The following is a 72,089-nucleotide window of genomic DNA, read 5'->3' on the forward strand; positions in this document are numbered from 1 at the left end:
TATTCCTTGGTTTGAGCACTTGATTCCTTATTAGTAAGGACAATGGCATTTGGCCCATGTCCCTTGAACATAGGGTCTGACTATGACAAACATATTAGCTCCAGTTCTCAGATCTTCAGAGACTTTCTTGTAAGTATGGCAAAAGAGATCATCAATAAAGGTCAATTCGTTTTGGTCTGTTTGTTTTTGGTGAACCTTACATCTAGCCCAAATACTAAGCCAGGGGCTTCATATCTTCCATCTATTCACAATAAGCTTTTCTCAAGTGTTTCAATTCCTGTGTCTGTCTCAGTATGGTGGTGACATGGGCTTATTAGATATTTGAGGAAACATTAATGATCTATTAGTTCCTATCATGGATATTTTTCTCTCAATTATTTCAGGCTGTCTTGGTTGGGCATTCATTCATTCCCCCCACTGTTCCCATGTTTGTTTCTCTCTACCATCCTCTGGCATGACATCAGCTGTGAATATCCTCTCAGCAGTAATCATTGTGAGTAGGGTGATAATTTCAGATGAATACAGAAGAATTCAGATGAATACAGATGAATACAGGATTTCTTTTTACCTTAAGGCCAAGTTCTTCTTCATAATTCTTAAATATATCTTAAATTCATCAAATCAATCTAGTTCTAAAAGTTCTTATGTATGATCCCAAGATTCTAAGCCCTCCTCTAAAAGGCAAAATAATTGTTTATGATGCTCACCATCCATAGATTGCTTTTGTAGCACACTTTTAAGCTCCTTATTTTTGAGCTTGATCCCCATGTTCCCCAGAACTGTGTTCAGGTTATTGACACTAATCTTCCCTCCTTAGAAAGAGAGGGAGATGTAAGAAAAAAAACAATAAAGACACAATATGAAAAATATTTCTTGTGCTGATAAGTTGATTCAACTCTCAATAGGCCTGGCTGCTGGTTAGAGTTTTAACTGGAATTACCTTATTGGAAAGTGATTTGCCAATAACTATCATGATTCTTTAAAATGTTCATAACTCTTAGCCCACTAATTCCACTTTTGGGAATGCAGAAAAAGGTATGCAAAAGGGGAAGGGAAATGTTCATTATAATCTTACTTGTAATAAATAAAGAAAGAAAAAGAAAGAAAGAGGGAAGAAAGGAAGGGAGGGAAGGAAGAAGGAAGAACCATAATTTTAATTTCTAATAACAGGGAATTGGTAAGTAAACCATTATATCTTCATTCCACAGAAAATGACATAGCCATAGCTGTTACAGAAGGTGATTGCACAGGAAAAAAATATTATTTTATAGGGTGAAGTTGTATCATGAAGTTATTTAATATATATGAATTAAAATCATATGCCCAGTAAAAATATACATACATGAATAATGTAAACAATGCATGTGACTCTCTCTGACATCCACAGTCAGCAAGCACATAGATAGAGTGAATCTCAGATGGACAACATCGGTTTATTATTCCATTACGTGCATTCATTTCCCCTAAACCTATTGTACTGTAACTATCTTAAGTCAATGTGATTCTAATATTGGATGTAGCTTTAATATTGTGGCCCTTAGGTAAATAGGTTAATTGCTTAGCTATAGGGTTAACAGTGTATTCCATCACTGCAAGATAAAGTGACTATGTTTGACTTATCAATACTGGTATGTTGGTGTCTTTTATAGAGCCTTCCAATGGAATTTCAGAGCCCTTCTCTGAAATAATCTCGATGAGATTATTGTTAGTTTAATTATGTAGGGCTTCAGAATATTAAGAATGGTAATGATTAGATAGTAGGATTATAGATGATTATTTTTTCTTTAATTTATATTTAGTGGGCATATAGCATCTTTTATATTGAAAAAAATAGAAGAGCGATGCCTGGATGGCTCAGTCAGTTAAGTGTCTGACTCTCCTTTGGCTCAGTTGTGATCTCGGGGTGATGAGACTGAGCCCCTTATTGGGTTTCATACTGGTCATGGAGCCAGTTTAGGATTCTCTCTCTCCCTCTCCTTCTCCCTTCCCCTGCACTTTAAAAAAAAAAAAAAGAAAAAATAGAAGAAAACTAACAGTTCACAGCTGAGCATTATGATGCTTATTTTCAGCACTGTAAAGGTTAATAGTCTAATTGGACCTATCCAAAAGACATAGAAAGACAACTGTGGAGATCATAGAAAGACATAGAAAGACAATTGTGGAGATCCTTAGGATTGATTCCTTTGAGTCTCACACTGGGATCGAGTGTATATAGCACCAAAAAAAAAAAAAAAGACTTTAAGATTAATATATAGGAAGAATGGCAGAGAAATCATGATCTAATAACTAGGAAAAAATACAAATACCGAGATTAAAAATCTCTTATATATTTTCTCATTCTATTTTTTACCCACCTTTGAAGGACTTCAAAGCTGATAGCAATCTGTTCTGAAAAACTTTTTTATCATCTGTAAGAAAAGGCACAGTTGGGACACAGAATGAGTCACAAATAGAATCTAAGGGTCAGAGTTTCCTTTGTGTGACTAACTTTAGAAATCCATCCACTTTCACCTTCAAATCATGATGAAATTAAGCAATTAAAAATTTCTCACTATGGTACAGAGTGATACATAGTGTAGAGGTAAAGCTTGGGTTCAAATTCTTGTTCTCTTGCTGCCTAGCTTTGTGGCCTTAAGGAAGAAACTATGGCCTTTCTGTACGACAATTTTCTCTATTATAAAATGGGCATAAGGTGCCGTCATTTGTGAGGTGAGAACAAACTTGGCACATCATTAGGTCTCAACAAATGTTAGCTGTTATTGTTACTAGATCCAGTAATCCATCCACTAATCACACCCCCAATATAAAACCACTAATTCAAAGGGAATCATGCACCCCCATGTTTATAGCAGCATTATTTACAATAGCCAAATTATGGAAGCTGCCCAAGTATGTAGTGATAGATAAGTGGATAAAGAAGATGTGGCATATATGTATACTATATTATATATATATGGAATATGTATGTTTATTATATAAGTCTAATATTATTCAGCCATAAAAAAATGAAATGTTGCCATTTGCAATAGCATGGATGGGGCTAGAGAGTATTATGCTAAGTGAAATAAGTCAGTCAGAGAAAGACAAATACCATATGATCTCACTCATCTGTGGAATTTAAGAACCAAAACAAGCAAAGGAAAAAAAGAGAGAGAGAGAGAGAGAAAAAACAGGAAACAGACTCTTAACTACAGAGAACCTGCTGTAGGTGCAGTGATGGGTGAAATAGGTGATGGGGATTAAGAAGCAAACTTGTGGGCACCTGGGTCACTCAGTCAGTTAAGGTCATGAACTTGGGGTCCTGGGATTGAGCCCTGTGCTGGGCCCATACTCAGCAAGGAATCTTCTTGTCCTTTTCCCTCTGCTCCTTTCCCTGTTTATGCTCTCTCTCTTTCTCTAATAAATAAATACAATCGTAAGAAAAAAAAAAGAAGTACACTGGGTGATGTGAAGAATTGCTGAATGACTATACTGTACTATATATGTACATATTATATGACACTGTATGTTAGCGGCATTGGAATTAAAATAAAATAAATTATATTTTATTAAATACTTATAAAATAAAATAAAATAAAATAAAAACTTGATAAAGAAAATAAATTGAGCTTGACAGAGGGAGGTGTTTTCAGAGTTTAGCTCTGGGAGGGATAAGGATTAGGAAAAGGGAATCTCCAGGGGCAACGCAAGGAAAACTGACTCTGGGAGAGAAGAGGAATTTATGAGGACTTCTGCAATGTTACTGAGAGAGACAAGATATAAATCCTTCTTTCCTCTCCCTTTAAAAATCATTAGTAACATCTTTCCCTAACACTGATTTTTGTGGAAAAGGATTCTTTTGACAGCTGGATTTTGTACTTGAATTGGCACAGAGTAACAGACTGTTCACACAGAAGCAAGAGCTGAAGGACGGGTGCCTGAACATATGTCACTTTAAAGTATACACATCACAAGCAGAACCTTAAAACCGAACTTTCTGGAGGTTGCAGATGCAGCTCACCATCAACTGGTAGTGATTTTTGTAGATCAAGACATTCCTTATCATTGACTTCTATCCCCATGTCTCCAAGAATGTTTTTTAGATCAGTAGCATCAACCTTTTCTCCTTTGAAAATAGAGTGTTTATAGGTGAAAATTTTAGAAATTAATAACTCAATATTACGGAGGTTCAAAACTTCCAAGTTCCTGACCTATATGATACGTATTTTTAAAATATATTTAAAATAGCTTTTGTTGCATCATTCTCAATTTGGGGTTAAAGAGCAAACGTAAAATTGGATGTAGAAATAGTGTATCATTAGAAGTCAAAGCAAACTTGTTCCTAAATTATCAATACAAGAAAGTCTCTCATAATTTGGGGGATAATGTATAGAATAAAATCTAGTTACCAAATTGGATAATGAATTGCCAAGAGAAATAATTATGGCAAGAAATCTTATACTGACTTATGGAATTGATTGTTCACAAAATCCACATAATCTTGAGCTTTACAAAACTTTACCTTATTTATTCATATGATTACCTAAAATTTAGCTATTTACATGTAGGCAAAGACATATATACATATATGAGAAAAACATCTCTACAGTATATAGGACTTGTTATAAAAAACAAGTTCTGTAGTTTATTTTTAAAACAGATAATTCAAGATCAAATGGATTTTATCAGGCAGAAATATTTTACAATAACTGGGTAAGATGGTAAAATTAATATGACCAATAGACTACTGGGACAATAACATTTAAAATATAATTTATTATGAGGCATTAGGGTTTCAGTGTTATAGAAACTCACCTGTAAAATCTTCCATTTTCAGTGTCACATTTTCCAGATCAACCTTCCCATCAACTGAAAACAGAGCAAAGACAAAGAATGAGACTGTTCTTCTGCTTTCTCTACCTATGACACCTGTCCCCCAACTAGAATGTGGATATCATCTTGAATTTTAGTTCTAGTCTATTAATTTTTCATCATACTTACTTAGGTATAAGGATAAGTTTTTAAATATTTATGTATTTTTATCTTTTAATTAATTAATTAATTTTCATCATAACAGTATTGTTTTTGCACCACACCCAGTGCTCCATGCAATTTGTGCCCTCTCTAATACCCACCACCTGGTTCCCCCAACTTCTCACCCCTCGCCACTTCAAACCCCTCAGATTGTTTTTCAGAGTCCATAGTCTCTCATGGTTCACCTCCCCTTCCAATTTACCCCAACTCCCTTCTCCTCTCTAACTCCCCTTGTCCTCCATGCTATTTGTTATGCTCCACAAATAAGTGAAACCATATGATAATTGACTCTCTCTGCTTGACTGATTTCACTCAGCATAATTTCTTCCAGTCCTGTCCATGTTGCTACAAAAGTTGGGTATTCATCCTTTCTCACGGAGGCATAATACTCCATAGTGTATATGGACCACATCTTCCTTATCCATTCGTCCATTGAAGGGCATCTTGGTTCTTTCCATAGTTTGGCGACTGTGGCCATTGCTGCTATAAACATTGGGGTACAGGTGGCCCTTCTTTTCACTACATCTGTATCTTTGGGGTAAATACCCAGGAGTGCAATTGCAGGGTCATAGGGAAGCTCTATTTTTAATTTCTTGAGGAATTTCCACACTGTTCTCCAAAGTGGCTGGACCAACTTGCATTCCCACCAACAGTGTAAGAGGGTTCCCCTTTCTCCACATCCCCTCCAACACATGTTGTTTCCTGTCTTGCTAATTTTGGCCATTCTAACTGGTGTAAGGTGGTACCTCAATGTGTGTGTGTGTGTGTTTTTTTTTTCATTTATTTATTTTCAGCATAACAGTATCATTATTTTTTCACCACACCCAGTGCTCCATGCAATCCGTGCCCTCTATAATACCCACCACCTGGTACCCTGACCTTCCCCCCACCCCCGCCCCCGCCACTTCAAACCCCTAAGATTGTTTTTCAGAGTCCATAGTCAATGTGGTTTTAATTTGAATCTCCCTGATGGCTAGTGATGATGAACATTTTTTCATGTGTCTGATAGCCATTTGTATGTCTTCATTGGAGAAGCGTCTGTTCATATCTTCTGCCCAATTTTTGATATGATTATCCATTCTTTTCTGGAATTAAATGTTGGTTTGGAAACCTATTGCCTCCCCTCCTAATCTATTACATGCTTTCTAACATCTGTACGTTTTAAGAATTCCTATTTTTCCTCAATAAGTAAACTAAGAATTACTTCACTGTAGAATATTCTGGATCAACATTTTATGGAACTGGTGTTGTGTCTTTGACATGCATTCATTCCTTCATTTTAGAAAACTTTTCTTTTTTTCCTTAAACTAGATTTGGTTTAAAAAAAATTTTATTTGCTATATTCTCTATTTTAAAGATATTTGATATTCTTATGTTGGTTCACTTTGTGAATTATCCATATATACTAGATTTTTTTGAGAGAGAGAGAGAAGTTATCTATCCAATTTGCTTCACTCTAGATCTGGGCATTTTAGTGAGAGACCTCTGGATTTTACCAGGTTAATTTCTGAGGGAGGAGAAAGGCTAAGAGGAGTCTATTTGTGTTATACTACTGTTTGTACTAAAAAAATCTTTTATCTCCTTAGTTGTCCTCATTAAACATTTATGGCATTAGGCTGGCCTCCTTTTATTATTTGATTGGTGCTGAATTTCCTTTGCTGATTTTTTACTTTTTTGTTCTTGTTGTTCACTTTGTTAGATATTGGAGGAAAGAAAAACTAGACAGGTTTTGGTTTCTTTATCATCTTAAACCGGAGTCCTCTGGATCAGTAAGCATTAAAGTAAACAGTTCCTTAAAGATCTGAAAGAATTTATTCTTAAAACTCTCTGGGCCTGTTATCCTTTGTTAGAGTGGTGGGTGGTGGTGGGAAATTGACAGATGTAATTATTTGATAGTTTTTTTCAACTGTCATTATTGGCCTATTCATATTTTTCACTTCTTCTTTGATCAATATTGGTAATTTATTTCTTTTACTTTGGAAAAATGTTCATTTATTAATATAATTAACATCTTAATTTCATGTTATACATAATACCGTAAAATAATAATATTATTTTACTCCATATCCACAATTACATCTCTTGAAATTCTTGGTGTGTTTCCCTCTATCCCCTTCTAGTCTTTCTGACTATATCTGAACAATCAAGTCTAATCATTCTTCATCATAGACTGTTCTTTTGCTCACTGTTTAATGTTTCTTTTAAATGTTTCACATTCTATTTTCCTTTTCTTCTTCCTGCTTTGACCTAAGAACGGTTTGTCAGAACTCTCACTAATTTTCATTATTCATAGAATACTCTGTTAATCAGGAGTCTGATGTGCTTTCATTTGAGACCTACATTCAGCTACATGCTTTTAAAAATGTTCTGTTGAGGGGTGTCTGGGTTGTTCAGCCAGTTAAGCGGCTGCCTTCAGCTCTGGTCATGATCCAGATGTGTTGGGAGTGAGCCCTAAGTCGGGCTCCCTGCTCAGCGGGGAGCTTGCTTCTTCCCCTCCTCAGGACCCTCCCCCAGTTTGTGCTCTCTCTCAAATAAATAAATAAAATCTTCTTAAAAATATCCTGTTGGTAGTAAATACTATCATTGTTCTATTGATACTCTCAAACCCAAGCTGTCCTAAAGGGAATATATTTTTATGTACAATGCTCACCATCAACAGGTAGGTTTTGTGAAAAATCTTCAAGTTCTTTATGTGAAAGCTCAATCCCCATATTTTTCAGAAATGTGTCCAGGTTATTCATATCAACCTTTCCTCCTTAGGAGAGACAAAGATCATAAAAACAACCAGGATGTGGAAAAATTCCTTATTAGTTCATGTATATTATGGTCCTAACTTTACACATGAAGACATTAAAGCCCAGTAAGACATGGCCAAGTGTACAAGGAGGATCAGCATTAAAACTAGATGTAAAGTCTCATTGTTTGATTGTATCTATTGTTCATATCAACATAGTACAATTCTAAAAGGGCTGGGTAATTTTCCAGGGCTTTATGGCACATATAACATATCCATAAATGTTAGAAAATACATACATAAAATTTTTAATGTAATAAAAATAAATTAATGTATATGAAAAATAAGAGAATATCTCAGATTTATCTGCTTTTTCATTATATTTCTCACTCACTTTTAAGAGTCTTCACACCATCCAGCAACCTTTTTTGGTATATCTTCCCTTCAGCTGTAAGAAAAGGCATAATTCAGGTGAGAGAAAAATAGTAAGGGAGAGTCACCGAAACAATAAGTATCCTACAATTCTTTCCCTAACTCCATAATTTCAAAAAGATAGACTTGTTAATAATTTTTCTGAAATTTACCTGGTTTATTCTCAAATAATAATAAAGTTTCTTTGGAGAAAGATTTTAATGAGGCAAATTTATTCACTCTTGCATTAAAAGCAAGGATTATGGCTTAAAACTTATAAAGCATATATCTCATTTGATTAACGTTTATCGCTGGTTTCTTTCCTTACACTCTTTATTCTTCCATTTTTACATCTTTCCACTCTCAGAGGAGTATTAATGGAACCGAGAACAACAATACATATACGTTATTGGCAGGATTAAGTGAGAGAGTTATTGCCCACCATAATAAAAACTAAATGACCCAAATTTTCTTTGGCAAAAATCAAATAATTAAAAAGAAAGTTGCATTCTAGAAAAAAAAATTTTTTTAAATGATTTTTTTAAAAAAAAAAAGAAAACAAAACAAAACAACCTAGTAACAATCTGGTATCATTTTAGAAGAAAATCCTACAGTCAAGCACTCTAAAGCTCCTTGAAGTATACACAGTATATTTTAAATCCTTACCATCAAGTGGTAGAGTTTTTACAAAATTAAAGTATTCCTTGTCTGTGACTTCCACTTTCATGTCTTTCAGAACATCATATACATCACTGACATCTATCTGCTCACCTAGAAAAGACAGAAATTGTGACGATGAAGAATTTGGGAAGAACACAAAAGTATTGAGTTATTACAATCAAATGCTGTTAACTAGCAATATTTTCACTCATGTGCCATAAGACAACTTCATAGGTAGTTAAAAATCATGTATTCTATAACAAACAAAAAATTAAAATTATCACCTTGAGTATTATATAAATACATAAAAAAACAAAACAATTAATAATTTGGGTCTTTCCTTCACAAAATAGAAATGGAGGTAGTTTTCCTGATAGTTTGAAATTATAATAATGTTAGGAGCAGAATATAAGGCACATAAATCTAGAAAGGTACATAGATTATATGCCTATATGAATATAATATATATATAAATGCACATGTTGATGCTTATTAGAAATTGTTCCAAAAATAGGGTCTTCGGCTTCCCCAATAATTTTAGTTTTGTATTATTTTTATGGTAAATAATCTTTTGATTATTATAAATAGTTTCATACTTTTGTAACTTTAGAAAGGAAAAACAATTTTGGTTTAATTAAGTCTTTTGGCTTAAATCAGTGGAAAGTGAATCTCTGAAAGCTTACTGTCTAGAATCCTAAACTTTCAATCAATAAATTAGGTATGTTGCATATTTAAAAATATATGTCTAGTATGGATATTTATTTTTATTTATTCTGCTTAGGAGTCATTTAGCTTCTTTAGATTGGCATTATTTATCTGTTCTGGGAAGTTCTTTTCAAATATTGCCTCTGTCTTGCTCTCTTTATTTTTCCTCCTGGATTTCTAGGTATATGTTAGATTTTCTTATCTATCCTTGGTGTCTCATAACCTCTCTTTCATATTTTACATTTCTTTGTCTTTCTGTGCTATATACATTGTAATTTCTTAAGTTGTTTCTTCAGCTGTTTATAAATTACTGTTTAAATCTTAAAGTGTTTTAAATTTTTACTATTTTCATTTCTCAAAGTCTATTTGGTTCTTTATCAAATCTGCTTGCTCTTTACTCAAATGTACTCAAGCCTCTCTTTTAATTATTAAATTATATTAAGCATGCTTATTTAATAATTTTTGGTCTGATAATTTCAAAGTCTAAAATCTTCACTGATCTGATTTTGCTAAAGGTTGTTCATGACAGGTATCTTACTCATAGTGTTTCATTTCCGTATATATTTAATAATTTTAAACGATGAACTGCTCTTTACGTGAAATTCTTTGTTTTGAGAAGAGTATACTTCAAGACTAGGAGTCAGACTGATTCATTCTTTTATTTTTTTAAAAGATTTTATTTATTTATTTGACAGAGATCACAAGTAGGCAGAGAGAGAGGGGGAAGCAAGCTCCCTGCTGAGCAGAGAGCCCGATGTGGGGCTTGATCCCAGGACCCTGGATCATGACCAGAGCTGAAGGCAGAGGCTTCATTCAACCCACTGAGCCACCCAGGCACCCCAGACTGATTCATTCTGATGTGCATGCTTCAGAAGCATTAACACAGTGTATCAATAGTATTCATTAAAAGACTCATTGCAAGCGATTCTTAATCTCCCAAAACAAACTGAGGGTGGCTGGGGTGTGGGTGGGAGGGATGGGGTGGATGGGTTGTGGACATTGGGGAGGGTATGTGCTATGGTGAGTGCTGTGAAATGTGCAAGCCTGATGATTCACAGACCTGTATCCCTGGGGCAAATAATATATTATGTGTTAACAAAATTAATTTTACATTAAAAAATAAATAAAAGACCCATTACTTATTATAGCTTATCCCTTAAATCAGTAGCCTTGGCTATATCCTTTTTGCTTCAGAGCAATTGCAGTTTCTAAATTGCTAGGCAAAGCTTCTTCAATCTTAAATTAAGATCATATTTAAATCTGAGGATAGTATATAGAATTACAATCTCTATTGTTAACTGAAAATATCCAATTTTTTTAACCAATTAGTTACTAATTATAGAATATTGCTACTTTCTCCCCATACTATATTATCCATTGGTATAACACTCTCAATCAGTGACTCTATTACCTTTAGCCTATAAGAAGATTTCTACTACTATAATTATAATTTCCATAATTGTATTTCTGTATTTCAATAAGTGTCCATGTCCTAAACAGATCTTTTGGGTATTCGAGTACCACACTGACTTAATATTATTTGTTGATGGGTCTTATCTTAATAGTGAAAAGGGACCATAGTAGGTTAAAGATGCAATAATTAGTTTAGTTTTTCTTGAAAGATATAAGTCCTTCAGATACAAGGTTGGTTCAAGTGACTGAAAAATGGCCCTTTCTAGAGATTTCAAATTGGTAAAACTAAATGATAGGTGATATACTTTTAGAGTAATTATTACTTGGTGCTTTGATTCTGGTCAAAGAAATGCTGTCTTAAAGGTAAAAGAGCCCACAGTAAAACAGATGGTATAATGACTAGAGATAATGCTTCAGCAGATCTTACTAAATAGACTGCGCAGAAAAGAGTTAACATAGCAGGCCTGAGGCTGCTACCTTTAGAAGAGCCTGCCTGCTATTTGTACTTGGCTGGTATCTGGGAACTTGGATTTCAGAATGTTTCCTCTAATACCAACTGAAAACACTAGTTCACTGTGCCTAAACTTGTGCAAACAATGTGATTTCTGGTGAATACCTGTTTTTCTTCCGGAAGTCTGGTATATTGATAGCTGATAGGCAAAGGGTGCCTATGTGAATAGCCCTAAATAAAAAACCTTGGGGACTGAGACTCCAACAGGTTTCCCGGGGCATCCGTGTATAACTACATCTTTGCTGCTGGAAGTAAGGTATGTTACGTGTAACCCCTCATAAGAAGGAGAGCATAGGAAGTCTGCACATGGATTCTTCTAGAAGCTTCCTATATCTTTTCTTCTTAGTGATCCAAGCTATGTCCTTGGTGTTCACTCTTTGTATCATATAGTAGTATGGGTTTTGACAAATGCAGTGTTATGTAGTCACCATTACGGTAACATACGGAATAATTTCATTGACCTACAGTTCTGTTGTGGCCCTTATATCTCATCTCCCTATGCCTCCCTATGCCTATGCCACCTACGCTACCTATGCCACCCCCCTAAACTCCTGGCAGCCACTGACTTTTCCACATCTTTCCACAGATTGATAGCTCATTTCTTTTTAATCACTGAATAATATTTCATTATATGGATATATCAAAGTTTGTTTATCCATTCTTCTATTCAAGGACATCTTATTTGCTTGAAAATTTTGGCAATTATAAATAAAGCTGCTACAAACATTTGTGTGCAGGTTTTGTGTTCACATGTTTTCAACTTATTTGGGTAAATACCTAATTTGTGGTTATTGGATCTTATGAAAAGAGTAGGTTTAGCCTTGTAAGAAACTGCCAAATTGTCTTCCAAATTGACTGTACCATTTTGCATTCCTCTTGCTGGCCATTTTAATAGGTGTGTAGTGTTCCCTCATTATTTTAATTTGCAATTCTCTAATGACATGTGATGTTGAACATCTTTTCATATCCTTATCCGCCATCTGTATATCTTCTTTGGTGAGGTGAATATTCAGAGCTTTTGCTCACTTTTTAATTAGCTTGTTTCCTCATTGTTGAGTTTTAAGAATTCTTTGAATATTTTTGATATAAGCCCCTTATCAGATACGTGTTTTGCAAATATTTCCTGCCAGCCTGTGGTTTATCTTCTCATTTTTTAAAAATTAACATTCTTTTTGAAGGACCTTTTATAGATAAGAAAAACAAGTATAGGATCAGATTCAAAGACTCCATTATAGAAGCACAAAATTTGACCTCAATTTTGTAAAGAAATAATTGGAATGGTCAGGTTATAATATCCATAATGGTAAGATCTGGCAAAGCCAAGATTGCTACCTGGTTGCATCAGATAATACTTCAAACTGACATTTGCCAGAATCTTACATAAAACATCCCATCACTATAGGATCATATTTTCCACATTATTAAACACTGATTAAGATATTTTATATTATACTATAGAGTATGAATTGTTATTCATGCCTCATCTGAAATCAAAATAATTATGGAAAATCTGTAACTTTGAGCCCTGGATTAGACTCACACTCTAAGAAACCCTCTGGGCATATCCAAATGGATTTTATATAGTTGCTTCTCTCTGAGTTATGAATATATACTAATAATATTATGTTTATTTTATGGATGGGTTGAAACACTCTTTCATCAAAAATCCATAGCACTCACACTGGCCAACAAACTTTGGATATCCTGCTACCTATTTAGAGCATTCCATCTTATCTGTTCAATTATAGGGCAATATTCTTCATTTTTGTAATTATTCATAATTATACAAGAATTAAATAATGTATAGTAATAATTGTATAATATATAATAATAATTGTCCATCATTTAAAACTTCACTGTATTTTGAACACCAAAACTTCTGGGAAAATGGAAGAGATATTATCAGAATTGCAAAATTATATTAGAGACTTAAATTGAGGTTCCACAGAGTGTCCAGGAAGCAGGTGGTTCATATAAGTCACCTGTGGACCCAAGGTCCAAGATCCTCAGAACAAGTGGAAAACTGCATGAAGTAGAGAGCTTCCATCCAAGATCAAGAGAATAAGAATACACTGACTGTCAGTGCTTTGTGTATTTTTCATGTATTTTTATTCATTATTTTTGTCATATCTTTTTTTTATTATTTAGTATTATACACTTCTGACTTAGATTATCATGATCTCCCTTACTTCTTTTTTTATCCAATTTATTTATTTTTAGAAAAACAGTATTCATTATTTTTTCACCACACCCAATGCTCCATGCAATCCGTGCCCTCTATAATACCCACCACCTGGTACCCCAACCTCCCACCCCCCCACCACTTCAAACCCCTCAGATTGTTTTTCAGAGTCCATAGTCTCTCTTACTTCTACCAATAACTTACGAGGTTTAAGTTTTACTAGAGACAATCACTTTGCTAGAGTTAGGACAATCCTAACTCTATAACTCAGTCTTTTACTAGCAAATCAATTTAAAGAATTACTGTAGGGCTAATTGAAAATTTATGTGTATGAATTGTGCATGGCTTTCCAATGTTCTCAGTGGATCCTATCTTCTTAGTCCAAAGGGATAAAAACTTTTCTAGGGAAATAAATAATATCTGGTGGAAGAGATTCCTAAGTATAATGTATTTTATCCATAGTAATAAAAAAATTTGTGACTGACTTAGCATATAATATAGTTCATACCCTATCATTCAGTACAATAAGCCAGTTAAAATTTCCTAGATAAACAACAGAATTGCTTTGAATTTTCTTTTGACCGACTTCAGGAGGGTGCGTACCTTTTTAAATAATGCATATTGTATTTCGATCCACACTACAGATCTAATTTATCTAAGAAAAGACAACTTGGGTATGTAGAATAGACTTAAGGCATTATAGGAACTGGTCTTCTTTCAGGCCTGAGAAATATTGGACCATGATTCTAGAGTGCTTTCCATTTCCTTCTTATAATACCTTCAGCTAGTTTTGTTTGTCTCGCAGCTATTTGAAGTCTGCTTTTCAGAGTCTTAAATGCTTCTGTGTAGCCAGTGTATGAACAAATAATTAAACAAATGATTCAAAGACAAAACCAGTATAAAATTATCCTGACATTCAGATGTCAGCTCCTCTGAAGGAAAATCTAAAATAGTGAAGGTCTGGACAGTTCTTGATGACCTCTCCTGTGCTTTTGTTTGAGTGAGGATCAAAAGGTGGAATGAAGAATAAAAACATTCCCACATTATTAAGAAAAGGATGTTGCCATGGCTATAATAGAATATTATCAAATGAATATAAATTATGAAAAACAAAACAAAATGTCTGTACAGTGCCATCTTTCATTGCTACGAGAACAACAAAGACCTAAGGTCACCTCTTATATTATGCAGAGTTAATATCAGACTTAAAAATATAACATTGTGTTATTTATAATAAAAGGCATGTCTTTATAATGTTAGAGGAAAATACTACATATGATAATGTAAGGCTAATATCATTGTCCAAGAAATTATATTGTTGATGACTTATTCAAATAATTATGGCTACATATAGTATCTCAGTTATAACCTAAATCTTGAAATTTTCTGTCTTATGCAAAGACCTAGTACCTCTGTTGCAAAAGCACAGATTATAAAAAAATCACAGATTATTAGTTTAATTAGTTAATTAATGAAAATTAATAAGGGTTAAAATGGTGAAATTAACAAGGGACTAAAGGGATGGTGGAAAATATCATTAAAACTGTGTAAAGAATTAAGTTATTTTTCACTTACCTAAAGCAGTTCTCAATTCTTCCAACAATGTATTTAGTTTGACCTTCCCTTTATCTATAAGTTAAAACAAAATTTACACACTGGTAATCCAAACTCCGAAAAAAAGCATAAAGCATAAAATACTTAAATTATGAAGTAGAGCCCAGATGAAAGCTTTCACTGTATCTTGTCCTTCTTAAATTTATAATTCTTGGATTTTAATCATAGATAGCTCCATTATCTCCCAGGGGCACTAAGAATCTTTGAATCATAAAGTCTCTCTTAGGAAAAATGTTCTCTTAAGTATTTTGGATTCATTCTATTTCTAACTCCATGTTTCTCTAGGAATGGTTGATAACACATGATTAGTATACATTTAAAACCATTGTTTAAACCATAAGAAACTCTTAATCTCAGAAAACAAGCAGGGTTGCTGGAGGGGTAGGAGTTAGGAGGAATGAGGTGCCTAGGTGATGGATACTGGGGAGGGTATGTGCTATGGTGAGTGCAGTGAATTGTGTAATACTGATGAATCACAGACCTGTACCCCTGAAACAAATAATACATTATATGTTAATAAAAATAAAACTATTGTTTATGGTATTATGTTATTTTCTTTCACTGGAGAAAGACAAAGAATCCCAGGAAAAGGAGCAATGAAGAGCACAGTGTGTGGTAAACTAAAGCTTTTAAATTTTGCTTGAGGGAAAAAATGCCATGTAGGGAGTGGAAAGATGAGTTGAAAGAGATTGGTTGGAGCTAACATTTTAGACCTTGGATTTAGACTGCCTGGAGTCGGAATAGAGCAGTGAAAGAAAAAAGTAAAAATCCCGGCTCCACAAAATTTACCTTAATTTTGTTTTATTTATGGCTGTATTCCCAAGGCTGAAACAGAGCCTGCTAGGTGTTAGGTGTTCAATAGGTATTGTCACATGAATGAATAAATTGATTTATCATAAAAGTGCCAACACTGTGGCATATTGTAAGACTCAATGCATGTTCGTTGTGAAGGGTCACTGAAAGGTTTTAACTGGAAGAATTACAAGGTCAGATTTTCACTCTTGTGAAGTCATCTTTTGAGTGTGTGTAGAATGAATTTAAGGCAATGGGACCAGTGGATGTTATACTAGTCAGGAGCCTTCTGTAGTAGTGTAAGCAAAGAATGATGAGGATTTAAGAGTAGCATAGCGCAAAAAAAAAAAAAAAAAAAAGAGTAGCATAGCAAACACAGAGATAGATTGGGGATATTCTTAAGAGGAAAAATGAAGGAACATCAGAAGTTAAAGATAATTTCTGAATTATTTCATGGGTAAGTATGGGTGGATAAAAGTGGCAGAAAAATAAAGAATTGGGAATTTAACAGGGAAAATAGTTTACTTTTTATATGTTGAACTCAGATTTCCATTGGGAAATCTACATCTCAACAGAGATTTGTTGATACAGGAGATCTCTTAATTGACCTCCCTTTAACTACCCTGATGGCCTGTACTATATTCATCATTTCTACTGTAAAACATTCATACTGATGCTGATGGCATGCTATACTTATGAAAAACAAAAGCTATACTTTTAGTAAGCCATACTTTTAGTAAGCCAACACATTTGTGTTCCTATGGGTTGAGTTGTTGAGCTTGTTTCCAGGTTTGTCTATAAAGAGTTGTACTTATTAAATTGATAATTTAATCATTATATAAACTGATGAACTATAAATGGAAAAGGGAGTTATTACCATAAAAGCAAATTTGAATGATTTGAGAAGTTTATGTAAAGCTGAATTTGGTGTGGATAAATAACTGTAAAAAGACTAGACTATGGACTCTAAAAAACAATCTGAGGGGTTTGAAGTGGCGGGGGGGGCAGAAGGTTGGGGTACCAGGTGGTGGGTATTATAGAGGGCACAGATTGCATGGAGCACTGGGTGTGGTGAAAAAATAATCAATACTGTTATGCTGAAAAGAAATAAAAAATAAATAAAAAAAAGACTGGGGAAAGAATGAAAATCTAGATGGATTCTGACAGAAATTTCTGCTCAACTTCTAAAAAAAGTACTTTGCTTCACTTAAGAGAAACTGAAAATGGGAGTGTATTTCAGATGATAAAGGAGTATTTTTGTACAAGAAAATCTTCAAAGAGTATGGCTACATTAAGCTAAAATGTAGTCCCTTTTTTTCATGGAAAGAAAACATGCATAATACATATATATCATTTTTATTATTCCTTACTCTAATTGGGTTTTTAGAGTATCTGATCAAATACTTGCCCCCATTATGCTACATAAAAAGACCTTACTGTCCTAGCCTGAAATGCATGAAATAAGTATAGGTTTGAGATAAACGATTTGAAATCTTAAATACATATGATTAATTGGAATCAGCCAGGAAGAGTGTAGAAAGAACAATACTTTGAAAATAGAACTGTTACATTACTATGATTTAAGCCAGTGATTTTTTTCAGGTTTTATTTATTTATTTGACAGAGAGAGATCACAAGTAGGCAGAGAGGAGGGTGGGGGTTGGGGGAGCAGGCTTTCTACTGAGCAGAGAGCCCGACTCGGGGCTTCATCCCAGGACCCTGAAATCATGACCTGAGCCAAAAGCAGAGGCTTAACCCACTGAGCCACCCAGGAACCCCTAAGCCAGTGATTTTCAAATTTTTTTACTGTAAGTCACACTAAGAACTCCAAACACACACACTCACACACACACACACACACACACAAATGATTATGAAGGTTCATGAAACAATATCTAGCTTTACTGTTTCAGTAAAAAATACTCACTTAACCCCCTAGTTTGAAGGGAGAAAGAAAAGCCTATAAAAATGTAAGCCTATGAACAAGAGTGCCCATTCTCACCACTCCTATTCAACATAGGACTAGAAGTCTAAGCCAGAGCAATCAGACAAGAAGAAAAAAAAAAAAGACATCCAAATAGGAAAGGAAGAAGCATAATTGTCTTCATTTGCAGATGATATGATCTTAAATGTAGAAAATCCTAAAGACTCCACCAAAAAACTGTCAGAACTAATCAATGAATTCAGTAAAGTTGCAGTATACAAAATCAGCATACAGAAATCAGTTGCATTTCTATAAACTTTATATCTGAAAAAGATATAAAGAAAATAATACCACTCACAATGGCATAAAGAAACAACAAAATACTTGGAAATAAATTTAAATAAGGAGCTGAAAGATCTATACAATGAAAACTATAAAACCATGATGAAAGAAATTAAAAAAAAAACCCAAATGGAATTATAGCTCACATTCATGGGTCAGAAAAATTAATATTGTTAAGATGTCTGTATTGCCAAAAGTTATTTATAGATTCAAATTCCTATAAAAATTCCAATGGTAGTTTTTCACAGACATAGGAAAAAAATCCTTAAGTTTATATGGAACCACAAAAGACCCTGAATAGTCAAAGCAATACTAAGAAAGAACAAAGCTGCAGGCATTACCCTTCTTGATTTCAAATGATACTATAGAGTGATTATTGAAAGATATGAATTTAGTGCCATTGTGTTACCTGTAGAGCTGGTGTTTCTGGTGATGTTTTCTGGTCCTTTCTAGTCTTTGTTGCTATTGGTCTTTTTATTTTCACCCTAGAGAGTCCCCCTTAAAATTTCTTGCAGGGCTGGTTTAATGGTCACGAACTCCTTTAGTTTTTGTTTGTTTGGGAAACTCTTTCTTTCTATTCTTAATGACAGTCTTGCTGGTTAAGAATTCTTGGCTGCCTATTTTCCCCATTTAGCATGTTGAACATTTCCTTCCACTCTCTTCTGCCCTGCCAGCTTTCAGTAGACAAATTTGCTGCAAACCTGTCTTGTCTTCCCTTGTAGGTTAAAGTCATTTTCTCTTGCTGCTTTCAGGAGTCCTTCCTTATCTGTGTATTTTGTGAATTTGATTATGATATGCCTTGGCAATGATCGGCTTTTGTTGAATTTAATGGGTGTTCTCTGTGCTCTTTGGATTTTGATGTCTATGTCCTTCCACAGGTTAGGGAAGTTTTCAGTGATAATTTGTGCAAATAAAACTTCTGTCCCCCTTTCTCTCTTTTCATCTTCTGGGACTCCTATGGTATATATGTTAATACATTTTAACAAGTCACTGAGTTCCCTAAGTCTACCTTTGTGGTCATTGCCTTTCTTTCCCTCTTCTTTTCAGCTTCATTTTTCCCCCATAATTTTATCTTCTGTATTACTGATTTGCTCTTCTGCTTTGTCCATCCTCACTTTTATGGCCTCCATTTGGGACTGCATCTTGGTTATAGCATTTTAATTTTGGCCTGACTAGATTTTCGTTCTTTTGTCTCTGCAGTAAGGGTCTTCTAGTGTCTTCTATGCTTTTTTTTTTTAAGCCTGGCTAATGTCCTTATAATCATTGTTTTAAATTCTAGTTAAGACATCTTACTTATATCTATACTGATTAAATCCCTAGTTGTACTACCTCCTGTACCTTCTTTTGGAGTGAATTTCTCCATCTCATTATTTTGTCCAGAAAAGAAAAGAAGAAAGAAAAAGACAAAATAACCCAACAACAACAACAAAACTAGATTCTGCTTGTGTTTTGGTCTGCTTGTTAAAAGAATCTTCCGAAAGGTGGTCACTTTTTTGCTTATAGACTTGTAGTTTTCAATCCTCTTAGACCTCTGATTGATTTTCTTGCGTATTCAGAATGATCTGATAACTATCTAGCCATATTCGAGGGATGAGACATGCTTAAGTTCTCCCTAATCCTCCACTGCCTTAACTCCTCCCCCTCAAACTATACTACAAAGTTAATCAAACAGTATGGCATTGTATAAAAGTAGATACATGGGCCAACAGAACATAATCAAGAGCCCAGAAATAAAACCCCATACATACAGTCAACTATTAACAAGGCAGCCAAGAATACTCAATAGGGAAAGGACAGGCTCTTCAATGGTGTTGGGAAAACTGGATAACCACAGGCAAAAGAATGAAATTGTCCCACTCAATCTTATACCACTCAAAAACATAAACTTGAATGAAAGACTTAAATGTAGGACCCCAAACAATAAAGTTTCCAGAGGAAAACGTAGCTTCTTGGCATGAGTCTTGAGTTATTCTTCTAGTTATGACACCAAAAGCACAAGCAACAAAAGAAAAAATTAGTAAGTGGGACTATACCAAACAAAAAGTCTGTATAGCAACAGAATCAATAAAGTGAAAGTGCAACTTACAAAATGAGAGAAAATATTTGCAAACCATATATCTGATAAGGGATTGAGATCAAAACATATAAGGAATTCATACACTCAATACCAAACTTCCCCCACCCCCCAATCCAATTAAAGGATGGGTAGAGGAACTGAATAGCCATCTTTCCAAAGAACACACACAAGTGGCCAATAGGTACATGAAAAGGTGTTCAATATCACTCATTATCAGGGAAATGCAAATTAAAACCACAATGAGATATCACTTCAAACTTATTAGAATGGCTCTCATCAGAAAGATAAGAGATAACAAATGCTGGTGGGGATGTGGAGGAGAGGAAGCCCTTGCTCTTCGTTGATGGGAATAAAAATTGGTGCAGTCACTGTGGAAAACAGAATAGAGGTTCCTTAAGAAATTAAAGATAGAACTACAATATGATCCATTAATCCCATAACACAGCATAAAATTTAAAAGCCCACTTTGAAATAGGATTCAAAAAGATATCTATACTCCCACGTTCACTGTAATGTTAATCACAATAGTTAAGTTATATGTCTGTCAGTGAATGAATGGGTAAAGAAGATGTGGTATATTATATACAATAGAAAATTACTCAGCCATGAGAAAAAAGGAAATCTTGCCATTTGTGACAACATGGATAAACTTTGAGGGTATTATGGTAAGTGAAATAAGTTAGATGGAGAGAGACTATATGTGGAATCTAAAAATGCTGAACTCAGGGTGTGTACATACCACTGCTGGTTGGCATTTGACTCTTGGTTTCGACTCAGGTTGTAATCTCAGGGTGGTGGGATCAAGCTCAGTGTGGAGTCTGCTTAAGACTCTCTCTCCTTCCCTTTCTGCACTTCCCTGCTCTCAGATAAATAAAACTTCAAAAAATAACAAAAGCAAACACTGAGGTCATAGAAACAGAGTAGAATGGTCATTGTTAGGGGCTGAGGGAGGAGGTGGGAAAATGGAGCGATGTTAGGTAAAGGGTATAAACTTCCGTTTCTAGTGTGAATGACTTCTGAGAATATAATACAGAATGGTGATTATAGTTAACAACGCTGTGTTATATACTTGAAAGTTCCTAAGAGTAGATCTTAAATGTTTTCACCATTAAAAAACAGATAATTATGTAATGTCACAGAGGTGTTAGCTATGGCAGTAATCATTTTGCAATGTGCAAGTATGTCAAATCAACAGGTTGTACTTAAACTTACACAATGTTATATGCCAATTACATCTCAGTAAAGATGAAAACAAGCAGTACCCCTTAAAAAGTACAGTTATGTGCTTACCTGCCTCTGGCAGTCTTTCTATCAGATCCATGAACTCTTTTTCTTTGATGCTGATTCCCATGTTTTCTAAAAGAGTGTCCAGCTTGTTGACATCAACATCACCTTCTAAGTAAGGAGCAGAAAAGGAATATAATAAAAATTAATGTTTCTAAAACTGGACCATGCATTCACTCTGCTGTGTTATTATTCCTTTTCATCAAGCATGTGTTTTATTCCAATAAAAAACATTTCACCCATCTCTTAGTATTATTAAGGTTTTCAAGACAAACACCAAAAACCTAGTAGGTTTAGGAATAGGAAAATAAAAATTCTCCTCAATTTTATATCAGAATTTTGAAAAGCAAGAGCTAGAGATGACTGACATAATATTCTATAAAACAGGAGATACTTTTGTTGTCTGCACTTTCAAATTATTTGCCTCTGCTTCTGACTGAAATCTTTATCTGACAATGTTCCTTCTTCACCTTTTGCTTTGTGTTTTAATCTTGTTTCTCTGGGGTTGAGTTAGGAAAATCCAAGAAAGTTTAATACTTCCTGCCAAATCTTAGTGCAAGAAACTACTTGGTTTATGTGGTAAAATTCAGATTTACTGAAGAAAGCATAAATAAATACAATTACATAGGAAAGGATGATTCATGTTTTAACAACACAAATAAAGGTTTCAGATTCAGTCCTTTCCCTGTGCTTCTTACTCACGTTTGAGAGACTTTATGCCCTTCATCAACCTTTTTTGATACACTTTTCCATCAGCTATAAAAAATGAGATATTTTGAAAATGGAGTCAGAAAGATAGCACACTTTATTTATTTATTTCTATTATGTTCAGATAGCCACCATATAAATACACATCTTTTAATTTCAGGAAGAATTTAAAATCTTTGCATAAGGACTATTTCAAATGCAAATAGATAAATAGACATACCAAAATGTTCACTCTTAATAGTAAAGGAGTGAATTGCAAATCATAATCATGAGATGTTCTTTTTCCCCCCCCGTATTGAGAATGTAGAGAAAATAACATCCTAAAATATTGTTTGTGGGAGATCAAATTACAATATTCTGGAATGATATGTGAGAAAACAAACAAAATATCTTCTATTTTACATCTCTACGTAAGGAATTTATCTTGAAAAATTTTGGAATATTTGCAAAGATTTATTCACAAAGTTGCCAAATAAAAAAAGAATATATATTCAGGGATGGAGAGCTAGAAAAAAATATACATCAAAATTCTCATAGTAGTTATTGCTTTTAGTTGGGAATAGAGATGGTTTTATTTTCACTTATCTTCATCATCAAGGTTTCTCTGATAAATATACATGTTAATATTGTGAAGAGGTGAGAATTATAAGTAAATTAATATACACATATTATCTATTAATCTATCATCTACTGAGCACTAGAAGGAAGTGTACCAAAATATTAATAATGGTTATCTTTGGGTTATTGGATTAAAAATAATTTTTAATAATTTTTTTGGTTTTATTTAATCTAATGAGAAAGTTAAGAATTGTGGCTTTTTCTCAATGCACAAAATTACCCACTTATTGGCAAACTATATATTTGATGCTGCAGAAACACACATAGCTACATTATTAGCTGGTGCTGGGAAAACTGAATGCCTTCCTCCTCCTCTTCTTTATCTTTTTAAAAAATCCTTAAAACAATCCAGCTGATCAGCAACCTGGGGGCTGACTAATGCACTTTGCCTTTGATAGCAACTTATAATTTAAATGGGTTAGACTGACAATTTTTTAAAAGTTTTTTATAAACATATATTTTTATCTCCAGGTCTGTGAATCGCCAGGTTTACACACTTCACAACACTCACCATAGCACATACCCTCCCCAATGTCCATAACCTCACCCCCCTTCTCCCCCTCCCCAAGAAACCCTCAGTTTGTTTTGTGAGATTAAGAGTCACTTATGGTTTGTCTCCCTCCCAATCCCATCTTGTTTCATTTATTCTTCTCCTACCCACTTAACCCCCCATGTTGCATCACCACTTCCTCATATCAGGGAGATCATATGATAGTTGTCTTTCTCCGCTTGACTTATTTCGCTAAGCATGATACCCTCTAGTTCCATCCACGGCAAGATTTCATTTCTTTTGATGGCTACATAGTATTCCATTGTGTATATATACCACATCTTCTTTATCCATTCATCTGTTGATGGACATCTAGGTTCTTTCCATAGTTTGGCTATTGTGGACATTGCTGCTATAAACATTTGGGTGCATGTGCCCCTTCGGATTAGACTGACGATTTTTAAATCAAAATCCAAAGTGATGAAATTTTTCTTTGTATTTGCATTAACTTTTTAATATTTTAAAAACATTTTTCGTTTTAATTTGTAATTTTTCTCTTCTTTCTTTTTTTGAATTCAAGAACTATTTATTGAGTGCCTGTTATGTGCTAGATATTGTTCCAGGTACTTGGGACACATCAGAGAGCATGACAAAGGTCCCTGCCCTCATGGAGCTTACAGTCTGGCATTTCCTAGCCCTGTACCAGCAGACTGTCTGGGACCAGGCAGCCCCCCACCCCTCCCTGTGCCGGATGTGGGCATCCACAGGCCTGGCTCAGACGTGGGCACTGGCGCCTGCTGCATTGTCCATGCCAAACAGGACACCTAGCCCCAACTCACCCAGACAGCAGAAAGGGCTGGAAGTTGACTTTTAATAATAAAGTACAAGGGGGACAGGCAGAGGGACTTGAGCCAGGTGGTCAGGTGTCCTACCGCGCCAGGGCCTGGGCTCACTACACGAAGTGCTGCTGCTGCTGCTGTCTAGTGGCTGCCTTGCTGGCAAGGTCCTTAGCCTTCTCTGTAGCTGCCAGTGCCATCTCCTTCGCCTGCTCCTTGGCTTCCTTGGCTGTCTCAACGAGGGTTTTGGAAGGGGCCTCACCCTGCAGCTTGGCCAAGATGTACTCAAAGCCCTGCATGGTCTTGGTCACATTGCTTTTGATCTGGGCAAGACCAAACTCCTGGACAGCTCAGGAGACACCAAATAAGCTAGAGGAGACCCAGGCTTCCCGGCGGATTTCGGTCCAGCCGCTGTCATCAGAGTTCACCCAGTAAACACGTCGCTCCTCCACCACTATCAGCCGGGCGTGTTGATGTTCCGGGTGAAGGCGGTCATGGTCTGGTTCTGCGGGTCCACAATAGCATCCTCCAGGATGTACACCGAGTGAGCGACATTGGCAGGAAACAGTCCCTTCGGCCCAGCCGGGCGTCCTGTTGGTCTTGGTCAGGAGACGCCGGGACAGGAGTTTCTGGTCAGGGGTCACCTCCCGGTGCACTATGTCTTCCGTCGACATGTTTGCTATAGGGATTCGGGGACCGCTGCCACGAGGCAGCGAACACTTGGTCCCAGGAACTCCGCTGCACACTCTGGCCCAGGAAAGACTTCACCATCGTCCCGGCCGGGGCGGGCTCAGCACCCGCGCGGCATCAGGGGTGCGAAGCCCGGGGTGGGGCACACGGAGACCCGACCGGGGCTCGGCGCCCGCCCGCCACACTCGCAGCTCAGTCACCACCGTCCTGCGCCCAAGGAGCCACCAACGCCCATGAGGAGTTGTCGAGCCGCGCGCCTCTTTCTTTCTTTCTTTCTTTTTTTTTTTTTAATGTTTAGTTAGTCAGCATAGGGTACATCATCAGTTTTTGATGTAGTGTCCAGTGATTCATTATGTGGGTATTAAGGAGGGCATGTGTTGTGATGAGCACTGGATGTTATTTGCAACTATTTTGTCATTTTTCACATGTGGAAACAATTCCACAGAACTAGGCTTATAGCACCCATTAGACTTACCATCAAGTGGCAGTGTCTTCACCAAATTCAAAAGTTCATTAGGTGTGAGCTCAATCCCGCAGTTTTCCAAAACACTTCCAAGTTTACTAGCATCTACTTTGCCTCCTTTGAAAGAAAAATGAATTATTGATGCATGACAATTTTAGGACATTATAATGATCCAAAATAATGAAAAGCTGGTTTAAAGAATGCCATTCTAATTTTCATATTCTCACATATTCTAATAGTGTTTAAGGATAATGAGGCAGAACTTCTTGATTCTTCATAGAATGGTCTCCTAAGACTAATGGCAAGATACCATAAAAGAAAATCAGGTTATATAATTGGCCAGTAATTTAGGATACCTAGCCTTTTTTCTTCTTAATACTGAATCATGTGATTATTATTATTATTTTTTTAAATTTATTTATTGGACAGAGAGATCACAAGTAGGCAGAGAGGCAGTCAGAGAGAGAGGAGGAAGCAGGCTCCCCGCTGTGCAGAGAGCCTGATGCGGGGCTCGATCCCAGTACTCTGGGATCATGACCTGAGCCGAAGGCAGAGGCCTAACCCACTGAGCCACCCAGGCGCCCCAATCATGTGATATTATTTAAAGCAATCTTATCAACTTAATTTTCTAAAAATATTCCTCTTCCTATATTCTGTGCCTACCCATATTTGGTGATTTAAGCCAGCAGTTATTAACTCAAGATTGTAGGAGGCTGAAGGTAGAAGAAATTAGTGAAACTAGATATGGTGAACTAGATAACACATGCCTTGTCCAAAGAGACAATATACCAGTTACTGTCATGAGGGAATGTAGGGCTAGTGTTGCCAAAAGTTATAAACTTGACTACAGGTTGGACTCAATTCATGGATAGCCAATTTGTTAAACCTCTGATTTAAACACTAGTCAAGGTCAGTATAATACTGGTAGGAACTACAGAAAATATAATTTATAACTTAAGTATTACTACTTATTTATTTATTTTTTAAAAATCTTATTTATTTACTTGAGAGAGTGTGAAAGAAGAGAGAGAAAGCACAAGTACAAATTGGGGGAAGGGGCAGAGGGAGAGAAAGAAGCAGATTCCCCATTGAGCAGAGAGACCCATGTGGGGCTCATGACCTGAGCTAAAGGCAGATGCTTAACCAACTAAGCCACCCAGGCACCCCTTACCACTGACTTTTAAAGCCAAACCCAAGATAATTCAAAATCAAATGCAGAAGTAAAGTTGAATATAAATATTTCATTAAAATATGTAAAATATCAACATTAATAAATTTATGGTATAATATTAGGAAAACACTAATCAAAATATAACATAGGGTTAGGATTGTCTTAGTAATGTTTTACTCACCCCAGAAAGATTTTACTTCATTCATCAGCTTTTCCAGATCAACTTTACCTTTAACTGTAAAGGCAAGGAATAAATTGGATGGAAACATGACAGTGAGACCAAGAAAATGTGTTACATAGAGCAGAAAAATTTAGTATTTATTTGCTTTAGAAAATTTAACCTTTTGCAGGTACACACTTTCAGTTTAAAGTAAGTCTTGGGGATATAACATACAGTATGATAACTATAGTTAATATTGAAATAATATTTGAAAGTTGCTAAGAGAGTAGATCTTAAAAGTTCTCATCTCAACAAAAAAAATTGTAACTGTATATAGTGATGGGTGTCAATTGTGATCATTTTGATATATATACACATATACATATATTGTAATATTGCAATATACATAAATATTGAATCATGCTATAAGTCTGAACTAATAAATATGTCAATTACAACCTCAATATAAAAAATTATACCTTAACATAAAAATAGAGCTGGTTTCATACTATACACACATACACACACACACACACGAAAATTTAACCTTTTGCTACATTCTTCATAAGAAGGTAGAAGAGGAAGGATGACAGCTTGAATGACAGTAAGCATAATTGTTTCCTGAATACAACTAATATTCCAGCATTTCCAATATATTGTGCTCCGGGAAGAAAAGTGATTAATTCTTGTCATTTAGTTTCTGAAAAGAAAAGTGCTTTTTCTCCCCCAGCAAAATAATACTCCATGTTGATGAGAAAATCTAGCTATAACCTAGGAAACATTGTATAAAGTGTAGTGAATCATTAATTCAACAAACTTGTTTTTGAGTACCCACAAAGTGCCAGCAGAATGGCCAGAAAAGTCTATCAATTTCCAATAATGTTGCTAATTCTGTGGTGAGAATTTTTGGACTTTATTCTTTGTCTGTTAAAGTATTCCTGGCCACTAACAACATCTTTTTTTTTTAATTTAATTTTATTTTTTCAGAGTTCTATGAGTCTTTGTTTATGCACCACTAGTAACTTCTGCATCAATACCAATTATAGGTCAGGGCAAAATGGAAATTGTGTGTTGGTTTACCTGGATTATTATAGTTAACCAAGCCTATCATGAACAAGAGATGGGATCCTTGGAGGGAATTACAGTTTTCAGGCCTGTCATTGTACTTGGGTCACTATGGTTGACTGTTCATCTTTTTCTTTGTCTATCTGGTTTATTACTGGGAAAATTTTTTTTTGTGGTTTCCATGTTTTTTTTATTATGTTCATTTGGCCAACATAAGGTTAGTTTTTGATGTAGTGTTCAATGATTCATTAGTTGTGTATAACACCCAGTGCTCATCACAACAGGTGCCTTCGGTTACCCTCCCCCCTTCTGTAACTCTCAGTTTAGTTCCTGGATTCCAAAGTCTCTCATGGTTTGTTTGGTTCTCTGATTTCTTCCTGTTGTTCAGCTTTCTCTCCCTTACACTATGGTCCTCTCTGCTATTCCTTATGTTCCACTATGAATGAAACCATATGAAACCAATGAAAATTGTCTTTCTCTGTTTGACTTATTTCACTTGGTATAAACCTCTCCAGGTCCATCCGTGACAATTCAAATGGTGGGTATTCACCCTTTCTGATTGTTGAGTAATTATTCCATTGTATATATGAACCACACCACTCTGACCCAAGATGAAAGGGCTCTCTGCCATAGGCCATCTAATTGGAGGGAGTTCTCTTTCATTAAAATATTCCAAGTTTATCTCAGTTGAGGAGGAATCTATTAGTAGGAACTGAGACATCCGTGTGACAAGGAAACATTTTTAAAACCAAAGTTGATCATTTTCCTTTACTTATAATGATATTCTTTTTTGTATTTACTTTAATAAAAATTTGGAAGGGCTTTTGTGAACATGCTCCAGTCCCTTTTACTACTATCTCAAAGCTGTTCACTTTTTAAAAAAAGGATTTTATTTATTCATTTGACAGACAGACAGATCACAAGTAGGCAGAGAGAGGAAGGGAAGCAGGCTCCCTGCTGAGCAGAGAGTCGGATGCGGGGCTTGATCCCAGGACCCTGAGATCATGACCTGAGCTGAAAGCAGAGGCTTTAACCCAGTGAGCCACCCAGGTGCCCCAAAGCTATTTGCTTTTTGAAATTCAAATGTTGATGGTCTTTTTAGGATGCTGGGGCTCTGTCAACTCTTGGGCTTGGTTGTGTCCTGGAGGAAAGAATGGGCATGGGGTTCTTTCTGCCCTCAATGTGGGAAGCAGCAGAGAGGTGTCAGAGCACAGGAACAGAACTGGAAAGTAGTAGATCCTGGGAAACACTTGGCATTTAGAATGCTGAAGACCCTGAGGAAGCTCAGTCAAGGCCAGTATGAGGATATTCCAATTCCTCTGATTCCTAAGAGACCAAGAAGGAATAAAACAGGTGGGCAGAAACATTTATTTTCCTGAGGTGGTGGAAATAGAGATGCCAGAACAGATGCTACCTTCTTTTCTGTAAGTTATGTTACGGAATGTGTAATATTAAGTGCTAAATAAAGAATCTTGAAATAGAAGGGAGATTATGTAAGAGATATTTTAGAAGTTGATTGATTGTGAGAATTGAAAATGTTATAGCTGAGGAAGTATAGACATTCCAAAGATCTCATGGTGGGGAATAGAGGAAATTGTGGGAAGAAAAAGAGTATTCTAAAAGCTTCTGCTTATTGGGATTGTAGGGTGGGGGGTGGGGAGGAAGGGATAAAGCTGAAATAAAATATCTGATGGGTAAAGGTATCTTGATGAAAAAAGCAGTATTTTGTTTCCTATAATAATTAAGTTATACGTAAGTATGACAGCGAATGAGAAGGAAAGAAATGTAAGAATTAATGAAATGTGACCCTCCTCTGGAACTTCAAAATTAATTAAGAAGAAAACAAATGAATGACAACTTGAACCAACTGGTAATAATAAGCATAAGAAAAAAGAAAACAATAGTAGAAAATGAATAATAAACATAAAATAAAATAAAAATATATGTCTAGTATTGCACCAAATCTGAACAATTTGAAATTTCTCATTAAAAAAAGGAAAGATTATCAAACGAGTTCCTTAAAAACCCAGCTATATGATGATTTTGCAAAATATATTTCAACCAAGTGATAAAGAAGATTGAAAATAAAGGAGTGAGGACATGACCTAAGCCAAAATTAAGAGTCAGACACCCAACTGACTGAACCACCCTCATGCCCCAAGAAGAATCTTATAAAAATTCAATTTAATAGGAGATATTAACCCTCTAAATGGAAGAAGATCTATTTTGTAAACAAAATAGAAGTAAAGATACAAAGGAATTGAATAATACTACTGATAAACTTGATTTCATAATACATGTATAGAAATCTATGTGCACTGGTGAGTGCTGTGAAGTGTGTAAGCCTGACAATTCATTAACTGTACTCCTGGGGCAAATAATACATTATATGCTAATAAAAATAATAATAAAAAGAAATCTATGTGCACTCTCTAGAGACTATATATTATTTTTATATGCCTACAGATTTATAAAAATTGATAAAGTACATGGCCATAATGAAACCCTTAACAAAACAGAGATTCTTTTTAACATTTCAGTGGCCACATTATCTGGTAGAACTCCAAAGTTTATATATAATAAATAAAAGACTTAAAAAGAAAATAAGAAATATACTTTTAGATACTAGATAATCTTTGTATCAATTATAAGTCAGTAGAAAGTAATGATTAAGAAAACTCTTCATATCAAAACCAAAAGGATATAGTGAAGCTGTGTTCAGAAGAAAATGTAAGGCCTTACATTCCTTCCTTTAATAATGAAGCAGAAAGACAAAAAGAAACTAAACACTCCTAGAATGTAGGTATGAAAGACAAACAACCATTTCCCAAGTGGTTGGACAAACAATCAGATAAAAAAGTGGGCAATTTGAATAGATACTTTATTTAAAAAGTATAAATGACTAATAAACACTTGGAAAAGTACTCAATATCATTAGTCATCAAGGAAATGTAAATCAAGTCATACATATCACATGCTAACCAGAAGGACTAAAATTAAAAACAATGATAATAACAAGTGTTGGTGAGGAGTTGAGCTAAGAGAACCTTCAGACGTTGTTGGTGGGAGTATAAGATGCTACATTCACTTTGGAAAATTACCTAACAGATACTTACAAAACTAAAGACACATTTACCCTAGGAGGCAGCATTTCTACTCCTGATATCTACCCAGAAGAATAGTAAACACATGTTCAAAAATATCTCAAACAAAAAATGTCTCGTACAAGAATGTTCATAGCAGTTATATTCGTGCTAGTGAAAAGCTAAAAAAAAGCATAGGCCCAATAATAGTAGAAGTGATGACATACTGTGGTATATTTATATAAAAGAATATTATCCAGCAATTAAAACAAATTACTGACACAAGCAACAATATAGGCGAATCCCAGATTTATATGCTGAGTAAAAAAGCTGTGGCAGAACATAATTTTCAAGGATGGCTGAGCTATGTATTTCCTGTCCCACAGACCTCATTACAACGTGCCTGATACACCTCCCACCAAGAACTTAAGATTGAGTCTGGGCAGCGTCTTGTGATTGCTTTAATAACAGTGTTTGGCGGAAGTGGTGCTCTGACGTCATCCTTGTTATAAACTTAGAGAGGAACTATTCTAAGTTGTCTGCAACAGACTTTTATCTAGAGGACCCAGGTGGAAGTGACAAATACTGAGATGGCAGCCAGATAGAGCTGCTATACTCTAGCCACATTAAAATAGAAAGAACATTAAAGATCACCATACCTATATTCAGTCTCTTTTTTATAAATACTGATGTCATGTAGCAAATGTGGCCAAAGAGTTCAAGCAGAATTTGAGCAATACTTACCAATTCTCCCTACTCCATAGGGAGAAAAAAGGTAAGGCTGAGTGAAAAAAACAGAGATAACACAAATTCCTTCTCTAATTTGCACGTAAGACTAGCAAGAGACAGGATGGATTCTTTCTTTGGACCTGAGTTTTTTCCCTAAGCTTTTCAGAATGCCTTCTTGCTGCCAAAGAAGCATTTTTTTTTTAAAAGATTTTATTTATTTATTTGACAGAGAGAGATCACAAGTAGGCAGAGAGGCAGGCAGAGAGAGAGGGAGAAGCAAGCTCCCTGCTGAGCAGAGAGCCAGATGTGGGGCTCGATCCCAGGACCCTGAGATCATGACCCAAGCCGAAGGCAGCGGCCCAACCCACTGAGCCACCCAGGTGCCCCAAGAAGCATTTTTAACGATTGTTATAAATAGGCTTATAAAAGAAGTTTTTCTGTAGTGTTTAATGGTTTCTAAAATACTCACCATCAACTGGCAGATTTTGTGTTATGTCTTTAAGCTCCTTTTCAGTAAGGTCCATTCCTATGTTTTCCAAAACTGCATCCACTTTACTGGAATCAATCTTCCCGCCTTATGGAAAGAGAGACAGATATAAAAGCAGAAGTTAATGTCCCTAGATTGTTGGATAAACCCTCACCCTCCTGAGGATTATGGTTATCATATTCATCCAAAGGACCAAAGCCTCATGAGAAGAAGACAGAGTAAAAAATAAGAGTTAGAATTAGAACATACTGTTTTAATTTTAATCTTCATATAAGCATACCCAGAATAAAAACTGAAAGGTGATGGAATGACTTCTCAGAGAATTCTAGTAAGGTGATAATAATTCCCGTGTCTCAAATGACTATTGTCTCACTTTCATTGTGTTTATTTTTTTTATTAACATATAATGTGCTATTTGTTTCAGGGGTACAGGTCTGTGATTCATCAGTCTTACACAATTCACAGCACTCACCAGAGCGCATACCCTCCCCAGTGTCCATCACCCAGTCACCATCCTGTTTGTTTCCTGAGATTAAGAGCCTATCTTACATTTTGTCTTCCTCTCTGATGTCATCTTGTTTCATTTTTCCCTCCCTTCCCTTATGATCCTCTGTTTTGTTTCTCAAATTCCTCATTGTGTTTATTTTTACAGTTAACGTCTAGTCATGCTAAAGGATGCTGGTTCTCCATTACCATTTAACATATTTTAAAAATTCAAGTTAAAAGTAAATCAGTTTAAATGAAATATAAATAATACTACAAATACTGTGTGGATTTGGAAGATATCACGAAGGTAGTTTTGGGAACCTTGCTTAGACATGACCTTCTTCCTGGCCTGCTTTCTGTCTGTCTATTCAGTCCTATGTTCCTTCAGTTTCTTGAAGGCTTTCTAGAGCTCTCTTGTTCTCTCTCTCGCCTTTGGTCTAAATGTCAGGTTAGTAGTCTCTTGCTGCTGAATAAACTAACTGAAGAAGTGCCAATTTTCCCTTTACTTTTGCTGTACAGCCTGGGCTCTGATAATTTCTTTTTCTGTCAAAGTTTGAGAAATCCCAAGAGAGCATGGGAGTTCTTTCCAAGTTACATCATAAGAAATGATCTCCTAAAGAACACATTGATCTATTAAAAACAAAATTATGTAATAATGTGTTAGGTGTCAAGGCTGACAATTTAATCACAAGGAATTAGTAGAAATGCCAAACATGATGACCTCAGATTAATTTGTGTCTTAGTAAGCTTCTCCCTCACCTTTAAGAAACTTTATACCATCCAGCAACCTTCTTTGGTAGACCTTTCCATCTGTAAGGAAAACACTGTTCAGATCACAGAAACTTCATAGTGGAGCTTCATTGACAGTAAGAATCAGCAATTCCAGTAAGACATATTTATGAACTGCCTTAGAAATTTTCTGATTTAGAGGCAAACAATGAAATTATAGGGCATGGGGATACTGACACTCTACCATTCTGAAATATATCTTTTCCTTTTCTTTTGCAATATTTTCATATTCCCTATTAGATTTCTCTTTCTTTTTTCTTATTTATTCTGGCTTAAATTTCAGATCTCTTGATAGACTCAAAAGTTACAAAATATATAATTATATAAAAGATATTAAGTGAACCCTGATGATAGGAGTCATGATAACACAATGGTTGATTCTCAAACCAAAGATTAAATGGCACAGATACAATAGATAAAATAATAGATTAAAAATAGATAAAATAATAAATTTTAAGATACAATAGAGTCATTTTAAATTATGTAACATGGCTCATAAGCTTATTTCTGACAAGCAATAAGATAGAGACAATTTTAGAAGTTTTTGCAATTTAACAATATGCTTCCTCGGATGACTATATGTTTATTTGAAATACTCACTATCAACTGGCAGAGTTTTCATCAGTTGCGAGAGTTCTTCATCTGTGAGTTCTATTCCCATGTTTCTTAGAATTGTTCCTATGTCATTGACATCAAATTCCTCTCCTTCAAAAGGATAGAAATGGTAATGTTTGATTTTAAAGAACCTTCTCATTATTCCAAATCATGATGAAATCTTCTATTACTATATTAACCCCAACTACTTAATGCATAATAAAGTCAAATGAGTCCTGTTTGAGTATAGTTACGGTAGAACCTTGAAGTGTTTATTTCCACAACTTTAGTAATAATAGAGGCAAAATAACAGAGTACATAATTATGCATTTCATAATTTTCTATTGTGAGAGATTACTAGTAGGTAATAAAATTTTAGTCTCTTTTTATTACACTAACCTCTTTTTTAGTAAATACCTTAATTTGGAAAAAATGAGATCATACGGCCTAACAAAATGTGGCACTATGTTTTATTGTTGAAACACTGACAAACCAAAGTCAAAGTCTAGGAAATCAAACTACAATCAGTTTATTAAAAATAGCATAATTTAAAGGGAATAACAGGAAAGAAAGAATTTTCAGGAAAGAACAGGAAAGAACAAATATGAAGAATCACAACTGATCATGAAACACTACATAAAAATCCAATGATGTACTGTCTAGTGACTAACATAATAAAAATACATATAAAGAATCAGAATCATATATACTTGGTAACTTCTTCCTCACCTGTAACAGCTTCTACCTTATCCATCAGGTTTTTCAGATCAACTTTCTTATAGCCTATAAGACAAAGTTTAATCAGAGAAAAACAGTAACATGGACTCAGAAAAAAGATACATAAGACAAGAAGTCCTTTTTTTTTTAAAAGAAATCCTTTTTATTTAAGATTTAATGTAAAAAGATGACCAAAGCAAATAAATTCATTTACAATGAAGACCAAGATTTAATAGTAAATAATGAAATAATGAATAAAAGTGATCTTAAAATGTTGTACTAAATAATAAAAATGAAAATTATGAAAACAAGTTTATCCTATCTAATATTTAAGAAAATTCAGGTTGTAATTATAGCTATTCTAATAGTTATTCTATAGGCTGTAAAATAATTCTTAGGAGAAGCAGTGTAGCAACACTGACTTCTACAAGTGTGTTGAGATATTTTTTTCTGGGAAAGTTAGGTAATTGTATACTACAGTATCCTTTTGAACTTTGAAACAAGACATAGAAAAATAACCTTTGTGAAAATGATTGACTTTTTCCTAAGGGTTCCTTTAAATCTTTTGAAATCCATATTTTGTATTTTGAATGTCCTATCTCATGTAGAATTTTTTCTTCAATTATTAAATGTTGTAACTCTGCCAGGTCCACATTTTTCGTGGCTTTGTGTGATCTGGGCAGTCCTTCAATGTTACTTTTACTTAGTTCATGAAATGATGCATGTTTCTCAAGGTTCATAAGGAGTATTTTCTTGTGGTACCACGTGTTGATGAAATGGGCACTTCTGTGTTAAGCAGTGAGGGATTTTAGAGAGAAGCTAATTACTTAAGTGGTCAACTTAGTGATTCCTGAAACCTAATTGGTGGATAAGAACACAGCTCAAATCCTATCATTTTACCAGACCATTTGCTTCCATCTTTGATTAAAAGCAAAATAAATTGAGATTAAAAAGTTAGAATTTAAAAACATACTTTGCGTAACAAATTAAAAAATATACAAGCATATGAAGAAAAGGTAAATGTCCCTTCTTTTACCTCTCCTCAATTTCATGACTACTCCTCACCATTACTAACAGTTTTGTGTATATCCTTCCAGACTTTCCTTATGTTTATGAAGGCATATTATATATATGTTTTCAAAATTAATAATACTATACCTATTTTTCTGTTAACTTGTTATAGTGACCACAAAAATAAAGCCATCTCAAATCCATGAACAAAGAAATGAGGAATGGGTGAATCAATCTGGGTTGATGTCAGAGATATATGACACAGTGAGAAAAAATACATTACAGATCCTATATTTGTAAAACCAGACAACAGTAATCCCTCCCCTTCTCACTCCCATCTGTCCCTACCCTGAGATGTATGTATAAAGAAACAGATTATAGATTTTAAATCAACAAAAATAAATGGCCTTTTTGCCCCTTGAGTTCTTGTAAAAGCTATTCACATGGCTTCAGGCAACAAATAATTTAAACATTTGAAACAGTCACAGTTAATCCTGCAAGCTTAACATCTTTTAAAATCACAGTGTTTTCCATAGGGCTCACCACTCAGAAGATCCTTTAACAGATCGAGTTCCTGTTCTGTAAGCTTGACCTCCATGGCTTCTAAAACAGGATCCAGATTATTTACATCAACCTTCCCTCCTTGAAAACATGAAAGGAAAGGGAAAAAATGGAATGATTATAAATATTTAGAAAAATGCATAAACACATTTTATTATCTTCAACTAACAGGCGATACTGTTTTCCCCCAGCTTTATTAAGTTATAACAGACAAATAAAATTGTATAAGCTTAAGATATACAATGTAATGATTTCATATATGTATATTGCAAAATGGTTACAACAAAAAGGTTAGTTAACACATTCATCATTTCACAGTTACATTGTGTGTGTGTGTATGTGTGTGTGTGTGTAGTTAAGATTTACTCTTTAAGCAATTTCACAAATACGATATAGTATTGTCAGCTATAGTCACCATATTGTACATGTTGTACATTGTATCTCCAGAATTTACTCCTCTTATAGCTGGAGGTTTGTATTCTTTGATTATCTTCACCCATTCCCTTCCCCATTCCCCTGCCTCTGGCAACTATCAATCAGTTCTGGGTTTTTTTGTTTGTTTGTTTCTTCTGGATTACAGATATAAGTGAAATCATATATTATTGTATCATACTGTTTTTTTTCTGTCTGACTTATTTCACTTAGCATAATGTCCTCAAGATTCATCCATGTTGTTGTAAATGGCAAAACTTCCTTCTTTTTTATAGCTGAGTAATATTCTATTGTGTGTGTGTGTGTGTGTGTGTGTATCTCCTATTTTCTTTATTCATTCATCTGTCCATAGATACATTGTTTCTGTGTCTTGAGTATTGTAAATAATCCTGCAAGGAACATGGGGGTATAAATACCTCTTTAAGATAGTAATAGTTGTTTACTGTTACATGAATACACATGCTGAAAGAGAATGACTTCCTAATCTAGTACAACTGAGAAAATTTTCATGCAAATAGATTTGCATGATTCCTTACAAGCAGAGTTACAATTTAAAGAATTAAAAGTTAGAATTAGAACTTTTTCCTCCAGTGTTAGACATACAGGCCCAGGACAAAGTGAAGTGGGACAGGATTGTACAGCTGTAACTGAACAGCACTGAACAAAAATCTCCACACAGAAACAGAGATCATATTTGTTTCCTAAACTCTTACTCTCAGATTATTTTCTCTGTTCCTGCTCACATTTTGGAATAAATGTTAAACCTTCCTCTCTGTGTCCCACTTTCCTCCTTCCTCCCCACTTCCTTCCTTGCTTGCTTTCTTCCCTCCTCCTTTCTTTCCTTCCATCTTTATTTCTGTTCATATGTTTCTTCAGAGAAAGCCTGAAAAATGCAACCCGGTAGAAAACTTTCACCTAAGACAAAGTAAGGGTTATTACCAGGAAAAACACAGATGTGATACAAGCAGCAAAATGTGTTATAATCTATTGGTATACATTTAATGATAACTAGGGAGAGAGCCCAAATGTCCTTCAACTGATGAATGGTTAAAGATGTGGTACACACACACACACACACGCATGCACACACAGAGAAATATTATTCAGCCATCAAAAAGAATGAAATCTTGCCATTTGCAATGATGTGGATGGAACTAGAGCATATTACGATAAATGAAATAAGTCAGAGAAAGACAAATACAATATGATTTTACTCATATGCAGAATTAAGAAACAAAACAGATGAACACAGAAGAAGGGAAGGAAAAATAAAATAACAGAGAGGGAGGCAAACCATAGAGACTCTTAATTATAGAGAACCAACTGAGGGTTGCTGGAGGGTAGGTGGGTGGGGGAATGGGCTTGATAGGTGACGGGCATTAAGGAGGGCACTCGTTGGGATGAGCACTGGGTATTCTATGTAACTGATGAATCATTAAATTCTACTCCTGAAACCAATACTATACGTTAACTACTTAAATTTAAATAAAATTTTAAAAATTTAAGGCTTAAGCATATTTCATATGTCTCCTCTTTGTACTTCTTACTCACTTTTATTATATCTCACACCCTTCAGCAACCTGTTCTGAAACACCTTTTCATGAGCTGTAAGAGAAGGCACAGTTCAGATCTCTAGGAAATTGATATGAAGAGTCACCAAATCATTATAAATTATATGACCATAGAAGATACATTTCAATGATTTGCTTTAAAAATTAACCTATTTTATAGTTATACAATAAGGACATTTAAAAATATAAGTGTTTTCCATAGTGACAAACATACCAACTCTTTGGAGAGACATTTATTGAACTCTCTCATGGTGCAATTCTAAAAAATACATTAAACTGTGTCTTTCTTTTTATTTTAGATTTTTTATTTATTTGAGAGAGAGAGAGAGAATGAGAAAGAGAGAGGGAGAAAGAGAGAGAGCATGAGAAGGGGGAGGGGGGAGGGTCAGAGGGAGAAGCAGACTCGCTGCTGAGCAGGGAGCCTGATGTGGGTCTCAATCCAGGGACTCCAGGATCGTGATCTGAGCTGAAGGCAGTTGCTTAACCAACTGAGCCACCCAGGTGCCCATGTCTTTCTTTTTATTCCACTGAAGTCCTATTTCTCCTTCTGATTTTTCATTGCTCTGATTGAAAAACTGTGGCTGATCTGAAGGGGAAGTATTAGTCACTTGGACAACTATATGGCAATGTAGTGATGAATCTAAAATTGTGTTTGAAGCGGTAATGACAGAATTTCTATCAATCTAAGGCAGTTTTTAGGCAAAAGTGTACTATTAAAAGATTGAGAATGGGTCACATTGACCCATTAAATCAAGTTCCCTGGATGGCAAGTTGGCATTTATGTGGCATTTACTTACCATCAATGGGTAGTGTTTTCAGCAAGTGTTTGTGCTCCGAATCTGTAAGCTCAATCCCCATGCCTTTCAGAATATTTTGTAGGTCACTGGCATCAATCTTTTCTCCTTTGAAAAGATGGAACAGTTGTAGGTTAAAATATGAAGGGACAATCTAATTATTTTAGATCATCTAGACATACACTTCTGCTGCTCTAGTACTAGTATTTCTAGTACTAGTACTAGTATTTCTCTAATATTCTCTAGTATTTCTCTAATACCAGAATAAGAAGGAAATGCAGAGTGAAAGATTTCCTGATAAAAAGAGTCAAATGGTAAGTAAAAAATAGAATTTTTCCCTTAGTAATACTAAACAGGAAGGGGTGGCTGGGTGGCTCAGTCAGTTAAGTGTTTGCCTTCAGCTCAGATCATGTTCCTGAGGTCCTGGGATCGAGCCCTACATTGGGCTCCGTGCTCAGCAGGGAGTTTGCGTTCCTCTCTCCTCTGCCCCTCTCCCTGATTGTACTCTTTCTCCCTCTCTCAAATAAATAAATAATGTCTTTCAAAAAGATAGTGAACAGGATATATTCCTGATACTGAGAATAATACCACATAGTGCAGAAGCAAATCTGATCATATAGTTACCTAAAATTAAGTTCAAGAAATGGTTAGTATAATACACAATTAACAAACTATGACATATTTTACTTTATTTTGTTAAAACTATGTGATTAGTTGGCTGCAGTGGACTTATTATTTTTAATGTTCCACTCTACTTTTACTGTGTCCATCTAGTTTTTGGTCTATAAGTACCAGCCAGATAGTTTCATTGAAAAAAAAAGAAGCATCAGAGTATAAGACTTATTATGAGGAAGTTATCCTTTTGTTTTACTTATAAACTCAGATCATGTTAGATTAAGCTATTGATCAGTAGATGCAAATATTTATCAAAATGAATGCTGAAAATATGTGAATTTATAGCCAGTTTGAGAACATGTTATTAAAATTTTTGATGTAAATCATGATTTATTACAAATCATTTATAACAAATCCTTACCTGTAAAAGCTTTTGCTTTATCCTTCAAAGTTTCCAAAGCAACTTTATTATCACCTGTAACAAAAAACCATAACTTGAAGCTCATAAAATGATGTAAAACACATACACATGTATATATGTAAAACACAATGATGCAAAACACAACTCCTCCCCTTCACATTATAATAGCACTTAAGTGTCCTGGACATCTTATTAAGCACTTCAAAAAGTCATTCAATAAATATTTACTCAGAATATGTTATGAGCATAGAGTAGAAAAAAATTAAAATATTAAAGATATACTTATTTCAAAAATGTAAATTTGACTTTCTATTTCATAAAATATTAACTGTTGAATTTGACAATGAAAAGATAGGATTCAAAAGTGGCTTTCTTGTTCTTGGAATTGGGAAGACTCTTCTAGCGACTGTGCCACCAGTGTCCACAAACTACATTCCCAGTTTCTTTGTCAGTGTCATTGCCTCATCTCCAATCTTGACATCTTCTGCATAAAAAGTTCCCTTATTCCATTCCTCTCATTGCTAAAAGGTACATAAAATCTAAAACTCAAAATCCAACAGTATCTCATATGCTCACCACTGATGGGCAGGTTTTGTTTCAGATCTTCCAGTTCCTTGTCAGTGAGCTCGATTCCCATGTTGCCTACAACGGTTTCCAGGTTCTTGACGTCAACCTTCCCTTAATCAGAAAGAGAAAGGCCTGTGAGGAAAATTGAGTGACTTTAAAAAAGTTATTTTTAAGTTTAAGTTTTTTTTTTTTTAAGAGAAGATGGGTCTTTCTGACAAGGCATAAAAACTAAAATTTTATTACCAAAACATGGATACAACAAAGTCCAACTCTGGGCAAATACTTACAATAAGGAGTATAGTAACAGAATCAACATGGCAGTTAAGGTGAATGGTAAATGTAGTTACTGTTCCAACAGGAATTCTAGGTTTATAGTGACTTTGTACTCACCTGTAATAGCTTTCACTGCTCCCATCAAGTTAGGCAGATCAACATTCCCATTTGCTACACAAGTCCAAAAGAGACATATAATCAGTGACACGAGCTTAGAAAAAGATATAAATTATTCATAGAGTATAATAAATTCCAGCTAAATTTGACTCATTCTAATTTTAATGGATATTCCTATAAATAGAGGATAACCAGATGCCCTAGTGCTATCTCTTGGGCTCACCATCAACTTGTAGTTGTCTTGACAGTTCAGCAAATTCCTCCTCTGTGAGCCTCATTCCCATATTTTCCAAATTAGTATGGAGGTTATTAGTTTTCATCTTCCCACCTTAGGAAAGAGACAGTGAAGCAACATTTGGGGAAAAAAAGGTATATATAGCAAAATTAAAAAAATATAGTAAAACTACTAACTTTAATGACCGCATATTATTAAAACAAAAGAGACAAAACATAAAACATATGTCATGCCTCTGTTATGGTTACATGTCAACAAGACTAAAACCCCAAATAGACCTGTCCATTTGAAGACCCAAAGAGAAAATCAAGAGAGTCAGAATGAGAATTGTATTTCCTTTAGTCTATTCTTTTTGACAAGCCTACATAATAAAACAGGGTTAAGGGGCTTGAACAAATAGAACTACAGGCCACTAACTTAATTACTCAGCACAAAAAGTAGGGTTATTTTTGTTTATTGATTTGACATATTAGGTATCATTGTAGCTGACCATTGCTCTTTGAAAATTATTAGGGTTTTTTGTTTGTTTGTATTTCATAGGATTGATTTTTCTTTTTGAGAAAGAGTTGAAAAAAATCTAAGAAGATACTGGACTGTCTGCCAAGAGAGAGTGCATATTAACAGCAGATAAAATGTAGTTATGCTGAAAGAATCATAAATAAAAACTTAAAGAGGGCCAAGGTTCATGCTTAGATGATATATCTGGAGAATCCAGATAATATGCCTTATAATTTTGTTTCTTACTTACTTTTAGGAGACTTCATAGCCTTCAGTAACCTATTACGATATAACTTTCCATTGGCTGTAAGAAAAGTCAGAATTCATGTAATGATGAAATGAATATGAGATTCACAAAAATAGCACAAGTAGAGTCATTTTGGAAACAGAAAATCTAGTCTTTTATCAATATACAAAAATTGATTGTATATCTATACTATTGCAATGAGCAAACCAAAAAGGAAACTAAGAAAGCAATTCCATTTACAAAGCATCAAAAAGAGGAAAATGCTTAAGAATCATTTTAACAAAAGTACAAAACTTATACTTTGGAGATTATAAAACATTGTAGAAAGAAATTAAAGAAGACCTAAAGAAATGAAAAGACACCTAAGTTTATGGATTGGAAGACTTAATATTGTGAATATGGCAATACTCCCTAAATTGATCCATGGAATCAATGCAATTTTTTTTCCCCAATTTATTTATTTTCAGAAAAACAGTATTCATTATTTTTTCACCACACCCAGTGCTCCATGCAAGCTGTGCCCTCTATAATACCCACCACCTGGTACAATGCAATTTTATAAAAAATTCTAGTTGGTTTGTTTGCAGAAATTAATGAGCTGATCCTAATATTTATATGATAAAGCTGGGGCCCCAAATAGCAAAAATAATCTTGAAAAGGAAAAAAAAGTGGGGTTCTCACACTTTTTTAATTTAAAGATTTATTGATTTATTTGAGAAAGCGAGCACGCTGGCTTGTGAGTGTTCATGGGGGGAGGAACAGGGCAGAGGGAGAGAATCTTAAGCAGTCTCCCTGCTGAGTGCAGAGCCCCATATAATGCTCAATCCCACAACCCATGAGATTATGGCCTGAGCTGAAACCAATAGTTGGACACTTAATGGAGCCATCTAGGCACGCCACACACTTTTCATTTTAAAAACTACAAAACTACAGTAATCAAGACAGTGGGATACTGGCATTAAAAAAAAGTGGTCCATATACACTATGGAGTATTATGCCTCCATCAGAAAGGATGAATACCCAACTTTTGTAGCAACATGGACCAGTCTATGTTCAGAGGAGAATTATTCATAATAGCTAAAATGTGGAAACCATCCTAATATGCATCAATCCAAGAATGGATAGATAAAATGTAGTATGTCCATACACAGCATATTATTCAGCTGTGAAAAGAAACAAAGTACAGTTGACCTTTGAAACAGGGGTTTGAACTCTGCATGGAGTGTTTGCAATGCTGTAAATGTAAATGTAAATGTAAATGTATTTTCTCTCCCTTACAATTAATTTCTTTCCTTCCTTCTCTTCTCTTCCTTTCTTTTCCTATCCCCCCTCCCTCTTTCTCTTTCTTTCTTTCTTTAAGATTTTTATTTATTTAGAGAGAGAGAAAGAGAGAGAGTACGAGCAGGGGAAGGGGGAAAGGATAGAGGGAAAGGGAGAGAATCTCAAGCAGGCTCTGTGTTGAGCATGGAGCTGAATGTCAGCTCATGACCTGAGCTTGTAATCACGAGTCAGAGGTTTAACCGACTGGGCCACCCAGGCACCTGTCTTCCTTATGATTTTCTTAATAACACTTTCTTTTCTCTAGCTTACCTACTGTAAGAGTATATAATACATATAGCATATAAAACGTCTATCAGTGGACTGTTTATGTTGTCTGTAAGTCTTCTGGTCAGCAGAAGGCAATTAGTAGTTAAGTTTTTGGAGAGTCAAAAGTTATATACAGATTTTTGTCTGCTCAGGGAGTCAGTGCTCCTAGCTCCCATGTTGTTCAAGGGTTAGCTGTACTGAGAATACGTAACAGGATTGGGATGAACCTTGAAACCACTGTGCTAAGTGAAACTAGTCACAAAGCACCACATATTGTATGATTCTATTTATGTGGAACATTCAGAACAGGAAAAGGGATAGAGATAGAAAATACTCATTGCTCAGAGCTGAGGGGCATAGAGAAATTGGAAGGTGACTATCAATGGGTCTGGGGTATCTTTCTGGGATAATAAAATTGTTCTAAAGTTGTTTGTGGTGATGAAGGCACGATTTTGTGAATACATTAGAATTCACTGAGCTGTATGCTTTATTGGGTTAATTGTGTGGTACGTGGATGATGTCTCACTAATTCTGTTAAAAATGTTTTACTCCAAATTTTCATCTTTATGTAACAATGAAATTAAGGAAGAGTAGCCTTTTTCAATATGACAAACTTGCCCTCTTGAGTAGGCTTACTATACTGTATAAATATCTTCCCTTTCTTTTTAATTATTTTAATTTCTTCAACTGCTCTCTTATCTCTTTTTTCCCCTTCTTCTGGTATAAGCCCTGAAGGGCAATAGAAGACATTTGTTAGCTCTGATGGCAACTTACATCTGAGGAATTGCTTGGCTTCTAAAATAAACTCTAAATGACACTCACAGTTTTTATATGTAGATTACATTTTGGTTTCTAAAAAATGTTCTATCATGTTTTAGAAGAAATTAAAAAGTTGCATGCAGATCCACAAAAATCTAAGTTCCCTGGAAGCTTACACAGACACTTGTATGACTCACCATCAATCGGCAGTATTTTCAGCATCTCCTCTAGTTCCTTATCTGCAAACTCAATTCCCAGATTTCCCAGAACATTTTTAAGATTACTTGACTCAATCTTCTCACCTTTGAAAAAATAGGAAATTTGGTACACACCTTTATTTCACATAACAGTAATCATTTCTAATGAAAAAATTATTTTAGGATATTTAATATCATCTCCTCATTTTCTGATTGAAGAATAAAGTAAAAATAAAACATTTCAACAACAAAATCAGTGTAGATGTTAGGTCAAATTTATTTCCTTAATATGAGCAAGAGAGTTTCTTCTAAAAATTAGGGACAGACTACTTTCAGAATAAAATTTGATCTATTGATTAAAAAAATAGATGCTTACATGAATTTTTCTTTGAAAAAGTATTTTAATTAAAAAAATAAGAATCAAATGATAAATACAATGAAGACATTACCTCAATCAATTTTAGGCTCCATTCTGATTTTCTGTGTCATTCTATATGTGGTTATTAATCACTGGTGAACTGAATTATATTATTGACATAAACAACAGAGATTACAGAACTTGAAAGCAAGAGATAGTATGGTAATTTCATTGTAAAAACAGATAATTTTATATCAATACATGAAACATTAGAGACAAATACTTCATTAATAAATAAAGAGAAATACCAGAATTTATAAGTCAAAGATGGAGTACTAGGAAATATCTGAAAAAAATTTAATGTGGATAATAGGAATCCTAATTGTATGGTAACTTTTCACTCACCTGTAAAGTCTGTGATGTTTTCCATCAGTGTCTCTAGAGGAATTTTCTCATCAACTATAGAAGAAGATCAAAATCACAGTATATTATATTATAGATCTCATATGTTTTAGATCTCATATATCATATAGATCTCATATATGAGATACAATACAAAGTTGGTGGAAAAACATAGGAACAACTATAATAATTGTACTTCTATGTGTCAGGCCTCATCCTAATTGTTATATATGTTTATTTAACAATATTTAAAAAGATTTTATTTATTTATTTGACAGAGAGATCACAAGTAGGCAGAGAGGCAGGCAGAGAGAGAGGGGGAGACAGGCTCCCCGCTGAGCAGAGAGCCCAGTGCGGGGCTTGATTCCAGGACCAAAGGCAGAGGCTTAACCCACTGAGCCACCCAGGAGCCCTTAACAAATATTTTTGAACACACTTTCTAGATTATTATTCTCTCCAGTTTTTAAGATTAGCATGAATGGGAGGAACAGCCCAACACGAAACCATACAATTGCAGTGATGCAATTTGGCCTATAATATCTCAAATTTATTTGTGTTAGAGGAAGTTATTCAGAAGTGAGTGTGCTGAAAGAATGCTCCATTCTTGTATTCAGAATTGGAAAGACTACTAACCATGATACTTGCAGAGAGTATGAAAGTCATATAAAAACACACATAAAAAATCTGTTTCAATTTTGACTTTGTTAACTGGATACTCATAAACTCTAATGACATTCTCCATGTTTTAGTCATTGCTGTGCTATATCACCAGTTGGCTCTTGGGCCTTCCCTTCCCCTTATGGAAAAGGACATTTCTTTCCTTAAAGATTCTTTTAACTAAACACTCTCCAGGGTTAACCAGTGTATCTGATAACATTCTTACCACCAACATGCATGTTTTCAACTAGATCTTTAAGTTCTGTATCTGCAAGCTTGATCCCCAGGTTGTTCAGAACGGTGTCCAGGTTGTTGATATTGACTTTCCCGCCTAAGAAATATAACAGTCCAAAGGAGAAGTGCTTACACACTTTTGATACACATATTCCATTGTGAATTTCTTAAACAGTAGATCATTACTCATATAATTTGCACACTGTTTCAGACAGGTTATATACTCACTAAAGCCTATTCAAGGATTCCCCCAAAGTCTACTATTTACCTAAAGTAAAGAATATTTGCTCTAAAGTGAACATAATAAAAAAAAAGAATAATTTGGGAAAATTGTCACTTCTTTGGTGCCAATACACTTGTATTGTTTACTAGTAGAATATATCTCGTTCACTAGTAAAATATACTTCTCCATTAAACAAATAAAGTGAAAAAAATAAATTAATTAATGTTCAACAATTTTAACACAGAGACCAAATATTTTAAGCCATCAACTACAAAGTTCGAATTAAGGCTACTTCCCTTGAGATTTGTCTTGGGGACCAGCCTACACAAACACAAGGTTTTAAAGGGCACTCAGTACTGAAATTAGTTTGAAAAAGGTATAGAAATAGAGGCTCAGAGTATGGACAAGTCTCTCAATAAGTGAATGAGAAAGGGAAGAAAGAGATTGAGTTGTGGCCAAAGAGGGGGTATGAAGAGTTTTAGTTTGCTTATTTTATAGGATGCGATACGCTGAGCATGTAGATGGGCTGAAAGGAAAGCTTGTCCATTGAGGAAGAGGTTGAAAATGGTGAATGGGATGAAGTCTTAAAGATGTGGGAGAGAATGGAGTCAATCCTGGTAAGCCTTGAAGAGGAAGAGCTACTCTTCACTCATCCTTTGATACTAGGATGGGTATGCTTACAGATACCTGTAAAGGTAGGCACTGGGGATAGAAAGCTGAGGGTTATCACTCTTGCTAGCCTCAATTTTCTTGAAGAATTAAAAAAAATCTGGTGGAGAAAAAATAAATGGTGTTCAATAAATGCTCAGGGAATTCTGGTACTGGAGGTAAATATTCTTTAGTTCTCAACGGTTGTAGATTGACGTTTGAAGAATGAACTCAGTCTAGTTTTTTCTGCTATTTATTAAATTCCCTGAATCATTGCTAATCTTTTCTATATATTTTTTGCTATGCAAACTTGAAATTTGATATTTTTCTTCCTGAAAATTTGGAAAATGACAAGAAAGTGTGGTGCTTTACTTCCAAGATAGAACATGAGATTATCTGTTAAAATAAAGATTGAGCTCTAAAAAAGTATACATTTGCAATCAGTATAGATGACAGATGGCAGCAAATTCATATTTCAGAAACAGTATAAAATGAAGATCTCATATTCATTTGTATTCTCATTATGTTTCTCACTCACCTTTAAGAGACTTCACACCTTCTAGCAACCTGTTCTTGAAGACTTTGTTATCATCTATAAAAAAGGGCACATTTAAGGTCATGGGGAAATGATGTGGCTTTTCACTAAAATTATTTCAGTAAAACTGAGATTTTCATGATATACTCTAGAAATTTCCCCCATTAATATAAAGTATGAGAGAAAATTAGGGAAAGTTTATAACATAGTAAGTCTATCCAAAATTTAGCGCACAAGGTGCCCTATAATATACACAACTTTTTTTGGTAACAGCACCTCTCACCTTTAATCCCCTCACAGTTTAACACCCCTCTTTCTCTTGTTTACTTCCCACAATTGCCTGTAGCTATCTACAAGGTAAGGGTATCCTCAGAAATTTATTCCCTTCAATGGTATGAGTCAGTATGTTGGGGATGCTTATCCCAAAACTGAAAGATAAACTGCATAGATGGAAAATTCCCTCAGGAATAAGTAAACATTGAAATTATTTTGAGATGGATATAATTTTTAAATTTATTTATTTTTGCATCTTAGCAAATGGGGATAGTGTGAGAAACAAAACAAAACAAATGAACATGGGGGAAAAAAGAGAGAATAAAACCAAGAAAGAGACTCTTAACTATAGAGAACAAACTGATGGTCACCAGAGGGGAGGTGGGTAGGGAGATGGGTGAAATAGGTAATGAGGATTAAGGAGGGCCCTTGTGATGAACAGTGGGTATGGAAGTGATGAATCACTAAATTCTATAACTGAAACTAATATTACACTGTATGTTAACTAACTTTTAAAAACCCTTTAAGGTCACATCTAATTTGAAATATTTACCATTGAAAGGCAGAATTTTCATCAGCTTCAAACGTTCCTTATCTGTGAATTCTATTCCCATGTTTTTCAGAAGAGTTTTCACATCTTTGGCATCAACCTCCCCTCCTTAAAAAAGGCAGACATCATGACATATATGAATTTAGAGGATCATTTAATGATTCCAAATAGGAAAAATCAATCTATGGCTACATAGCTTGAATATGTACAGAATAAAGAACGAAGGCCAATGAGACCTCTCCAAGTATAATATGACATTCACAAAAAAAGAATTTGACCTTTAAATGCTAACAAAAGAAGTCACAATCATATTGACAATGGCAAAGCAACTCTGAACCCAGAGAAACTTACATTGTGTATCTGTCTTTTCAACTAGAATACTGTAAATTAATTATTCAAATAATTATATCAAATAAGATATGTTAGTCTCATTTTTATAAGTTTTCTGTAGTCTTTACCAAAATTTTACTTCATTTATTATTTTACTAATATAGAATTTGGCTATATTGTATGGTGACTAACATAACATTAAAAAAAAAAAGATCCTTGTACCTGGGCCCCTTCATTAAAAAAAAAAAAAAGAATTTGGCTGTTCTAAAAGAAAGAACAAAATATATAAATAAAAAATATACCAGGTCTAAATGAGGGGGGGGGACAAGATGGCGGGGGTACTAGGAAGAGGCGTCTTTTCAGCTGGTACCCCAAAGTGAGCTGATTACCTACCAAAGAACTCTGATCACCCATGAAATCAGCCTGAGATCAGAATTATACACGTCTGGATCTCTACAGGGGCAGAAGACGCCAGTGAGCAGGTAAAGCGGAATGGGAACAGCGGACTGATACCGGAAGATAAACAAAAGGGGGAGGGAGCCACCAGAGGCGACCGGTGCGAAAGTAATAACCCGATACGAGCGAGAGTGCCCTGCGTCTGGGGACCAGCATTAACTTGGAGACTGGTTGAAAGCACTCCAAAAGAGCAAAGGATCACGGGGGCAAATTGTGGGAATCGGGGCGGCTAGGGACAGGGGCTTAAGTCCCCGGTCCCAGACAGCCTCCCCGGCGCGGAGGCAGAGAGAGTGCGGCGGAGAAACCGGCTCCTGGTCCCTAAGCCACCAGCGCGCCCCAGAGCGCGGGGGTTCCGGCTCCTGTGAGGGGATGGGAGCCGCGCCGGTCTGCAGAAGGCACGCTAGCCCTACCACAAAGCTTGAGATGCGCGCGCACGTCGCTCCAGCTCTCCTGGGTTTCTAAGGCCCGGGGGCGCTTCTTGACCCGGGCCATTGTTTCAAAGTCTAAGCCACCGGGCGCGCGAAACTCTTCCCCGGACAGAGGCGCACAAAAGCCCAGCCTGCGGCTTACGGACCAGCGCCCCGTTCTCAGTGCCCCAGACGTGCACCCGACCCACAGCCGCCTCTGAAAAGAGGTGAGCGCAAGCCGGGCACTCCCAGCCCCGTCCAGCGGCAAAATCTCAGTGTGCGATCGCTGCTTGGAACCTCTCTGGCGGTCAGGAGCTCCCAGACAGCCGCCACTGCCTTGGCTTTGGGGACGAGCAAAAGATCCTGCGCCCCCAGCGTCTGCAACTTGGAACCTGCACTGCCAGCGTCCAAGGGGGAATTTATTCAGCTTCTGCACCCAGACTGAGGCTTCTCTCTGAGACGGAGATCAGGAAGTGTTCCAGGGTGCACCTTGACTGCACCAGAGTTGATACATCCAGCTACATCTGTTCAGTCTTCTCCCACAAAAATGACTAGGAGGAGGAATGCCCAACAGAAGAAAAATACAGAGGATGGACCTTCTGCAATAGAGCTAACGGCTATCAACATAGACAATATGTCGGAAAGAGAATTCAGGCTAACAATTATCCAGGCAATAGCTAGGTTGGAGAAAGCCATGGATGACCAAACAGAATTGATTAGGGCCGAACTGAAAGCGACCAGACAGGATGTTCACAATGTTAGGGCGGAGCTCAAAGCTACCAGGGAGGAGGTCCACAATGCTCTCAATGAGTTCCAATCCAATCTAAACTCTCTCAAAGCTGGGGTAACTGAGACAGAAGATAGAATTAGTGATCTGGAAGACAAACAGATAGAGAGAAAGGATCAGGAGGAAGCCTGGAACAAACAGCTTAGATCCCACGAAAGCAGAATTAGGGAAATAAGTGATGCCATGAAGCGTTCCAACGTCAGAATTATTGGAATTCCTGAAGGGGAGGAGAAAGAAAGAAGTCTAGAAGATGTCGTGGAACAAGTCCTTCATGAAAACTTTCCGAATCTCGCGAATGAAACCAGCGTTCATGTACTAGAGGCTGAACGGTCTCCACCCAAGATTATACACTCCAAAAAAACATCACGACACCTGATAGTCAAATTGAGAAATTATAATTGTAGGTATAATCTCTTGAAAGCTGCCAGGACAAAGAGGCTCCTTACTTACAGAGGGAAGCCCATCAGAATAACGTCAGACCTGTCCACAGAGACCTGGCAAGCCAGAAGAGGCTGGCAAGATATATTCAGGGCACTAAATGAGAAGAACATGCAGCCAAGAATACTTTATCCAGCAAGACTGACATTCAAAATGGATGGAGAGATAAAGAGTTTCCAAGACCGGCAAGGCTTAAAAGACTATGCAACCACCAAGCCGACACTGCAGGAAATATTAAGGGGGGTTCTATAAAAGAGGAAAAATCCCGAGAATAGCATTGAACAGAAATATAGAGACATTCTACAGAAAGAAAGACTTCAAAGGTAACTCGATGTCAATAAAAACGTATCTATCAATAATCACTCTCAATGTGAATGGCCTAAATGCACCCATAAAACGGCACAGGGTTGCAGATTGGATAAAACGACAGGACCCATCCATATGCTGTCTACAAGAGACCCATTTTGAACCTAAAGATACACGCAGACTGAAAGTGAAGGGGTGGAGAAGCATCTTTCATGCCAATGGGACTCAAAAGAAGGCTGGGGTAGCGATTCTCATATCAGATAAATTAGACTTCAAACTAAAGACTGTACTCAGAGATACAGAAGGACACTACATAATCCTTAAAGGGACTATCCACCAAGATGATCTAACAATTGTAAATATCTATGGTCCCAATATGGGAGCAGCCAATTACTTAAGAAAACTGTTAATCAAGATAAAGAGTCATATTGATATGAATACACTAATCGTAGGTGATCTTAACACGCCTCTTTCAGAATTAGACAGATCATCGAAGCAGAAAATCAATAAAGAAACAAGAGCCTTGAATGACACATTGGCCCAGATGGACCTCATAGATATATACAGAACATTCCACCCTAAAACAGCAGAATACTCATTCTTCTCAAGTGCACACGGAACCTTCTCCAGAATAGACCACATACTGGGTCACAAATCAGGACTCAGCCGATACCAAAAGACTGAGATTATTCCCTGCATATTCTCAGATCACAATGCTTTGAAACTGGAGCTCAATCACAAGGAAAAGTTCCGAAAGGAACTCAAAGACCACCTTGCTTAAGAATGCTTGGATCAACCAGGAGATCAAAGAAGAACTGAAGCAATTCATGGAAACCAATGAGAATGAAGACACTTCGGTCCAAAACCTATGGGATACAGCAAAGGCGGTCCTAAGGGGAAAATATATAGCCATCCAAGCCTCCCTCAAAAAAATTGAAAAATCCAGAACACACCAGCTGTCTCTACACCTTAAAGAACTGGAGGATCAACAACAAATCAAACCAACTCCACACATAAGAAGGGAAATCATCAAGATTAGAGCTGAGATCAATGAGGGAGAAACCAGAGATACAGTAGAACATATCAATGAAACTAGAAGCTGGTTTTTTGAAAGAATCAATAAGATCGATAAGCCACTGGCTACACTAATCCAAAAGAAAAGAGAGAAATCCCAAATTCATAAAATTATGAATGAAAAGGGAGAGGTCACAACTAACACCAAGGAAGTAGAAACAATCATCAGAAGTTATTATGAACAGTTATATGCCAATAAGCTTAGCAACCTAGATGAAATGGATGCATTCCTGGAAAAATATAAACTACCAAAATTGAACCAGGAAGAAATCGACAACCTGAATAGACCGATATCTAATAACGAGATTGAAGCAGTGATCAAAAATCTCCCAAAAAACAAGAGCCCAGGACCTGACGGATTCCCTGGGGAATTCTACCAAACCTTCCAAGAAGAAATAACACCTATTCTCCTGAAGCTGTTTCAAAAAATTGAAGCAGAAGGACAACTTCCAGACTCTTTCTATGAAGCCAGCATTACCCTGATCCCCAAACCAGGCAAGGACCATACCAAAAAGGAGAATTTCAGACCAATATCACTGATGAATATGGATGCTAAGATTCTCAACAAGATCCTAGCCAACAGGATCCAACAACACATTAAAAAGATTATCCACCATGATCAGGTGGGATTCATCCCTGGGCTACAAGGATGGTTCAACATTCGTAAATCAATCAATGTGATACAACAAATTAATAGGAGAAGAGAGAAGAACCACATGGTCCTCTCAATTGATGCAGAAAAAGCATTTGACAAAATCCAACATCCGTTCCTGATTAAAACGCTTCAAAGTATAGGGATAGAGGGAACATTCCTGAACCTCATCAAATCTATCTATGAAAGACCCACAGCAAATATCATCCTCAATGGGAAAAAGCTTGCAGCCTTCCCGTTGAGATCAGGAACAAGACAAGGATGCCCACTTTCACCACTCTTGTTCAACATAGTATTAGAAGTCCTAGCAACAGCAATCAGACAACAGAGAGAAATAAAAGGTATCCAAATTGGTAATGAAGAAGTCAAACTCTCTCTCTTCGCAGATGACATGATTCTTTATATGGAAAACCCAAAAGACTCCACCCCCAAACTACTAGAACTCATACAGCAATTCAGCAGCGTGGCAGGATACAAAGTCAATGTGCAGAAATCAGTGGCTTTCTTATACACTAACAAGGAAAATACAGAAAGGGAAATTAGAGAATCGATTCCATTTACTATAGCACCAAGAACCATAAGATACCTGGGAATAAACCTAACTAAAGAGGTAAAGGATCTATACTTGAGGAACTATAGAACACTCATGAAAGAAATTGAAGAAGACACAAAAAGATGGAAGACCATTCCATGCTCTTGGATCGGAAGAATAAACATTGTTAAAATGTCTATACTGCCTAGAGCAATCTATACTTTTAATGCCATTCCGATCAAAATTCCACCGGCATTCTTCAAAGAGCTGGAGCAAATAATCCTAAAATTTGTATGGAATCAGAAGAGACCCCGAATCGCTAAGGAAATGTTGAAAAACAAAAATAAAGCTGGCGGCATCACCTTACCTGATTTCAAGCTTTATTACAAAGCTGTGATCACCAAGACAGCATGGTACTGGCATAAAAACAGACACATAGACCAGTGGAACAGAGTAGAGAGCCCTGATATGGACCCTCAACTCTATGGTCAATTAATCTTCGACAAAACAGGAAAAAATATACAGTGGAAAAAAGACAGTCTCTTCAATAAATGGTGCTGGGAAAACTGGACAGCTATATGTAGAAGAATGAAACGACCATTCTCTTACACCATACACAAAGATCAACTCAAAATGGATAAAAGACCTCAACGTGAGACAGGAATCTATCAGAATCTTAGAGGAGAACATAGGCAGTAATCTCTTCGATATCAGCCACAGCAACTTCTTTCAAGATACGTCTCCAAAGGCAAAGGAAACAAAAGTGAAAATAAACTTCTGGGACTTCATCAAAATCAAAAGCTCCTGCACAGCAAAGGAAACAGTCAAAAAAACAAAGAGGCAACCCATGGAATGGGAGAAGATATTTGCAAATGACAGTACAGACAAAAGGTTGATATCCAGGATCTATAATGAACTCCTCAAACTCAACCCACACGAAACAGACAAACACATCAAAAAATGGGCAGAAGATATGAACAGACACTTCTCCAATCAAGAAATACAAATGGCTATCAGACACATGAAAAAATGCTCATCATCATTAGCCCTCAGGGAGATTCAAATTAAAACCACATTGAGATATCACCTTACACCAGTTAGAATGGCCAAAATTAACAAAACAGGAAACAACATGTGTTGGAGAGGATGTGGAGAAAGGGGAACCCTCTTACACTGTTGGTGGGAATGCAAGTTGGTGCAGCCTCTTTGGAGAACAGTGTGGAGATTCCTCAAGAAATTAAAAATAGAGCTTCCCTACGACCCTGCAATTGCACTCCTGGGTATTTACCCCAAAGATACAGATGTCGTGAAAAGAAGGGCCATCTGTACCCCAATGTTTATAGCAGCAATGGCCACAGTCGCCAAACTATGGAAAGAACCAAGATGCCCTTCAACGGATGAATGGATAAGGAAGATGTGGTCCATATACACTATGGAGTATTATGCCTCCATCAGAAAGGACGAATATCCAACTTTTGTAGCAACATGGACGGGACTGGAAGAGATTATGCTGAGTGAAATAAGTCAAGCAGAGAGAGTCAATTATCATATGGTTTCACTCATTTGTGGAGCATAACCAATAGCATGGAGGACAAGGGGCGTTAGAGAGGAGTAGGGAATTTGGGTAAATTGGAAGGGGAGGTGAACCATGAGAGACTATGGACTCTGAAAAACAATCTGAAGGGTTTGAAGTGGCGGGGGGGTGGGAGGTTGGGGTACCAGGTGGTGGGTATTATAGAGGGCACAGCTTGCATGGAGCACTGGGTGTGGTGAAAAAATAATGAATAATGTTTTTCTGAAAATAAATAAATTGGGAGAAAAAAAATACCAGAAAATACATGAATTGTTAGTAATTTAATGAATAAGGAAATAAATGCCATAACTAGATGGCAATTGAGGGATAATGATAAAATATAATTACTATAAATACTAAATGTTTTGGATTGATAATTTCTCACTTACCTGTAGTAACTTTGACTTCATCCATCACCTCTTTCAGACCAACCATCCCATTAGCTACCAAAAAAGGCACAATGCAAATAATGTCAGAAGTACAGAACACAAACGTTAAGACACATATTTTGTGGAAACAATTCCATGAAAAATTCCCCATATTTTCATTTTACCTGAGACCATCTATTAAATGCCTGGATCTCAGGGAGTTAAAATGATCTCCATTAATACAAAGGTCTCTTAAAAAAAATACAAAGGTCTCTTATATCTTAGAAACTGGGTCAGGAAAATTGTGCTCTTCCTCGTGTTTTGGATGCCATTATAAGCGATAGTTGAAGATATCAGAGTTGACTAGGTATTCTGGAAACTTTACTTCATGTAGCAACAAACAGCTGAGAAATGGACCATTAATCTAGCTTGGTATGTTTTAAGACTGCTTCCAGCAGGAGATAATGCACGAACTATATTAATGTATCAGAGCGGCTGATCTAAAATATGGAGGGATGGAAAAAACTTCATATGGAGAAGCTGAGAAAAGGGAAAAGTAGAGGGATATCATGCTCTGTGTGTGAAACTACAAATAGTTCAACATGGCTTGAACAGAAGGAAAATGAGAGAAGATATATCCAGATGGGCAGATGGAGACTGAAGGTCTCATGCACTATGATAAGAATCTATGAATACATTTTAGAGTGAAGATTTTGGTAGACAGAAGGATAGATAGAAAATGGGCCTGTTGACTTCTCTATAAATAGATTTTCAAATCCTTATTGTTTTGCTTTCTTATTATCTAGACCTATTAGATCCTGACAGTACCCTCTGCAATTCTTGGTATACACAAGGAAAGGTGATGCTACTTTGATTATTTGTAATGATGATCCAAGATTTACTCTGACTTTAAAATCAGGCTCTCCAGGGGTACCTGGGTGGCTCAGTCAGTTAAACCTCTGCCTTCAACTTAGGTCATGATCCCAGGGTCCTAGGATCAAAACCCGCATCAGTCTCCTTGCTCAGCAAAGAGCCTGCTTCTCCCTCCCCTTCTACCTGCTGCTCTGCCTACTTGTGATCTCTCTCTCGGGGTTTGTGTCAAATAAATAAATAAAATCTTTAAAAAAATCAAATTAGGCTCCCCTCCAAGTATCCATAGATAAACGAATGGATAAAGTTGGGATACACACACACACACACACACACACACACAGGCAAATATTTTTTAGCCATTAAAAAGGATGCGATCTTGCCATCAACAACAACAATGCAGATGGAGCTAGAGGGTATAATGCTAAGTGAAATAAATCACTCAGAGAAAGACAAATATCACACAATTTCACTTATCTGTGGTATTTAAGAAACAAAACAAATGAACAACAACAAAAATAAAAACAAAAAGAGAGAGGAGACAAACCAAGAAACAGACCCTTAACTATAGAGGACAAACTGGTGGTTACCAGAGGGGAGGTCTGTGGGAGAATGGATGAAATTTATGATGGGGCTCGATGAGTACACCTGTCATGATAGCACTGAGTAACATACAGAATCATTGAATTACTATACTGTCCACTTGAAATAATATAGCATAGTATGTTAACCTTACAGGAATTAAAATTTTAAAAACAAATTAAAAAAATGAAATTAGGGGGCACCTGGGTGGCTCAGTGGGTTAAAGCCTCTGCCTTCGGCTCAGGTCATGGTCCCAGGGTCCTGGGATCAAGCCCCGCATCGGGCTCTCTGCTCAGCAGGGAGCCTGCTTCCCTTCCTCTCTCTCTGCCTGTCTCTCTGCCTACTTGTGATCTCGCTCTGTCAAATAAATAAATAAAATCCTTAAAAAAAAAATGAAATTAGGCTCTCCTCCAACCTCTCTCATATGCATCTGTCAAATCTATCTATTTTTAAAAACATCAGATATAAAGCAAAATAGAAGATGCCCTGAAGATATCTGTAGGAGCTCACCATCAACTTCTAGGTTTTCTGAGAGATTTGCAAGTTCCTCTTCTGTGAGCTCAATTCCCAATTTTTTTAGAGTGTTGTCCAGCTCATTTGTACGAACCTTTCCCCCTTAGGAAGGAGACAATGTAGGAATTATGAAAAAAGTATATAAGTATATTATACCAAAATTTTGCATGCATATCAACATTCTATTTTTTGGTTTTTATAAGGTGAGGTGATGAATGTGGTAATCATTTCACAATATATAAGTGTCTCAAATATCACACTGTATACTTTAAACCTACATGTTCTATGTCAATTATGCACCAATAAAGTTGATAAAGAAAAGACTATCCCATGGCCAACTGAATGAGGAAGAAAAAAAAACCAATCTGAACCACTTTGTCTTCCTGTTCCTATGTGTCTACAAGTAAAAAAAGGGATGACTTCACTGGTTGGAGTGATTATTCTGACCATCAGGGGAAACTAGGCTGCTGCTACTACATAGTGGGGATAGGAATAGATATGTCTAGAATCTAGGACACCTGCTGGTATCCTTGTTCTGTGATTAAAGCTAATTGTAAATTAAATAACGCAATACAATAGAGACAGGTCCGACAATGGCCCTTATCCTTCAGGAACAAAATTTAGGATCACCCACCAGGTAAGGAGGTAGGAGCAGCTGAAGTGCTTGGTGAGAAAGAAGGCAATATGAAATAGAAATGCAAAAGGAAAGATAAATACCAGCTATATCCACGTGACCAGTTGCTAAAGGACTGCACAAGACTGTAACAGTTATGAGTATTTAACCAATTCTTTTCTTTTTATCTCCTCCTCCATTTTCCCTGCATCTACATGAGATTTGTGAACAGTAGCTAGTCTTATATCATTGTTTAAATTATAGGATGTCAAGGAAGAATGTGAATCAATTAGAAAATGAACATAACCTAGAGATGGATAGTGATAGCTGGGATTTTGAAACATATTCTGAGAAGAGGGTTAGCATAGTTTTGGTTGTATGAGAAACTGTGATTACTGTTCTCATTAGAAATATGAGAGGCTAAAAGATATATACATATATGTGGCTGCCAAGTTGCCAAGGGGAAGATGAAGGTAGACTGTGACTGTGTCAAATTGGCTAAACTGGAATTATATTTCTAGGACTTCCCTCACCTATAGAGTTCTGGCAGGCCACAGAAAATTTTTCAGGAGATCTGGAAGGCACAAGTGAAGGAGCTGCTCCTATACTCTAAAGGTCAGCCCCTGGGTGGCTCAATCAGTTAAAGTCTCACTCCTCAGGTCATGATCTCAGGGTTGTGAGGTTGAGCTTAAGATTTTCCACCTCGGGGCACCTGAGTGGCTCAGTGGGTTAAGCCTTTGCCTTTGGCTCAGGTCATGATCTCAGGGTCCTGGGATCGAGCCCCACATCCCTGCTGAGCAGGGAGCCTGCTTCCCCCCCGCCTCTGCCTGCCTCTCTGCCTACTTGTGATCTCACTCTCTGTGTCAAATAAATACATAAATCTTAAAAAAAAAAAAGATTTTCCACCTCTTCCTATGCTCCTACTCCCCACCAATCCCTGCCCTGGCTCACACACACTCTCTTTCTCTCTCAAAAAATATTACAATCAATCAATCATAAATGTCGGTGTTGGGTTCCAGGTGCCATTACAGCCCCTGATAATGTTCTTAATCTTCTGGATCGCCTTGTTGGCATAAGGTGGAAGCCAGGCATCCAGATCTGGCTCTCACCACTTCTAGTCTTGGGCTAAGCACATGTCTATCTCCTTGAAGAGAGATGTCAGTTTCTTTCTCAGGTCACTTACAGTCTTAAGGGTGGGGGAAACAAGAGAGACATGAATTCCAGTTTGTCTTCATGGGTTCTAGCTTTTTCTTGTTCTCTCCAACTTTTTCATACCTGTTTTTCCTTCTGAGTGCTGGCATTGCTGACAATGTTGATTTCAGGGTCTTAGGCCCACCACCAAAAGCAGAGGTGACAGTTTTCACAGACTGCTTTACCAGCTCTCACAATTGCATAAAATCTAATTCTTACAATAAATCTCTTATTCCATGTCACTCATAGTGATTTTGCTTCTTTAATAAAGCCCTAATGAATATAATAATCATAAATTCTATTAAAGTAAAACAGGACAAAAAAGAGAAATTTTGTGTCTTTGTAGAATCACCTTTCAACAAAGCCCAAATCCCAAACAGACTTGTTCAAGTACACAAAATCAGGAAAACAGTTAAAATTAGAGCTTGTCTTAATAACAAGCCTATATAACAAAAAAAAAATTAAGCAGTTTAAGCAAGTGAAACTGCAGACAACCAATCTAATACTTGTATGTAAAAAATAGGGGCTGTATATCTAAAATGTTTTTTGCATGAGTTTCTTTATTAGCTTCCCATAGAACTGACCAAATCCCTTGAACGAGGCTAACCCTTCCTTTCACTTATGCTGTGACTTCCTAGGTTTGATTGCTTTTTTGGTGGGAGAGGGGTGTACACCGTTGAAAAAGAATGCGAGTATGTGGATTTTCCTACAAGATAAAAATATATGCTGTTACTGGTTAAAATGTGGATATACTGAAAACAATCATAAATAAGTAACGATACCAAAGCAAGGAGCCAGGATACATAATTGAATGGTGTCAAGTTGGGGAAGTCAGACAATATGAATTTTAACTGGGTTTCTTACTTACCATAGAGAGATTTCATACCCTTCAGCAACCCATCCTGATATACCTTCCCAGCAGCTGTGAAAAGAGCCATAATTCATGTAATGATGAAACTAACATAGAATCACAAAAATGGCCTGAATTAAATAATTTCAGAAAAAAAACATTTAAAGAAGACTTGTCTCTAATTTTTAGATTACTTCATCTTATATAGCAAAGTTTGGAAACAGAAACTTCTTTCATGGTGACAAACCTTCCTATTCCAGTACCCGAGGGAGTCTACTTGCTCAAACATGAGTATAGCCAACCTTTCTTTCTTTCTTTTTTTTTTCCCCCAATTTTTGAAATTTAAATTCAGTTTAGTTAACATACAGTGTTATTAGTTTCAGGGGTAGAATTTAGTGATTCATCAGTGGCATATAACACCCAGTGCTCATTACATTATGTGCCCTCCTTAATGCCCATCACCCAGTTACCTCATCTCTCACCAACCCCACCCCCAGCAACCCACAAATTGTTTCTTATAGTTAAGAATCTCTTATGGTTTGCCTTCCTCTCTGTTTTTATTTTATTTTTCCTTCATTTCCCCTATGTCCATCTGTTTTGCTTCTTAAATTCCACATATGAGTGAAATCATATAGAACTTCCCTTTCTTTTTATTTCTGCTTCCTATCTTTATTCTTTTCTTCATGGATCTCCAATCTCTCTCTCTTCCCTTCTTATGCTATAAACAAATTAGTGGCTTGACAAGTAACAACATGTTTAGTTATTAATGTCCACTCTTGTCTAAAGGGTTACTTAATTTCCATTATAAATCCCAAGACAGGTTGCTATATACCTTCAGGTTGCTATATACCTTAGAACTCAATTTAATATTTTTTCTTTCGTACTTTTGAAGAAAAATAAACAGAAATGAATTTGGAGATATTTACGCAGACGTAAAGACCCACAAAAGACCATGGCCCTTCTATGATAGCTCACCATCAACTGGCAGGGTTTTCAGCAGTTTCTCTTTTTCCTCATCTGTGAGCTCAATCCCCAGGCTTCCCAGGAAAATTTTCAAGTCGCTAGGATCAATCTTCTCACCTTTCAAGAGGGGGGATGGTACATGTATGAGCTTCTGGTACTCTCAGAGTATCTCAAGTTATAAGATACGCTCTCTGCCCCTTAATGAGATGCCAATTTCAAGATGAAGAATTAGGCAAAGAGAGTCTCAATTGTAGAACCATTGAGAATGATTTATGGTATTTATAAAATACTGTATTTAATATGAATTAAAGGGAGTTTTTTCTAAAGTTGGAAAAGACAACTTTGAGAATAAAATCTGTTGAGTGAATTAAGATAATGTAGATTTGTACCTGAATTATTCTTCAAAAACATCTGATTGTTTTGGCAAGAATTATTGATGATTTCAGGGAATACATTATCTTAATCACTTCTAAGCTTCACCATACACATTTCTAGATTATGTTCAGTTAAACATTTGTGACATGAAGCCTTTACTTACATAAGCAACAGAAAACTTAGGATTTAAAATTAACATATAGTTTTGTATTCTATTGCAGAAGCCTTCCTAATGCCAACCCAAGGGGCCTTAGAAGCATGTATTTAATAATGAAACATCAGAATTAAGTAAGATACTAGAAATGCCACTTAAAAAACTAATATAAAGGGCTGAAACTCTAGATTTACCTTAAGTTCTCATTTACCTGTAAAATTAGCTTTCATTTCATTCATTGGTCTCTTTATTGAAATCTTCCTATCAACTGTAGGAGAAAATAAAAAAAGATAAAAAAGACTCAGAAAATACTGTGAAAGAAAACACGGGAGTAAAGATAATAAATCTTATTAACTTTGTGCCAGGCACTATCTTAAGCATATATGCTTACTTAAGAAATACCTACTGAACAATATTTTTCTAGGTTATTGATTTATGCAATTTTTATTTCCTTCCTTAATATTAGAAAGAAAAACTTAAATATAAAAATATACCATTTCAGTAATATAAATTTTACTTAGAGTTTTATAATATTTCAAACCCATATGTGTTAGTAATTGGAAGATATTCGGAAGTACCATCATCTAAGTTGCCTGCATTTTTCTATTCAAAATGTGGAAGACAGTTTTCTAGTGACCATAAGATGGGTAAAGAGCATAAAAGACATACATACAAAGTGCAATATTTTCATGTTGATTTTGGTAATTGCCTGCTTGTATACTGGTTACTTGTTTTGCTGATATTTATAGCTTCTTGATTATTTTCAGTGTAGATTACCATTCCTAAGGTCCCTTTCCCTCAGATCACTGGCTATATTTCTTAAACTCTCCCAGCATGTAACTATGATATCTGAAAACTTGCTCACCATCAGCAGGGAAATTTTTAGTCAGAGCCTTAAGTTCCTTATCTGATATCTTGATTCCCATATTATCCAGTATAGCACTCAAGTCGTTGACATTGAATTTCCCATCTAAGGAGAGAGACAGTCCATGAAGAAAATTATGTAACTCCAAAAAAGAGGTTCTTAAACCTTATTGTGATTTCATGAACTATATATCCGTGTTCACAAAGATTACGTACAATTTCAGGGGGGTCATATATTCTTTAAAGTCTATTCACAGACATCCCCCCATCCCCAAGTAGTAGGGTTAATGATTCTTGTTGTAAAGTGTGGGGAAAAAAACCCATCACTTTTAGAACAAGAGACTAAGGACCTTATGTCTATAGAGAAAGTCAGCTATGACATTAGAATTAAGGTCCTTTTCTTGAGACTTGTCTTGGGGACCAGACTATAAAACACAAGGTTTTAAACAGCACTGAATAAATGCTAAGCGAATTCAAGTTCTGGAGGAAAATGTGTTTTACTTCTGAACAATATTTTGTTACTTGTTCAGAAGTAAAGTAGTAAAAATATTTAATTTGATGACTGAACTCCCAGTTTAGTACTTGTTGGCAGCTGATTAATTTCCCTGAGTCAGTGCTAATCTCTTCTGCTATATTTTGCTATCCAACTTGAAATCTGACACTTGTTTTCTTTAAAAGTTTGGAAAATATTGAAAAAGTACAAGATTTTCTTCCTAGATAAGAAGTAAAGGATTGGCAGCTAAGTGTAGCTTGATCTTCAGTGGGAGCATAAATTTACAATCAGTGTAGAGAGAGAGCAGCATCCACTAATGTCTTGGAAACAGTATAAATGCAGAGATGCCGTATTTGTCTGCACTTTCATTATGCTGCTCACATACCTTTCAGAGACTTCACAACTTCTAGCAACCTGCTTTGAAAGATCTTGTCATCTTCTATAAGAAAAGGCAGAATTTAAGTCACAGAGAAATGTGGAAAATCATTAGGATACTCTTGGGATAAATGGCTTTTCAATATCTAGTTTTCAGTAGAAAATTCTTTTATAATAAAATTTGAGAGAAAATTGGGTGAAATTTAGCACATCAGGCATTGAACAACACACACCCCCCTTTTCTTCTGCCCAATCTCACTTTTTTCACTTCTAAACAATCCTTTTCCTCTTTCTACAAATCCCAGATCACCCCTTTTTTTTTCATTCTTGATAATAACACTCATCATAATGGAAATGCTGTTTCCCAATCTAAAAGTAAAACTGTGTAGATAGGGATTCATTTCAGGTATAAATGAACATTCTAAAAAATTTTTTTAAGATAGACTTTCTTTTTCCTGGAACTGAGGAAATGGAAATAATTTTAGAGGTTCTCACAGACACCGAAATCTAAAGCCTCTTTTTGGTCACATTAGTATTTAATTTTTTTTTAAAGTTCAAAATCATATATTAGTCATTATCCCAACATAGTTTTATGGATACAGATATTTACATGAAATACAAATAATGCTTAAACATATACTGTGAACCTGTTGGGAATGGATCAAACGCCCATCCCCACTTTTACACCACCTCAGTTCCCTTCTAGGTTCCAGGTACGTGTAAGTATTTCAAAAAATAAACACTTAAATGGTTCAAGGGAAACTACTCTGGTCTTAGAATCAGTAAATTTTAAACAGACTTCTAGTGCTGTCATTTACTATTATATGACATTATGCCAGATAATTTAAGACATAGGTTTTAATTCCATGAAATGAGAATAATAATACCAATGTCAAAGAGATTCTACTGAAATAAATAAATTAGTTCAATTTGTAGAGGGCATTGAAGAGAACTAGGGTGATGCAAAAGTGTGGATGGGAATCAATCCATTTTTTTTTTTTTTGGATTTTATTTTTTTTTCCAATTTATTTATTTTCAGAAAAACAGTATTCATTATTTTTTTCACCACACCCAGTGCTCCATGCAAGCTGTGCCCTCTATAATACCCACCACCTGGTACCCCAACCTCCCACCCCCCCGCCACTTCAAACCCCTCAGACTGTTTTTCAGAGTCCATAGTCTCTCATGGTTTAAAATGTTTACCCTTAGAAGGACGACGTTTTATCAGGTCCAAGAATACTTTATCTTTGAGATCTTTCCCCAGGTTTTCCAGAACAGTTTTCACACTGTTGAGATCAGTCTTTTCTCCTTAATAAAAAGATTAAAATAATGACATCCAATGAATTTAAGTACAATCAAATGATTGCAAATAATAAAACTAAATTATGATGCCCATACAAAATGAGGATGTGCTGGTGGAAGTGAGGGTTGCTGAGCTCTGACCAATTACACTGAGGTAATGTCATTCACAGAAACATAATTGGTTTTCTAAAGGCTAATAAGAGAGGGCAATCTCACTGGTAATCATGATAATGTACGTGCAGGACTTCCAACTATGGAGAACATAATTAACCAAGGGCCCCACCTTCTGCTTTGAAATTAATCTGTGTTTTTCGCACAAAATCCACACCTACCGTTGGCACTGGTCAAGGGCTGGGTGCAGCTCCCAAGGGAGCCCAATTCCTAGGGAATATGATGACTTTAACCAGGGGATTTTTAAAAACATATTATTTATTTATTTGAGGGAGAGAGAGCAAGAGCACAAGTTGGGTGAAGGAGCAGAGGGAGAGGGAGAAGCAGACACCCTTCTGAGCAGGGAGCCTGATGCGAGGCTGGATCCCAGGACCTGACCTGATCCCATGACCTGACCATCCCATGACCTGAGCTAAAGGGAGAGGCTTAACCAACTGAGCCACCCAGGTGCCCCTGACCAGAGGATTCTTGAAAACCGTCTGGCAATACGGTTCAGACTGCATGGCAATCTTGGATGCTTTCACCCAAACATTTCTTCCTCTTCCCTTCACTTGGTGTCAGATTTGCACTGCACTCTGACAACCTCCCAGTGTTTTCACCTCCCCTCCTTATTTTCTCTTGGGCATTTCCCATAATAATGTCCTTCACATGTAATCCTACTTCTTGGAAGGCTTGAACTAACATACTCAAAATGACAATGGCTATCAGACACATGAAAAAATGTTCATCATCATTAGCCCTCAGGGAGATTCAAATTAAAACCACATTGAGATATCACCTTACACCAGTTAGAATGTCCAAAATTAACAAAACAGGAAACAACATGTGTTGGAGAGGATGTGGAGAAAGGGGAACCCTCTTACACTGTTGGTGGGAATGCACGTTGGTGCAGCCTCTTTGGAGAACTGTGTGGAGATTCCTCAAGAAAGTAAAAATAGAGCTTCCCTACGACCCTGCAATTGCACTCCTGGGTATTTACCCCAAAGATACAGATGTCGTGAAAAGAAGGGCCATCTGTACCCCAATGTTTATAGCAGCAATGGCCACAGTCGCCAAACTATGGAAAGAACCAAGATGCCCTTCAACGGATGAATGGATAAGGAAGATGTGGTCCATATACACTATGGAGTATTATGCCTCCATCAGAAAGGACGAATATCCAACTTTTGTAGCAACATGGACGGGACTGGAAGAGATTATGCTGAGTGAAATAAGTCAAGCAGAGAGAGTCAATTATCATATGGTTTCACTCATTTGTGGAGCATAACAAATAGCATGGAGGACAAGGGGCGTTAGAGAGGAGAAGGGAATTTGGGTAAATTGGAAGGGGAGGTGAACCATGAGAGACTATGGACTCTGAAAAACAATCTGAAGGGTTTGAAGTGGCGGGGGGGTGGGAGGTTGGGGTACCAGGTGGTGGGTATTATAAAGGCACGGCTTGCATGGAGCACTGGGTGTGGTGAAAAAATAATGAATAATGTTTTTCTGAAAATAAATAAATTGGAAAAAAAAGTAAAAAAAATGAATAATGTTTTTCTGAAAATAAATAAATTGGAAAAAAAATAATGAATAATGTTTTTCTGAAAATAAATAAATTGGAAAAAAATGACAATGATAAGAAATGGGTATTACATATCTCTTTTGTTAATTAGCAAACTGCAGACAGTGTGTCTTAATTCTATTGACATAAGGAAATATTATTTCTTCTTTAAGTGATTACCACAGTCTTTTCCAAAGATCATTTCACCTTTTATTGTAGATTTGGGCTGTCTTAAAATAAGGAAAATGAAGTGTTTTAGTGGAAAATAACATCAGAAAATACTCTGACTTCTGGGCTTGGATATGAAAACATTAAACAAATAGGAGGTAAAAATGATAGAATTAGCATAGCAATTAAGGCATGAAGAAAAACAGTTCCTATAAAAATTAGGCTTCTATGTTTATATTAACTTCTCACTCACCTGTAATAGCTTTCACTCCATCCATTACTTCACTCAGATCAGCTTTTCCATCAGCTTTGAAAGGGGAAAATTGAGACATGTAATCAATGTCATGAGCTCCAAAAACATAAAAAAAGGACATATATTGATGGAAAATGACAGGTAAGTTCCACTAATATCATAATTTTACCACACTTTCATTAAATCTCTGAATTTCAGGGATCTATGTATTTTCAAAAAGATGTCTTGGATATTGGAGTTTGCAGAAAGAAAAAGGTACCTTTTCCAGTGTTTCTGGATCATTGGTATTGGTCAGCTAATAGGGAACCATGAGGGCCACAGCTCATATAGGAACCACTACTGGGTGGAACTAGGGTGTTAAATGATTGTATCTGGGAGTATATAGTACATGAGCAAGTTAAAATATGAGACTTTAATAAAGGAAAGGGGAATGCATAGAAAGAGCCTTCCACATGGAAGAGAGTCTGAGAAATGTAGAAACAAAACAAAACAAAACAAAACCTGCCAAAAACCTAGGCACAATATATACATTGTATACATAAGCAAGGTATGGAGAACTAGAGTCAGTTCAGCATGAAGAATAAAGTATGATTTTTAAAAATTTTTTAAAAAATATTTTATTTATTTTTAAAATTTCTTTTCAGTGTTTCAGAATTTATTGTTTATGCACCATACCCAGTGCTCCATGCAGTAGGTGCCCTCCATAAAGTATGGATTTGGAAGAGGAAAGCTGATATAAGAGAGTCAGGTTGGGCTGAGATTATTGAGGGATTTGTAAGCTATTTTAAGAAGCTTAGCCTTCATCTACTAGGCTATATAGAATCATTGAAGGGAAGTTCAGGAATGATGTGGACTGGTCTGTATTTTCTTCTAACTTTCTTTAAATTATAATTACTTTCATCATTACAAAATTACATTTGCATTGAAATATACAGTGATGTCATCAAGACGGTAACATAGGTTGTTCCCAACTTCAGTCCCCTTCACAAAAAGACCATCTTGCAAGTATCCATAGACAAGTCACCATTATGAAAATCCCAGAATATAGGGTATGAGAATAAGGGTGAAGTACCTTCCTGAACTATAGAGACTGAGAAGGACTGCCTTAGAAGGGTAAGGGAATCGGCTACACTTGAACTGTACTACCCCTCTGGTATAGTGCTGCACTGAGAGGGCCTCCCAGAGCTACATTTTCTCTGTTGGGAAAAAGAGAGCCTAAGGTGGACACCTAACTCCTCCAGAATTGTGGGTTGCTTCCTGGAAGACCCAGTTGGGTCCTGTCCCATAGATAATGTGGGAGGAATCTGTGGGAATTGACCAATGGAGGTCAGATTGAAATGGGGAAAGGGAGAATGGTTTATAGAAACCAGAATTTGGATCTTGGCAGACTGTTTCTCCTAGTAGCAGTACCTGAGTAGCTATCCTAGACAGTGGCTTTGCCCATCTGCAGAGCCAAGCTGGTTGCTTGGGGACTCTGCCTGATTTGGGTCCCCAGCCAATAAGCCACCCTGGTCTTGGGGCCTGTTCTGCCACCCCACCCAGGTAAAAAGGCAAATTCATGGCTTCTGCCTATTGCTGAGTATAGCCTTCTGTCCCACATAACCAGGAAATCTATTGAGAGCATTCCAGAGGCTGTGTAGGTCACCCTACAGTTGCTCTTGCAGCAGTGCCTGAGTGAAGAGCCCAGCCATTGGCTCTGCCCATCTGTAGACAAACCCACATCTAATATCATACTCAGTAGTGAAAGGTTGAAAGCCTTTTCTCTAAAATCAGGAATAAGACAAAGTTGCTCATGTCCACTATTTCTATTCAACACAGTACTCTAAGTCTTAGTCAGAAAAATTAGGCAAGAAAAAGAAATAAAAGTCATCAGAACCAGAAAGGAAGAGTAAAATTGTCTCTATTTGCAGATCACATGATTTTAGATACAGAAAATCCTAAAGACTAGAAAACAAAACAAAACAAAACAAAAAAACAACCAAACCCAACAAATCTTGTTAAATTTAATCAATGAATTCAGTAAAGATGCAGGATGCAAAATCGACATATAAAAATCAGTGGTGTTTTCTACACTAGTAATGAATTATCAGAAAAAGAAATAAAGAAAACAATTTCATTTACAATAGCATCACAAACAATTAAGGGCTTAGGAATAAATTTGGAAGAGACACCCACTAAATGGAAAGATATCCTGTGTTCAAAAACTGGAAAAATTAATAATGCTAAAATGTCCATACTAAGTCAAAGCTGCCTACAAATTCAATGCAATTCTCATCAGGAGTCCAGTGGCATTTTGACAGATATACAAAACATAACCCTAAAATTCATTTGGAACCACAAAAGCCAAACCAATCCTCAGAAGAAGAAAAAAGCTGGAGTATCAAACTTCTTTATTTCAAACTGTATTACAAATTTATAGTAATCAAAAGAGTATGGTATTGACATACAACACACATGCTTTAGACCAATGAAAGAAAATTAATGGCTTAGATATAAACTCATACATACATGGCCAACTAATATCTGGCAAGGGAGCTTAGAATACTCAGTGGAGAAAAGGAAGTGTCTTCATTAAATGGTTCTTGGAAAACTGGGTATTCACATGTTAAAGAATGAGATTAGACTCCTGACTTAGACCATTTACAAAAATTAACTCAAAATGAACTAAAGACTTAAATGTAAGACCTGAAAATGATAAAACTCCCAAGGGAAACTGAGAAAAAGCTCCTTGATGCTGGTCTTGGCAATGATTATTTTGGATGTGACACCAAAGCACAAGCAACAACATAAAAAATAAACAAGTGGGACTACATCAGACTGAAAAGCTTCTCTGCACAGCAAAAGAAACAATCAACAAAGTAAAAAGGTAACCTATAGAATGGAAGAAAATATTTACGAACCATGTATCTGGTAAGAGGTTAATATCCATATAGTTAATATCCATAATATTTATATAGGAAACTGATATACATCAACAACATAGAAATAAAATAATACAATTTAAAAATGGGTGAAAGACCTGGAAAGTTATTTTCCCAAAGAAGATATTCAAATAGCCAACAAGTCTATGAGAAAGTGGCTCATCCTCACTAATCATCAGGGAGATGCAAATCAAAACCACAGCGAGATATCATCTCACACCTGTGAGAATGGCTAGTATCAAAAAGACAAGAGATAATGAGTACTGGCAAGGACATGGGGAAAAGGGAATCCTTGTGTACTGTTGGTGAAAGTGAAAATTGGTACAGCCAGGCGCCTGGGTGGCTCAGTGGGTTAAGCCTCTGCCCTCAGCTCAGGTCATGATCTCAGGGTCCTGGGATAAAGCCCTGCATCAGGGTCTCTGCTCAGCAGGGAGCCTGCTTCCCCTCATCTCTCTGCCTACTTGCGATCTCTCTCTCTCTCTGTTATATAAAGAAAAAAAAATTGGTACAGCCAATGTGAAATATATGAAGGTTCCTCAAAAAATTAAAACAGAACTACCATGTGATCCAGCAATTACAGTTCTGTGTATACATCCGAAGTTAACAAAATCACTATCTTGAAGAGATATCTGCACCCCCACATCCACTGTAGCATAATTTACAACAGCAAAGACATGGAAACAACTTAGGCATCTATCAGTGGATGAATGGATAAAGAAAATATTGTGTATATATACAATGGAATATTATTTAGTTATAAATAAGAAGAAAATCTACCATTTGCAATAATATGGATAGACCTTGAGGGCTAAGTGAAATAAAACAGACAGAGAAAGGCAAATAGTGTATGATCTCCTTTATATGTTTAATCATAAAAAAACCCCACAAACTCATGATTTTTTTTTCTTTTCCTACTTCTGGATAACTGTGTTATTTAAGAAAGTCTCCCTCAACTTAATGTTACAAAATAGTCCCCCAATTTTTCCCAATAATTAATTTATTTATATTTTATATTTAGAGCTTCAATTCACATAGGAAGTATTTTTGTTTATATTGTAATGTAAGGTGGTTTCTAATTTTTTTCTTTTAGACAGATAGCCAATACTATTTTTTTAAAATTTATTTTTTATTTATTTTCAGCATAGCAGTATTCATTATTTTTGCACCACACCCAGTGCTCCATGCAATCCGTGCCCTCTATAATACCCACCACCTGGTACCCCGACCTCCCACCCCCCGCCCCCCCTTCAAAACCCTCAGATTGTTTTTCAGAGTCCATAGTCTCTCATGGTTCACCTCCCCTTCCAATTTCCCCCAACTTCCTTCTCCTCTCTATCTCCCCATGTCCTCCATGCTATTTGTTATGCTCCACAAATAAGTGAAACCATATGATAATTGACACTCTCTGCTTGACTTACTTCACTCAGCATAATCTCTTCCAGTCCCATCCATGTTGCTAGAAAACTTGGGTATTTGTCCTTTCTGATGGAGGCATAATACTCCATAGTGTATATGGACCACATCTTCCTAATCCATTCATCCATTGAAGGGCATCTTGGTTCTTTCCACAGTTTGGCGACCGTGGCCATTGCTATTTTATTTTATTTTTATTTTTTAAAGATTTTCTTTATTTATTTGATGGACAGAAATCACAAGTAGGCAGAGAGGCAGGCAGAGAGAGAGGAGGAAGCAGACTCCTTGCTGAGCAGAGAGCCCGATGTGGGGCTCGATCCCAGGACCCTGAGATCATGACCTGAGCCGAAGGCATAGACCTTAACCCACTAGGCCACCCAGGTGCCCCAGCTAATACTATTTTAAAATCATTCTTTAATATGAATCAAGATAGCCATTATACTGGGCTCTATTTTTTTTTAACTATTTTGTTACATCTATTTATTTATTTATTACTTGCCAATGAAATTTTGTTTTGATTACATAGTAGTTTTATAGTAGGTGCTAATACATGACAAGGCAAATCTCCATTCTAGTTTTCTTTTTTCATAATTTTCTTGGCTATAGTTGGGAATTTCTTCTTTCATTTGTTCTTTTAAATCATTTCTAAGTTCTTATGATAACACCCCACTGGGATTCTGAAAATTTTATATTAAATTAAATATTTTATAGTAAATATTTCTGAGAGGAAAGTGTTAAAGCAGATGGTCTATAATCCATTAACTTCCCTTACTGAGGAGGATGCCTTTGGAGGAAAGAAAAGAAGACAAGTGACTTTAATATCTTTGTCAAATGATCCTCTAGATAAATAGACTAATGATATTTGCTATAGGAAGAGACTTTATGTTAGAAATGCCCTTAACAGGGCGCCTGAGTGGCTCAGTGGGTTAAGCCGCTGCCTTCGGCTCAGGTCATGATCTCAGGGTCCTGGGATCGAGGCCCACATCGGGCTCTCTGCTCAGCAGGGAGCCTGCTTCCTCCTCTCTCTCTGCCTGCCTCTCTG

The 72,089-nt window shown here is 36.1% G+C and overlaps 1 pseudogene; it reads right to left on the reverse strand.

Moving 5' to 3' along the window:
* Positions 1–24,430: 24,430 nt before the first annotated feature.
* On the reverse strand, positions 24,431–25,085 carry LOC122907567 (annotated as a pseudogene).
* Positions 25,086–72,089: the final 47,004 nt, after the last annotated feature.

This window comes from Neovison vison, chromosome 5 (assembly GCF_020171115.1).
Source record: "Neovison vison isolate M4711 chromosome 5, ASM_NN_V1, whole genome shotgun sequence".
Taxonomy (NCBI): Eukaryota; Metazoa; Chordata; class Mammalia; order Carnivora; family Mustelidae; genus Neogale; species Neogale vison.